Source organism: Dendrobates tinctorius, unplaced genomic scaffold (assembly GCF_039654945.1).
Source record: "Dendrobates tinctorius isolate UK_male_01 unplaced genomic scaffold, ASM3965494v1 ptg000132l, whole genome shotgun sequence".
In the NCBI taxonomy this organism is placed as follows: domain Eukaryota; kingdom Metazoa; phylum Chordata; class Amphibia; order Anura; family Dendrobatidae; genus Dendrobates; species Dendrobates tinctorius.
In genome coordinates this window covers 9454287-9526375 of record NW_027361800.1, presented here as the reverse complement: position 1 = coordinate 9526375, position 72089 = coordinate 9454287, and positions in this window count along the sequence as shown.

Below are 72089 nucleotides of genomic sequence, written 5' to 3'. Positions count from 1 at the left end.
CAAACAAGTCTCTAAAAGCATGAGTTTGCAACTACTTTACTTTTGGAGAAAATTCAAAACATTCATTATTCAATAGAGCCCAATAGCAAAAACCAGCGTTTTGAATGAAGAATCACATTTCTTGGTAGAATCATGCAGGATTGAAATTTTTGATGGTTTTTTACTCCTCTCAACAGCCCAAACAAGTCTCTAAAAGGATGAGTTTGCAACTACTTTACTTTTGGAGAAAATTCAAAACATTCATTATTCAATAGGGCCCAAACTATCAAAAACCAGCGGTTTCAATGAACACACATTTCTTGGTAGAATCATGCAGGACTGAAATTTTTGATGTTTTTCTACTCCTCTCATGAGCCCAAACAAGTCTGTAAAAGCATGAGTTTGCAACTACTTTACTTTTGGAGAAAATTCAAAACATTCATTATTCAATAGAGCCCAATAGCAAAAACCAGCGTTTTGAATGAAGAATCACATTTCTTGGTAGAATCATGCAGGATTGAAATTTTTGATGGTTTTTTACTCCTCTCAACAGCCCAAACAAGTTTCTAAAAGGATGAGTTTGCAACTACTTTACTTTTGGAGAAAATTCAAAACATTCATTATTCAATAGGGCCCAAACTATCAAAAACGAGCGGTTTCAATGAACACACATTTCTTGGTAGAATCAAGCAGGACTGAAATTTTTGATGTTTTTCTACTCCTCTCATGAGCCCAAACAAGTCTCTAAAAGCATGAGTTTGCAACTACTTTACTTTTGGAGAAAATTCAAAACATTCATTATTCAATAGGGCCCAAACTATCAAAAACCAGTGGTTTGAATGAACACACATTTCTTGGTAGAATCATGCAGGACTGAAATTTTTGATGTTTTTCTACTCCTCTCATGAGCCCAAACAAGTCTCTAAAAGCATGAGTTTGCAACTACTTTACTTTTGGAGAAAATTCAAAACATTCATTATTCAATAGAGCCCAATAGCAAAAACCAGCGTTTTGAAAGAAGAATCACATTTCTTGGTAGAATCATGCAGGATTGAAATTTTTGATGGTTTTTTACTCCTCTCAACAGCCCAAACAAGTTTCTAAAAGGATGAGTTTGCAACTACTTTACTTTTGGAGAAAATTCAAAACATTCATTATTCAATAGGGCCCAAACTATCAAAAACGAGCGGTTTCAATGAACACACATTTCTTGGTAGAATCAAGCAGGACTGAAATTTTTGATGTTTTTCTACTCCTCTCATGAGCCCAAACAAGTCTCTAAAAGCATGAGTTTGCAACTACTTTACTTTTGGAGAAAATTCAAAACATTCATTATTCAATAGGGCCCAAACTATCAAAAACCAGTGGTTTGAATGAACACACATTTCTTGGTAGAATCATGCAGGACTGAAATTTTTGATGTTTTTCTACTCCTCTCATGAGCCCAAACAAGTCTCTAAAAGCATGAGTTTGCAACTACTTTACTTTTGGAGAAAATTCAAAACATTCATTATTCAATAGAGCCCAATAGCAAAAACCAGCGTTTTGAAAGAAGAATCACATTTCTTGGTAGAATCATGCAGGATTGAAATTTTTGATGGTTTTTTACTCCTCTCAACAGCCCAAACAAGTTTCTAAAAGGATGAGTTTGCAACTACTTTACTTTTGGAGAAAATTCAAAACATTCATTATTCAATAGGGCCCAAACTATCAAAAACCAGCCGTTTCAATGAACACACATGTTTTGGTAGAATCATGCAGGACTGAAATTTTTGATGTTTTTCTACTCATCTCATGAGCCCAAACAAGTCTCTAAAAGCATGAGTTTGCAACTACTTTACTTTTGGAGAAAATTCAAAACATTCATTATTCAATAGAGCCCAATAGCAAAAACCAGCGTTTTGAATGAAGAATCACATTTCTTGGTAGAATCATGCAGGATTGAAATTTTTGATGGTTTTTTACTCCTCTCAACAGCCCAAACAAGTCTCTAAAAGGATGAGTTTGCAACTACTTTACTTTTGGAGAAAATTCAAAACATTCATTATTCAATAGGGCCCAAACTATCAAAAACCAGCGGTTTCAATGAACACACATTTCTTGGTAGAATCATGCAGGACTGAAATTTTTGATGTTTTTCTACTCCTCTCATGAGCCCAAACAAGTCTCTAAAAGCATGAGTTTGCAACTACTTTACTTTTGGAGAAAATTCAAAACATTCATTATTCAATAGGGCCCAAACTATCAAAAACCAGCGGTTTCAATGAACACACATTTCTTGGTAGAATCATGCAGGACTGAAATTTTTGATGTTTTTCTACTCCTCTCATGAGCCCAAACAAGTCTCTAAAAGCATGAGTTTGCAACTACTTTACTTTTGGAGAAAATTCAAAACATTCATTATTCAATAGGGCCCAAACTATCAAAAACCAGCGGTTTGAATGAACACACATTTCTTGGTAGAATCATGCAGGACTGAAATTTTTGATGTTTTTCTACTCCTCTCATGAGCCCAAACAAGTCTCTAAAAGCATAAGTTTGCAACTACTTTAGTTTTGGAGAAAATTCAAAACATTCATTATTCAATAGAGCCCAATAGCAAAAACCAGCGTTTTGAATGAAGAATCACATTTCTTGGTAGAATCATGCAGGATTGAAATTTTTGATGGTTTTTTACTCCTCTCAACAGCCCAAACAAGTTTCTAAAAGGATGAGTTTGCAACTACTTTACTTTTGGAGAAAATTCAAAACATTCATTATTCAATAGGGCCCAAACTATCAAAAACCAGCCGTTTCAATGAATACACATGTCTTGGTAGAATCATGCAGGACTGAAATTTTTGATGTTTTTCTACTCCTCTCATGAGCCCAAACAAGTCTCTAAAAGCATGAGTTTGCAACTACTTTACTTTTGGAGAAAATTCAAAACATTCATTATTCAATAGGGCCCAAACTATCAAAAACCAGCGGTTTCAATGAACACACATTTCTTGGTAGAATCATGCAGGACTGAAATTTTTGATGTTTTTCTACTCCTCTCATGAGCCCAAACAAGTCTCTAAAAGCATGAGTTTGCAACTACTTTACTTTTGGAGAAAATTCAAAACATTCATTATTCAATAGGGCCCAAACTATCAAAAACCAGCGGTTTGAATGAACACACATTTCTTGGTAGAATCATGCAGGACTGAAATTTTTGATGTTTTTCTACTCCTCTCATGAGCCCAAACAAGTCTCTAAAAGCATAAGTTTGCAACTACTTTAGTTTTGGAGAAAATTCAAAACATTCATTATTCAATAGAGCCCAATAGCAAAAACCAGCGTTTTGAATGAAGAATCACATTTCTTGGTAGAATCATGCAGGATTGAAATTTTTGATGGTTTTTTACTCCTCTCAACAGCCCAAACAAGTTTCTAAAAGGATGAGTTTGCAACTACTTTACTTTTGGAGAAAATTCAAAACATTCATTATTCAATAGGGCCCAAACTATCAAAAACCAGCCGTTTCAATGAACACACATGTCTTGGTAGAATCATGCAGGACTGAAATTTTTGATGTTTTTCTACTCCTCTCATGAGCCCAAACAAGTCTCTAAAAGCATGAGTTTGCAACTACTTTACTTTTGGAGAAAATTCAAAACATTCACTATTCAATAGAGCCCAATAGCAAAAATCAGGTTTTGAATGAAGAATCACATTTCTTGGTAAAATCATGCAGGATTGAATTTTTTGATGGTTTTTTACTCCTCTCAACAGCCCAAACAAGTTTCTAAAAGGATGAGTTTGCAACTACTTTACTTTTGGAGAAAATTCAAAACATTCATTATTCAATAGGGCCCAAACTGTCAAAAACCAGCGGTTTCAATGAACACACATTTCTTGGTAGAATCATGCAGGACTGAAATTTTTGATGTTTTGCTACTCCTCTCATGAGCCCAAACAAGTCTCTAAAAGCATGAGTTTGCAACTACTTTACTTTTGGAGAAAATTCAAAACATTCATTATTCAATAGGGCCCAAACTATCAAAAACCAGCAGTTTGAATGAACACACATTTCTTGGTAGAATCATGCAGGACTGAAATTTTTGATGTTTTTCTACTCCTCTCATGAGCCCAAACAAGTCTCTAAAAGCATAAGTTTGCAACTACTTTAGTTTTGGAGAAAATTCAAAACATTCATTATTCAATAGAGCCCAATAGCAAAAACCAGCGTTTTGAATGAAGAATCACATTTCTTGGTAGAATCATGCAGGATTGAAATTTTTGATGGTTTTTTACTCCTCTCAACAGCCCAAACAAGTTTCTAAAAGGATGAGTTTGCAACTACTTTACTTTTGGAGAAAATTCAAAACATTCATTATTCAATAGGGCCCAAACTATCAAAAACCAGCGGTTTCAATGAACACACATTTCTTGGTAGAATCATGCAGGACTGAAATTTTTGATGTTTTTCTGCTCCTCTCATGAGCCCAAACAAGTCTCTAAAAGCATGAGTTTGCAACTACTTTACTTTTGGAGAAAATTCAAAACATTCATTATTCAATAGAGCCCAATAGCAAAAACCAGCGTTTTGAATGAAGAATCACATTTCTTGGTAGAATCATGCAGGATTGAAATTTTTGATGGTTTTTTACTCCTCTCAACAGCCCAAACAAGTTTCTAAAAGGATGAGTTTGCAACTACTTTACTTTTGGAGAAAATTCAAAACATTCATTATTCAATAGGGCCCAAACTATCAAAAACCAGCGGTTTCAATGAACACACATTTCTTGGTAGAATCATGCAGGACTGAAATTTTTGATGTTTTTCTACTCCTCTCATGAGCCCAAACAAGTCTCTAAAAGCATGAGTTTGCAACTACTTTACTTTTGGAGAAAATTCAAAACATTCATTATTCAATAGAGCCCAATAGCAAAAGCCAGCGTTTTGAATGAAGAATCACATTTCTTGGTAGAATCATGCAGGATTGAAATTTTTGATGGTTTTTTACTCCTCTCAACAGCCCAAACAAGTTTCTAAAAGGATGAGTTTGCAACTACTTTACTTTTGGAGAAAATTCAAAACATTCATTAGTCAATAGGGCCCAAACTATCAAAAACCAGCGGTTTCAATGAACACACATTTCTTGGTAGAATCATGCAGGACTGAAATTTTTGATGTTTTTCTACTCCTCTCATGAGCCCAAACAAGTCTCTAAAAGCATGAGTTTGCAACTACTTTACTTTTGGAGAAAATTTAAAACATTCATTATTCAATAGAGCCCAATAGCAAAAACCAGCGTTTTGAATGAAGAATCACATTTCTTGGTAGAATCATGCAGGATTGAAATTTTTGATGGTTTTTTACTCCTCTCAACAGCCCAAACAAGTTTCTAAAAGGATGAGTTTGCAACTACTTTACTTTTGGAGAAAATTCAAAACATTCATTATTCAATAGGGCCCAAACTATCAAAAACCAGCGGTTTCAATGAACACACATTTCTTGGTAGAATCATGCAGGACTGAAATTTTTGATGTTTTTCTACTCTCATGAGCCCAAACAAGTCTCTAAAAGCATGAGTTTGCAACTACTTTACTTTTGGAGAAAATTCAAAACATTCATTATTCAATAGAGCCCAATAGCAAAAACCAGCGTTTTGAATGAAGAATCACATTTCTTGGTAGAATCATGAAGGATTGAAATTTTTGATGGTTTTTTCCTCCTCTCAACAGCCCAAACAAGTTTCTAAAAGGATGAGTTTGCAAATACTTTACTTTTGGAGAAAATTCAAAACATTCATTATTCAATAGGGCCCAAACTATCAAAAACCAGCGGTTTGATTGAACACATTTCTTGGTAGAATCATGCAGGACTGAAATTTTTGATGTTTTTCTACTCCTCTCATGAGCCCAAACAAGTCTCTAAAAGCATGAGTTTGCAACTACTTTACTTTTGGAGAAAATTCAAAACATTCACTATTCAATAGAGCCCAATAGCAAAAATCAGGTTTTGAATGAAGAATCACATTTCTTGGTAAAATCATGCAGGATTGAAACTTTTGATGGTTTTTTACTCCTCTCAACAGCCCAAACAGGTTTCTAAAAGGATGAGTTTGCAACTACTTTACTTTTGGAGAAAATTCAAAACATTCATTATTCAATAGGGCCCAAACTATCAAAAACCAGCGGTTTCAATGAACACACATTTCTTGGTAGAATCATGCAGGACTGACATTTTTGATGTTTTTCTACTCCTCTCATGAGCCCAAACAAGTCTCTAAAAGCATGAGTTTGCAACTACTTTACTTTTGGAGAAAATTCAAAACATTCATTATTCAATAGGGCCCAAACTATCAAAAACCAGCGGTTTCAATGAACACACATTTCTTGGTAGAATCATGCAGGACTGAAATTTTTGATGTTTTTCTACTCCTCCTATGAGCCCAAACAAGTCTCTAAAAGCATGAGTTTGCAACTACTTTACTTTTGGAGAAAATTCAAAACATTCATTATTCAATGGAGCCCAATAGCAAAAACCAGCGTTTTGAATGAAGAATCACATTTCTTGGTAGAATCATGCAGGATTGAAATTTTTGATGGTTTTTTACTCCTCTCAACAGCCCAAACAAGTTTCTAAAAGGATGAGTTTGCAACTGCTTTACTTTTGGAGAAAATTCAAAACATTCATTATTCAATAGGGCCCAAACTATCAAAAACCAGCCGTTTCAATGAACACACATGTCTTGGTAGAATCATGCAGGACTGAAATTTTTGATGTTTTTCTACTCATCTTATGAGCCCTAACAAGTCTCTAAAAGCATGAGTTTGCAACTACTTTACTTTTGGAGAAAATTCAAAACATTCATTATTCAATAGAGCCCAATAGCAAAAACCAGCGTTTTGAATGAAGAATCACATTTCTTGGTAGAATCATGCAGGATTGAAATTTTTGATGGTTTTTTACTCCTCTCAACAGCCCAAACAAGTTTCTAAAAGGATGAGTTTGCAACTACTTTACTTTTGGAGAAAATTCAAAACCTTTATTATTCAATAGGGCCCAAACTATCAAAAACCAGCCGTTTCAATGAACACACATGTCTTGGTAGAATCATGCAGGACTGAAATTTTTGATGTTTTTCTACTCATCTCATGAGCCCAAACAAGTCTCTAAAAGCATGAGTTTGCAACTACTTTACTTTTGGAGAAAATTCAAAACATTCATTATTCAATAGAGCCCAATAGCAAAAACCAGCGTTTTGAATGAAGAATCACATTTCTTGGTAGAATCATGCAGGATTGAAATTTTTGATGGTTTTTTACTCCTCTCAACAGCCCAAACAAGTTTCTAAAAGGATGAGTTTGCAACTACTTTACTTTTGGAGAAAATTCAAAACATTCATTATTCAATAGGGCCCAAACTATCAAAAACCAGCGGTTTCAATGAACACACATTTCTTGGTAGAATCATGCAGGACTGAAATTTTTGATGTTTTTCTACTCCTCTCATGAGCCCAAACAAGTCTGTAAAAGCATGAGTTTGCAACTACTTTACTTTTGGAGAAAATTCAAAACATTCATTATTCAATAGAGCCCAATAGCAAAAACCAGCGTTTTGAATGAAGAATCACATTTCTTGGTAGAATCATGCAGGATTGAAATTTTTGATGGTTTTTTACTCCTCTCAACAGCCCAAACAAGTTTCTAAAAGGATGAGTTTGCAACTACTTTACTTTTGGAGAAAATTCAAAACATTCATTATTCAATAGGGCCCAAACTATCAAAAACGAGCGGTTTCAATGAACACACATTTCTTGGTAGAATCAAGCAGGACTGAAATTTTTGATGTTTTTCTACTCCTCTCATGAGCCCAAACAAGTCTCTAAAAGCATGAGTTTGCAACTACTTTACTTTTGGAGAAAATTCAAAACATTCATTATTCAATAGGGCCCAAACTATCAAAAACCAGTGGTTTGAATGAACACACATTTCTTGGTAGAATCAAGCAGGACTGAAATTTTTGATGTTTTTCTACTCCTCTCATGAGCCCAAACAAGTCTCTAAAAGCATGAGTTTGCAACTACTTTACTTTTGGAGAAAATTCAAAACATTCATTATTCAATAGAGCCCAATAGCAAAAACCAGCGTTTTGAAAGAAGAATCACATTTCTTGGTAGAATCATGCAGGATTGAAATTTTTGATGGTTTTTTACTCCTCTCAACAGCCCAAACAAGTTTCTAAAAGGATGAGTTTGCAACTACTTTACTTTTGGAGAAAATTCAAAACATTCATTATTCAATAGGGCCCAAACTATCAAAAACGAGCGGTTTCAATGAACACACATTTCTTGGTAGAATCAAGCAGGACTGAAATTTTTGATGTTTTTCTACTCCTCTCATGAGCCCAAACAAGTCTCTAAAAGCATGAGTTTGCAACTACTTTACTTTTGGAGAAAATTCAAAACATTCATTATTCAATAGGGCCCAAACTATCAAAAACCAGTGGTTTGAATGAACACACATTTCTTGGTAGAATCATGCAGGACTGAAATTTTTGATGTTTTTCTACTCCTCTCATGAGCCCAAACAAGTCTCTAAAAGCATGAGTTTGCAACTACTTTACTTTTGGAGAAAATTCAAAACATTCATTATTCAATAGAGCCCAATAGCAAAAACCAGCGTTTTGAAAGAAGAATCACATTTCTTGGTAGAATCATGCAGGATTGAAATTTTTGATGGTTTTTTACTCCTCTCAACAGCCCAAACAAGTTTCTAAAAGGATGAGTTTGCAACTACTTTACTTTTGGAGAAAATTCAAAACATTCATTATTCAATAGGGCCCAAACTATCAAAAACCAGCCGTTTCAATGAACACACATGTTTTGGTAGAATCATGCAGGACTGAAATTTTTGATGTTTTTCTACTCATCTCATGAGCCCAAACAAGTCTCTAAAAGCATGAGTTTGCAACTACTTTACTTTTGGAGAAAATTCAAAACATTCATTATTCAATAGAGCCCAATAGCAAAAACCAGCGTTTTGAATGAAGAATCACATTTCTTGGTAGAATCATGCAGGATTGAAATTTTTGATGGTTTTTTACTCCTCTCAACAGCCCAAACAAGTCTCTAAAAGGATGAGTTTGCAACTACTTTACTTTTGGAGAAAATTCAAAACATTCATTATTCAATAGGGCCCAAACTATCAAAAACCAGCGGTTTCAATGAACACACATTTCTTGGTAGAATCATGCAGGACTGAAATTTTTGATGTTTTTCTACTCCTCTCATGAGCCCAAACAAGTCTCTAAAAGCATGAGTTTGCAACTACTTTACTTTTGGAGAAAATTCAAAACATTCATTATTCAATAGGGCCCAAACTATCAAAAACCAGCGGTTTCAATGAACACACATTTCTTGGTAGAATCATGCAGGACTGAAATTTTTGATGTTTTTCTACTCCTCTCATGAGCCCAAACAAGTCTCTAAAAGCATGAGTTTGCAACTACTTTACTTTTGGAGAAAATTCAAAACATTCATTATTCAATAGGGCCCAAACTATCAAAAACCAGCGGTTTGAATGAACACACATTTCTTGGTAGAATCATGCAGGACTGAAATTTTTGATGTTTTTCTACTCCTCTCATGAGCCCAAACAAGTCTCTAAAAGCATAAGTTTGCAACTACTTTAGTTTTGGAGAAAATTCAAAACATTCATTATTCAATAGAGCCCAATAGCAAAAACCAGCGTTTTGAATGAAGAATCACATTTCTTGGTAGAATCATGCAGGATTGAAATTTTTGATGGTTTTTTACTCCTCTCAACAGCCCAAACAAGTTTCTAAAAGGATGAGTTTGCAACTACTTTACTTTTGGAGAAAATTCAAAACATTCATTATTCAATAGGGCCCAAACTATCAAAAACCAGCCGTTTCAATGAACACACATGTCTTGGTAGAATCATGCAGGACTGAAATTTTTGATGTTTTTCTACTCCTCTCATGAGCCCAAACAAGTCTCTAAAAGCATGAGTTTGCAACTACTTTACTTTTGGAGAAAATTCAAAACATTCATTATTCAATAGGGCCCAAACTATCAAAAACCAGCGGTTTCAATGAACACACATTTCTTGGTAGAATCATGCAGGACTGAAATTTTTGATGTTTTTCTACTCCTCTCATGAGCCCAAACAAGTCTCTAAAAGCATGAGTTTGCAACTACTTTACTTTTGGAGAAAATTCAAAACATTCATTATTCAATAGGGCCCAAACTATCAAAAACCAGCGGTTTGAATGAACACACATTTCTTGGTAGAATCATGCAGGACTGAAATTTTTGATGTTTTTCTACTCCTCTCATGAGCCCAAACAAGTCTCTAAAAGCATAAGTTTGCAACTACTTTAGTTTTGGAGAAAATTCAAAACATTCATTATTCAATAGAGCCCAATAGCAAAAACCAGCGTTTTGAATGAAGAATCACATTTCTTGGTAGAATCATGCAGGATTGAAATTTTTGATGGTTTTTTACTCCTCTCAACAGCCCAAACAAGTTTCTAAAAGGATGAGTTTGCAACTACTTTACTTTTGGAGAAAATTCAAAACATTCATTATTCAATAGGGCCCAAACTATCAAAAACCAGCCGTTTCAATGAACACACATGTCTTGGTAGAATCATGCAGGACTGAAATTTTTGATGTTTTTCTACTCCTCTCATGAGCCCAAACAAGTCTCTAAAAGCATGAGTTTGCAACTACTTTACTTTTGGAGAAAATTCAAAACATTCACTATTCAATAGAGCCCAATAGCAAAAATCAGGTTTTGAATGAAGAATCACATTTCTTGGTAAAATCATGCAGGATTGAATTTTTTGATGGTTTTTTACTCCTCTCAACAGCCCAAACAAGTTTCTAAAAGGATGAGTTTGCAACTACTTTACTTTTGGAGAAAATTCAAAACATTCATTATTCAATAGGGCCCAAACTGTCAAAAACCAGCGGTTTCAATGAACACACATTTCTTGGTAGAATCATGCAGGACTGAAATTTTTGATGTTTTGCTACTCCTCTCATGAGCCCAAACAAGTCTCTAAAAGCATGAGTTTGCAACTACTTTACTTTTGGAGAAAATTCAAAACATTCATTATTCAATAGGGCCCAAACTATCAAAAACCAGCAGTTTGAATGAACACACATTTCTTGGTAGAATCATGCAGGACTGAAATTTTTGATGTTTTTCTACTCCTCTCATGAGCCCAAACAAGTCTCTAAAAGCATAAGTTTGCAACTACTTTAGTTTTGGAGAAAATTCAAAACATTCATTATTCAATAGAGCCCAATAGCAAAAACCAGCGTTTTGAATGAAGAATCACATTTCTTGGTAGAATCATGCAGGATTGAAATTTTTGATGGTTTTTTACTCCTCTCAACAGCCCAAACAAGTTTCTAAAAGGATGAGTTTGCAACTACTTTACTTTTGGAGAAAATTCAAAACATTCATTATTCAATAGGGCCCAAACTATCAAAAACCAGCGGTTTCAATGAACACACATTTCTTGGTAGAATCATGCAGGACTGAAATTTTTGATGTTTTTCTGCTCCTCTCATGAGCCCAAACAAGTCTCTAAAAGCATGAGTTTGCAACTACTTTACTTTTGGAGAAAATTCAAAACATTCATTATTCAATAGAGCCCAATAGCAAAAATCAGGTTTTGAATGAAGAATCACATTTCTTGGTAAAATCATGCAGGATTGAATTTTTTGATGGTTTTTTACTCCTCTCAACAGCCCAAACAAGTTTCTAAAAGGATGAGTTTGCAACTACTTTACTTTTGGAGAAAATTCAAAACATTCATTATTCAATAGGGCCCAAACTATCAAAAACCAGCGGTTTCAATGAACACACATTTCTTGGTAGAATCATGCAGGACTGAAATTTTTGATGTTTTGCTACTCCTCTCATGAGCCCAAACAAGTCTCTAAAAGCATGAGTTTGCAACTACTTTACTTTTGGAGAAAATTCAAAACATTCATTATTCAATAGGGCCCAAACTATCAAAAACCAGCGGTTTGAATGAACACACATTTCTTGGTAGAATCATGCAGGACTGAAATTTTTGATGTTTTTCTACTCCTCTCATGAGCCCAAACAAGTCTCTAAAAGCATAAGTTTGCAACTACTTTAGTTTTGGAAAAAATTCAAAACATTCATTATTCAATAGAGCCCAATAGCAAAAACCAGCGTTTTGAATGAAGAATCACATTTCTTGGTAGAATCATGCAGGATTGAAATTTTTGATGGTTTTTTACTCCTCTCAACAGCCCAAACAAGTTTCTAAAAGGATGAGTTTGCAACTACTTTACTTTTGGAGAAAATTCAAAACATTCATTATTCAATAGGGCCCAAACTATCAAAAACCAGCGGTTTCAATGAACACACATTTCTTGGTAGAATCATGCAGGACTGAAATTTTTGATGTTTTTCTACTCCTCTCATGAGCCCAAACAAGTCTCTAAAAGCATGAGTTTGCAACTACTTTACTTTTGGAGAAAATTCAAAACATTCATTATTCAATAGAGCCCAATAGCAAAAGCCAGCGTTTTGAATGAAGAATCACATTTCTTGGTAGAATCATGCAGGATTGAAATTTTTGATGGTTTTTTACTCCTCTCAACAGCCCAAACAAGTTTCTAAAAGGATGAGTTTGCAACTACTTTACTTTTGGAGAAAATTCAAAACATTCATTAGTCAATAGGGCCCAAACTATCAAAAACCAGCGGTTTCAATGAACACACATTTCTTGGTAGAATCATGCAGGACTGAAATTTTTGATGTTTTTCTACTCCTCTCATGAGCCCAAACAAGTCTCTAAAAGCATGAGTTTGCAACTACTTTACTTTTGGAGAAAATTTAAAACATTCATTATTCAATAGAGCCCAATAGCAAAAACCAGCGTTTTGAATGAAGAATCACATTTCTTGGTAGAATCATGCAGGATTGAAATTTTTGATGGTTTTTTACTCCTCTCAACAGCCCAAACAAGTTTCTAAAAGGATGAGTTTGCAACTACTTTACTTTTGGAGAAAATTCAAAACATTCATTATTCAATAGGGCCCAAACTATCAAAAACCAGCGGTTTCAATGAACACACATTTCTTGGTAGAATCATGCAGGACTGAAATTTTTGATGTTTTTCTACTCTCATGAGCCCAAACAAGTCTCTAAAAGCATGAGTTTGCAACTACTTTACTTTTGGAGAAAATTCAAAACATTCATTATTCAATAGAGCCCAATAGCAAAAACCAGCGTTTTGAATGAAGAATCACATTTCTTGGTAGAATCATGAAGGATTGAAATTTTTGATGGTTTTTTCCTCCTCTCAACAGCCCAAACAAGTTTCTAAAAGGATGAGTTTGCAAATACTTTACTTTTGGAGAAAATTCAAAACATTCATTATTCAATAGGGCCCAAACTATCAAAAACCAGCGGTTTGATTGAACACATTTCTTGGTAGAATCATGCAGGACTGAAATTTTTGATGTTTTTCTACTCCTCTCATGAGCCCAAACAAGTCTCTAAAAGCATGAGTTTGCAACTACTTTACTTTTGGAGAAAATTCAAAACATTCACTATTCAATAGAGCCCAATAGCAAAAATCAGGTTTTGAATGAAGAATCACATTTCTTGGTAAAATCATGCAGGATTGAAACTTTTGATGGTTTTTTACTCCTCTCAACAGCCCAAACAGGTTTCTAAAAGGATGAGTTTGCAACTACTTTACTTTTGGAGAAAATTCAAAACATTCATTATTCAATAGGGCCCAAACTATCAAAAACCAGCGGTTTCAATGAACACACATTTCTTGGTAGAATCATGCAGGACTGACATTTTTGATGTTTTTCTACTCCTCTCATGAGCCCAAACAAGTCTCTAAAAGCATGAGTTTGCAACTACTTTACTTTTGGAGAAAATTCAAAACATTCATTATTCAATAGGGCCCAAACTATCAAAAACCAGCGGTTTCAATGAACACACATTTCTTGGTAGAATCATGCAGGACTGAAATTTTTGATGTTTTTCTACTCCTCCTATGAGCCCAAACAAGTCTCTAAAAGCATGAGTTTGCAACTACTTTACTTTTGGAGAAAATTCAAAACATTCATTATTCAATGGAGCCCAATAGCAAAAACCAGCGTTTTGAATGAAGAATCACATTTCTTGGTAGAATCATGCAGGATTGAAATTTTTGATGGTTTTTTACTCCTCTCAACAGCCCAAACAAGTTTCTAAAAGGATGAGTTTGCAACTGCTTTACTTTTGGAGAAAATTCAAAACATTCATTATTCAATAGGGCCCAAACTATCAAAAACCAGCCGTTTCAATGAACACACATGTCTTGGTAGAATCATGCAGGACTGAAATTTTTGATGTTTTTCTACTCATCTTATGAGCCCTAACAAGTCTCTAAAAGCATGAGTTTGCAACTACTTTACTTTTGGAGAAAATTCAAAACATTCATTATTCAATAGAGCCCAATAGCAAAAACCAGCGTTTTGAATGAAGAATCACATTTCTTGGTAGAATCATGCAGGATTGAAATTTTTGATGGTTTTTTACTCCTCTCAACAGCCCAAACAAGTTTCTAAAAGGATGAGTTTGCAACTACTTTACTTTTGGAGAAAATTCAAAACATTCATTATTCAATAGGGCCCAAACTATCAAAAACCAGCGGTTTGAATGAACACATTTCTTGGTAGAATCATGCAGGACTGAAATTTTTGATGTTTTTCTACTCCTCTCATGAGCCCAAACAAGTCTCTAAAAGCATGAGTTTGCAACTACTTTACTTTTGGAGAAAATTCAAAACATTCACTATTCAATAGAGCCCAATAGCAAAAATCAGGTTTTGAATGAAGAATCACATTTCTTGGTAAAATCATGCAGGATTGAATTTTTTGATGGTTTTTTACTCCTCTCAACAGCCCAAACAAGTTTCTAAAAGGATGAGTTTGCAACTACTTTACTTTTGGAGAAAATTCAAAACATTCATTATTCAATAGGGCCCAAACTATGAAAAACCAGCGGTTTCAATGAACACACATTTCTTGGTAGAATCATGCAGTACTGAAATTTTTGATGTTTTTCTACTCCTCTCATGAGCCCAAACAAGTCTCTAAAAGCATGAGTTTGCAACTACTTTACTTTTGGAGAAAATTCAAAACATTCATTATTCAATAGAGCCCAATAGCAAAAACCAGCGTTTTGAATGAAGAATCACATTTCTTGGTAGAATCATGCAGGATTGAAATTTTTGATGGTTTTTTACTCCTCTCAACAGCCCAAACAAGTTTCTAAAAGGATGAGTTTGCAACTACTTTACTTTTGGAGAAAATTCAAAACATTCATTATTCAATAGGGCCCAAACTATCAAAAACCAGCGGTTTCAATGAACACACATTTCTTGGTAGAATCATGCAGGACTGAAATTTTTGATGTTTTGCTACTCCTCTCATGAGCCCAAACAAGTCTCTAAAAGCATGAGTTTGCAACTACTTTACTTTTGGAGAAAATTCAAAACATTCATTATTCAATAGGGCCCAAACTATCAAAAACCAGCCGTTTCAATGAACACACATGTCTTGGTAGAATCATGCAGGACTGAAATTTTTGATGTTTTTCTACTCATCTTATGAGCCCTAACAAGTCTCTAAAAGCATGAGTTTGCAACTACTTTACTTTTGGAGAAAATTCAAAACATTCATTATTCAATAGAGCCCAATAGCAAAAACCAGCGTTTTGAATGAAGAATCACATTTCTTGGTAGAATCATGCAGGATTGAAATTTTTGATGGTTTTTTACTCCTCTCAACAGCCCAAACAAGTTTCTAAAAGGATGAGTTTGCAACTACTTTACTTTTGGAGAAAATTCAAAACATTCATTATTCAATAGGGCCGAAAAAATCAAAAACCAGCGGTTTCAATGAACACACATTTCTTGGTAGAATCATGCAGGACTGAAATTTTTTTATGTTTTTCTACTCCTCTCATGAGCCCAAACAGGTCTCTAAAAGCATGAGTTTCCAACTACTTTACTTTTGGAGAAAATTCAAAACATTCATTATTCAATAGAGCCCAATAGCAAAAACCAGCGTTTTGAATGAAGAATCACATTTCTTGGTAGAATCATGCAGGATTGAAATTTTTGATGGTTTTTTACTCCTCTCAACAGCCCAAACAAGTTTCTAAAAGGATGAGTTTGCAACTACTTTACTTTTGGAGAAAATTCAAAACATTCATTATTCAATAGGGCCCAAACTATCAAAAACCAGCCGTTTCAATGAACACATTTCTTGGTAGAATCATGCAGGACTGAAATTTTTGATGTTTTTCTACTCCTCTCATGAGCCCAAACAAGTCTCTAAAAGCATGAGTTTGCAACTACTTTACTTTTGGAGAAAATTCAAAACATTCACTATTCAATAGAGCCCAATAGCAAAAATCAGGTTTTGAATGAAGAATCACATTTCTTGGTAAAATCATGCAGGATTGAATTTTTTGATGGTTTTTTACTCCTCTCAACAGCCCAAACAAGTTTCTAAAAGGATGAGTTTGCAACTACTTTACTTTTGGAGAAAATTCAAAACATTCATTATTCAATAGGGCCCAAACTAACAAAAACCAGCGGTTTCAATGAACACACATTTCTTGGTAGAATCATGCAGGACTGAAATTTTTGATGTTTTTCTACTCCTCTCATGAGCCCAAACAAGTCTCTAAAAGCATGAGTTTGCAACTACTTTACTTTTGGAGAAAATTCAAAACATTCATTATTCAATAGAGCCCAATAGCAAAAACCAGCGTTTTGAATGAAGAATCACATTTCTTGGTAGAATCATGCAGGATTGAAATTTTTGATGGTTTTTTACTCCTCTCAACAGCCCAAACAAGTTTCTAAAAGGATGAGTTTGCAACTACTTTACTTTTGGAGAAAATTCAAAACATTCATTATTCAATAGGGCCGAAAAAATCAAAAACCAGCGGTTTCAATGAACACACATTTCTTGGTAGAATCATGCAGGACTGAAATTTTTTTATGTTTTTCTACTCCTCTCATGAGCCCAAACAGGTCTCTAAAAGCATGAGTTTCCAACTACTTTACTTTTGGAGAAAATTCAAAACATTCATTATTCAATAGAGCCCAATAGCAAAAACCAGCGTTTTGAATGAAGAATCACATTTCTTGGTAGAATCATGCAGGATTGAAATTTTTGATGGTTTTTTACTCCTCTCAACAGCCCAAACAAGTTTCTAAAAGGATGAGTTTGCAACTACTTTACTTTTGGAGAAAATTCAAAACATTCATTATTCAATAGGGCCCAAACTATCAAAAACCAGCCGTTTCAATGAACACATTTCTTGGTAGAATCATGCAGGACTGAAATTTTTGATGTTTTTCTACTCCTCTCATGAGCCCAAACAAGTCTCTAAAAGCATGAGTTTGCAACTACTTTACTTTTGGAGAAAATTCAAAACATTCACTATTCAATAGAGCCCAATAGCAAAAATCAGGTTTTGAATGAAGAATCACATTTCTTGGTAAAATCATGCAGGATTGAATTTTTTGATGGTTTTTTACTCCTCTCAACAGCCCAAACAAGTTTCTAAAAGGATGAGTTTGCAACTACTTTACTTTTGGAGAAAATTCAAAACATTCATTATTCAATAGGGCCCAAACTAACAAAAACCAGCGGTTTCAATGAACACACATTTCTTGGTAGAATCATGCAGGACTGAAATTTTTGATGTTTTTCTACTCCTCTCATGAGCCCAAACAAGTCTCTAAAAGCATGAGTTTGCAACTACTTTACTTTTGGAGAAAATTCAAAACATACATTATTCAATAGAGCCCAATAGCAAAAACCAGCGTTTTGAATGAAGAATCACATTTCTTGGTAGAATCATGCAGGATTGAAATTTTTGATGGTTTTTTACTCCTCTCAACAGCCCAAAGAAGTTTCTAAAAGGATGAGTTTGCAACTACTTTACTTTTGGAGAAAATTCAAAACATTCATTATTCAATAGGGCCCAAACTATCAAAAACCAGCGGTTTCAATGAACACACATTTCTTGGTAGAATCATGAAGGACTGAAATTTTTGATGTTTTTCTACTCCTCTCATGAGCCCAAACAAGTCTCTAAAAGCATGAGTTTGCAACTACTTTACTTTTGGAGAAAATTCAAAACATTCATTATTCAATAGGGCCCAAACTATCAAAAACCAGCGGTTTGAATGAACACACATTTCTTGGTAGAATCATGCAGGACTGAAATTTTTGATGTTTTTCTACTCCTCTCATGAGCCCAAACAAGTCTCTAAAAGCATAAGTTTGCAACTACTTTAGTTTTGGAGAAAATTCAAAACATTCATTATTCAATAGAGCCCAATAGCAAAAACCAGCGTTTTGAATGAAGAATCACATTTCTTGGTAGAATCATGCAGGATTGAAATTTTTGATGGTTTTTTACTCCTCTCAACAGCCCAAACAAGTTTCTAAAAGGATGAGTTTGCAACTACTTTACTTTTGGAGAAAATTCAAAACATTCATTATTCAATAGGGCCCAAACTATCAAAAACCAGCCGTTTCAATGAACACACATGTCTTGGTAGAATCATGCAGGACTGAAATTTTTGATGTTTTTCTACTCCTCTCATGAGCCCAAACAAGTCTCTAAAAGCATGAGTTTGCAACTACTTTACTTTTGGAGAAAATTCAAAACATTCACTATTCAATAGAGCCCAATAGCAAAAATCAGGTTTTGAATGAAGAATCACATTTCTTGGTAAAATCATGCAGGATTGAATTTTTTGATGGTTTTTTACTCCTCTCAACAGCCCAAACAAGTTTCTAAAAGGATGAGTTTGCAACTACTTTACTTTTGGAGAAAATTCAAAACATTCATTATTCAATAGGGCCCAAACTGTCAAAAACCAGCGGTTTCAATGAACACACATTTCTTGGTAGAATCATGCAGGACTGAAATTTTTGATGTTTTGCTACTCCTCTCATGAGCCCAAACAAGTCTCTAAAAGCATGAGTTTGCAACTACTTTACTTTTGGAGAAAATTCAAAACATTCATTATTCAATAGGGCCCAAACTATCAAAAACCAGCAGTTTGAATGAACACACATTTCTTGGTAGAATCATGCAGGACTGAAATTTTTGATGTTTTTCTACTCCTCTCATGAGCCCAAACAAGTCTCTAAAAGCATAAGTTTGCAACTACTTTAGTTTTGGAGAAAATTCAAAACATTCATTATTCAATAGAGCCCAATAGCAAAAACCAGCGTTTTGAATGAAGAATCACATTTCTTGGTAGAATCATGCAGGATTGAAATTTTTGATGGTTTTTTACTCCTCTCAACAGCCCAAACAAGTTTCTAAAAGGATGAGTTTGCAACTACTTTACTTTTGGAGAAAATTCAAAACATTCATTATTCAATAGGGCCCAAACTATCAAAAACCAGCGGTTTCAATGAACACACATTTCTTGGTAGAATCATGCAGGACTGAAATTTTTGATGTTTTTCTGCTCCTCTCATGAGCCCAAACAAGTCTCTAAAAGCATGAGTTTGCAACTACTTTACTTTTGGAGAAAATTCAAAACATTCATTATTCAATAGAGCCCAATAGCAAAAATCAGGTTTTGAATGAAGAATCACATTTCTTGGTAAAATCATGCAGGATTGAATTTTTTGATGGTTTTTTACTCCTCTCAACAGCCCAAACAAGTTTCTAAAAGGATGAATTTGCAACTACTTTACTTTTGGAGAAAATTCAAAACATTCATTATTCAATAGGGCCCAAACTATCAAAAACCAGCGGTTTCAATGAACACACATTTCTTGGTAGAATCATGCAGGACTGAAATTTTTGATGTTTTGCTACTCCTCTCATGAGCCCAAACAAGTCTCTAAAAGCATGAGTTTGCAACTACTTTACTTTTGGAGAAAATTCAAAACATTCATTATTCAATAGGGCCCAAACTATCAAAAACCAGCGGTTTGAATGAACACACATTTCTTGGTAGAATCATGCAGGACTGAAATTTTTGATGTTTTTCTACTCCTCTCATGAGCCCAAACAAGTCTCTAAAAGCATAAGTTTGCAACTACTTTAGTTTTGGAAAAAATTCAAAACATTCATTATTCAATAGAGCCCAATAGCAAAAACCAGCGTTTTGAATGAAGAATCACATTTCTTGGTAGAATCATGCAGGATTGAAATTTTTGATGGTTTTTTACTCCTCTCAACAGCCCAAACAAGTTTCTAAAAGGATGAGTTTGCAACTACTTTACTTTTGGAGAAAATTCAAAACATTCATTATTCAATAGGGCCCAAACTATCAAAAACCAGCGGTTTCAATGAACACACATTTCTTGGTAGAATCATGCAGGACTGAAATTTTTGATGTTTTTCTACTCCTCTCATGAGCCCAAACAAGTCTCTAAAAGCATGAGTTTGCAACTACTTTACTTTTGGAGAAAATTCAAAACATTCATTATTCAATAGAGCCCAATAGCAAAAGCCAGCGTTTTGAATGAAGAATCACATTTCTTGGTAGAATCATGCAGGATTGAAATTTTTGATGGTTTTTTACTCCTCTCAACAGCCCAAACAAGTTTCTAAAAGGATGAGTTTGCAACTACTTTACTTTTGGAGAAAATTCAAAACATTCATTAGTCAATAGGGCCCAAACTATCAAAAACCAGCGGTTTCAATGAACACACATTTCTTGGTAGAATCATGCAGGACTGAAATTTTTGATGTTTTTCTACTCCTCTCATGAGCCCAAACAAGTGTCTAAAAGCATGAGTTTGCAACTACTTTACTTTTGGAGAAAATTCAAAACATTCATTATTCAATAGAGCCCAATAGCAAAAACCAGCGTTTTGAATGAAGAATCACATTTCTTGGTAGAATCATGCAGGATTGAAATTTTTGATGGTTTTTTACTCCTCTCAACAGCCCAAACAAGTTTCTAAAAGGATGAGTTTGCAACTACTTTACTTTTGGAGAAAATTCAAAACATTCATTATTCAATAGGGCCCAAACTATCAAAAACCAGCGGTTTCAATGAACACACATTTCTTGGTAGAATCATGCAGGACTGAAATTTTTGATGTTTTTCTACTCTCATGAGCCCAAACAAGTCTCTAAAAGCATGAGTTTGCAACTACTTTACTTTTGGAGAAAATTCAAAACATTCATTATTCAATAGAGCCCAATAGCAAAAACCAGCGTTTTGAATGAAGAATCACTTTCTTGGTAGAATCATGAAGGATTGAAATTTTTGATGGTTTTTTCCTCCTCTCAACAGCCCAAACAAGTTTCTAAAAGGATGAGTTTGCAAATACTTTACTTTTGGAGAAAATTCAAAACATTCATTATTCAATAGGGCCCAAACTATCAAAAACCAGCGGTTTGATTGAACACATTTCTTGGTAGAATCATGCAGGACTGAAATTTTTGATGTTTTTCTACTCCTCTCATGAGCCCAAACAAGTCTCTAAAAGCATGAGTTTGCAACTACTTTACTTTTGGAGAAAATTCAAAACATTCACTATTCAATAGAGCCCAATAGCAAAAATCAGGTTTTGAATGAAGAATCACATTTCTTGGTAAAATCATGCAGGATTGAAACTTTTGATGGTTTTTTACTCCTCTCAACAGCCCAAACAGGTTTCTAAAAGGATGAGTTTGCAACTACTTTACTTTTGGAGAAAATTCAAAACATTCATTATTCAATAGGGCCCAAACTATCAAAAACCAGCGGTTTCAATGAACACACATTTCTTGGTAGAATCATGCAGGACTGACATTTTTGATGTTTTTCTACTCCTCTCATGAGCCCAAACAAGTCTCTAAAAGCATGAGTTTGCAACTACTTTACTTTTGGAGAAAATTCAAAACATTCATTATTCAATAGGGCCCAAACTATCAAAAACCAGCGGTTTCAATGAACACACATTTCTTGGTAGAATCATGCAGGACTGAAATTTTTGATGTTTTTCTACTCCTCTCATGAACCCAAACAAGTCTCTAAAAGCATAAGTTTGCAACTACTTTAGTTTTGGAAAAAATTCAAAACATTCATTATTCAATAGAGCCCAATAGCAAAAACCAGCGTTTTGAATGAAGAATCACATTTCTTGGTAGAATCATGCAGGATTGAAATTTTTGATGGTTTTTTACTCCTCTCAACAGCCCAAACAAGTTTCTAAAAGGATGAGTTTGCAACTACTTTACTTTTGGAGAAAATTCAAAACATTCATTATTCAATAGGGCCCAAACTATCAAAAACCAGCGGTTTCAATGAACACACATTTCTTGGTAGAATCATGCAGGACTGAAATTTTTGATGTTTTTCTACTCCTCTCATGAGCCCAAACAAGTCTCTAAAAGCATGAGTTTGCAACTACTTTACTTTTGGAGAAAATTCAAAACATTCATTATTCAATAGAGCCCAATAGCAAAAGCCAGCGTTTTGAATGAAGAATCACATTTCTTGGTAGAATCATGCAGGATTGAAATTTTTGATGGTTTTTTACTCCTCTCAACAGCCCAAACAAGTTTCTAAAAGGATGAGTTTGCAACTACTTTACTTTTGGAGAAAATTCAAAACATTCATTAGTCAATAGGGCCCAAACTATCAAAAACCAGCGGTTTCAATGAACACACATTTCTTGGTAGAATCATGCAGGACTGAAATTTTTGATGTTTTTCTACTCCTCTCATGAGCCCAAACAAGTGTCTAAAAGCATGAGTTTGCAACTACTTTACTTTTGGAGAAAATTCAAAACATTCATTATTCAATAGAGCCCAATAGCAAAAACCAGCGTTTTGAATGAAGAATCACATTTCTTGGTAGAATCATGCAGGATTGAAATTTTTGATGGTTTTTTACTCCTCTCAACAGCCCAAACAAGTTTCTAAAAGGATGAGTTTGCAACTACTTTACTTTTGGAGAAAATTCAAAACATTCATTATTCAATAGGGCCCAAACTATCAAAAACCAGCGGTTTCAATGAACACACATTTCTTGGTAGAATCATGCAGGACTGAAATTTTTGATGTTTTTCTACTCTCATGAGCCCAAACAAGTCTCTAAAAGCATGAGTTTGCAACTACTTTACTTTTGGAGAAAATTCAAAACATTCATTATTCAATAGAGCCCAATAGCAAAAACCAGCGTTTTGAATGAAGAATCACTTTCTTGGTAGAATCATGAAGGATTGAAATTTTTGATGGTTTTTTCCTCCTCTCAACAGCCCAAACAAGTTTCTAAAAGGATGAGTTTGCAAATACTTTACTTTTGGAGAAAATTCAAAACATTCATTATTCAATAGGGCCCAAACTATCAAAAACCAGCGGTTTGATTGAACACATTTCTTGGTAGAATCATGCAGGACTGAAATTTTTGATGTTTTTCTACTCCTCTCATGAGCCCAAACAAGTCTCTAAAAGCATGAGTTTGCAACTACTTTACTTTTGGAGAAAATTCAAAACATTCACTATTCAATAGAGCCCAATAGCAAAAATCAGGTTTTGAATGAAGAATCACATTTCTTGGTAAAATCATGCAGGATTGAAACTTTTGATGGTTTTTTACTCCTCTCAACAGCCCAAACAGGTTTCTAAAAGGATGAGTTTGCAACTACTTTACTTTTGGAGAAAATTCAAAACATTCATTATTCAATAGGGCCCAAACTATCAAAAACCAGCGGTTTCAATGAACACACATTTCTTGGTAGAATCATGCAGGACTGACATTTTTGATGTTTTTCTACTCCTCTCATGAGCCCAAACAAGTCTCTAAAAGCATGAGTTTGCAACTACTTTACTTTTGGAGAAAATTCAAAACATTCATTATTCAATAGGGCCCAAACTATCAAAAACCAGCGGTTTCAATGAACACACATTTCTTGGTAGAATCATGCAGGACTGAAATTTTTGATGTTTTTCTACTCCTCCTATGAGCCCAAACAAGTCTCTAAAAGCATGAGTTTGCAACTACTTTACTTTTGGAGAAAATTCAAAACATTCATTATTCAATGGAGCCCAATAGCAAAAACCAGCGTTTTGAATGAAGAATCACATTTCTTGGTAGAATCATGCAGGATTGAAATTTTTGATGGTTTTTTACTCCTCTCAACAGCCCAAACAAGTTTCTAAAAGGATGAGTTTGCAACTGCTTTACTTTTGGAGAAAATTCAAAACATTCATTATTCAATAGGGCCCAAACTATCAAAAACCAGCCGTTTCAATGAACACACATGTCTTGGTAGAATCATGCAGGACTGAAATTTTTGATGTTTTTCTACTCATCTTATGAGCCCTAACAAGTCTCTAAAAGCATGAGTTTGCAACTACTTTACTTTTGGAGAAAATTCAAAACATTCATTATTCAATAGAGCCCAATAGCAAAAACCAGCGTTTTGAATGAAGAATCACATTTCTTGGTAGAATCATGCAGGATTGAAATTTTTGATGGTTTTTTACTCCTCTCAACAGCCCAAACAAGTTTCTAAAAGGATGAGTTTGCAACTACTTTACTTTTGGAGAAAATTCAAAACATTCATTATTCAATAGGGCCCAAACTATCAAAAACCAGCGGTTTGAATGAACACATTTCTTGGTAGAATCATGCAGGACTGAAATTTTTGATGTTTTTCTACTCCTCTCATGAGCCCAAACAAGTCTCTAAAAGCATGAGTTTGCAACTACTTTACTTTTGGAGAAAATTCAAAACATTCACTATTCAATAGAGCCCAATAGCAAAAATCAGGTTTTGAATGAAGAATCACATTTCTTGGTAAAATCATGCAGGATTGAATTTTTTGATGGTTTTTTACTCCTCTCAACAGCCCAAACAAGTTTCTAAAAGGATGAGTTTGCAACTACTTTACTTTTGGAGAAAATTCAAAACATTCATTATTCAATAGGGCCCAAACTATGAAAAACCAGCGGTTTCAATGAACACACATTTCTTGGTAGAATCATGCAGGACTGAAATTTTTGATGTTTTTCTACTCCTCTCATGAGCCCAAACAAGTCTCTAAAAGCATGAGTTTGCAACTACTTTACTTTTGGAGAAAATTCAAAACATTCATTATTCAATAGAGCCCAATAGCAAAAACCAGCGTTTTGAATGAAGAATCACATTTCTTGGTAGAATCATGCAGGATTGAAATTTTTGATGGTTTTTTACTTCTCTCAACAGCCCAAACAAGTTTCTAAAAGGATGAGTTTGCAACTACTTTACTTTTGGAGAAAATTCAAAACATTCATTATTCAATAGGGCCCAAACTATCAAAAACCAGCGGTTTCAATGAACACACATTTCTTGGTAGAATCATGCAGGACTGAAATTTTTGATGTTTTGCTACTCCTCTCATGAGCCCAAACAAGTCTCTAAAAGCATGAGTTTGCAACTACTTTACTTTTGGAGAAAATTCAAAACATTCATTATTCAATAGGGCCCAAACTATCAAAAACCAGCCGTTTCAATGAACACACATGTCTTGGTAGAATCATGCAGGACTGAAATTTTTGATGTTTTTCTACTCATCTTATGAGCCCTAACAAGTCTCTAAAAGCATGAGTTTGCAACTACTTTACTTTTGGAGAAAATTCAAAACATTCATTATTCAATAGAGCCCAATAGCAAAAACCAGCGTTTTGAATGAAGAATCACATTTCTTGGTAGAATCATGCAGGATTGAAATTTTTGATGGTTTTTTACTCCTCTCAACAGCCCAAACAAGTTTCTAAAAGGATGAGTTTGCAACTACTTTACTTTTGGAGAAAATTCAAAACATTCATTATTCAATAGGGCCGAAAAAATCAAAAACCAGCGGTTTCAATGAACACACATTTCTTGGTAGAATCATGCAGGACTGAAATTTTTTTATGTTTTTCTACTCCTCTCATGAGCCCAAACAGGTCTCTAAAAGCGTGAGTTTCCAACTACTTTACTTTTGGAGAAAATTCAAAACATTCATTATTCAATAGAGCCCAATAGCAAAAACCAGCGTTTTGAATGAAGAATCACATTTCTTGGTAGAATCATGCAGGATTGAAATTTTTGATGGTTTTTTACTCCTCTCAACAGCCCAAACAAGTTTCTAAAAGGATGAGTTTGCAACTACTTTACTTTTGGAGAAAATTCAAAACATTCATTATTCAATAGGGCCCAAACTATCAAAAACCAGCCGTTTCAATGAACACATTTCTTGGTAGAATCATGCAGGACTGAAATTTTTGATGTTTTTCTACTCCTCTCATGAGCCCAAACAAGTCTCTAAAAGCATGAGTTTGCAACTACTTTACTTTTGGAGAAAATTCAAAACATTCACTATTCAATAGAGCCCAATAGCAAAAATCAGGTTTTGAATGAAGAATCACATTTCTTGGTAAAATCATGCAGGATTGAATTTTTTGATGGTTTTTTACTCCTCTCAACAGCCCAAACAAGTTTCTAAAAGGATGAGTTTGCAACTACTTTACTTTTGGAGAAAATTCAAAACATTCATTATTCAATAGGGCCCAAACTAACAAAAACCAGCGGTTTCAATGAACACACATTTCTTGGTAGAATCATGCAGGACTGAAATTTTTGATGTTTTTCTACTCCTCTCATGAGCCCAAACAAGTCTCTAAAAGCATGAGTTTGCAACTACTTTACTTTTGGAGAAAATTCAAAACATTCATTATTCAATAGAGCCCAATAGCAAAAACCAGCGTTTTGAATGAAGAATCACATTTCTTGGTAGAATCATGCAGGATTGAAATTTTTGATGGTTTTTTACTCCTCTCAACAGCCCAAACAAGTTTCTAAAAGGATGAGTTTGCAACTACTTTACTTTTGGAGAAAATTCAAAACATTCATTATTCAATAGGGCCGAAAAAATCAAAAACCAGCGGTTTCAATGAACACACATTTCTTGGTAGAATCATGCAGGACTGAAATTTTTTTATGTTTTTCTACTCCTCTCATGAGCCCAAACAGGTCTCTAAAAGCATGAGTTTCCAACTACTTTACTTTTGGAGAAAATTCAAAACATTCATTATTCAATAGAGCCCAATAGCAAAAACCAGCGTTTTGAATGAAGAATCACATTTCTTGGTAGAATCATGCAGGATTGAAATTTTTGATGGTTTTTTACTCCTCTCAACAGCCCAAACAAGTTTCTAAAAGGATGAGTTTGCAACTACTTTACTTTTGGAGAAAATTCAAAACATTCATTATTCAATAGGGCCCAAACTATCAAAAACCAGCCGTTTCAATGAACACATTTCTTGGTAGAATCATGCAGGACTGAAATTTTTGATGTTTTTCTACTCCTCTCATGAGCCCAAACAAGTCTCTAAAAGCATGAGTTTGCAACTACTTTACTTTTGGAGAAAATTCAAAACATTCACTATTCAATAGAGCCCAATAGCAAAAATCAGGTTTTGAATGAAGAATCACATTTCTTGGTAAAATCATGCAGGATTGAATTTTTTGATGGTTTTTTACTCCTCTCAACAGCCCAAACAAGTTTCTAAAAGGATGAGTTTGCAACTACTTTACTTTTGGAGAAAATTCAAAACATTCATTATTCAATAGGGCCCAAACTATCAAAAACCAGCCGTTTCAATGAACACACATGTCTTGGTAGAATCATGCAGGACTGAAATTTTTGATGTTTTTCTACTCATCTTATGAGCCCTAACAAGTCTCTAAAAGCATGAGTTTGCAACTACTTTACTTTTGGAGAAAATTCAAAACATTCATTATTCAATAGAGCCCAATAGCAAAAACCAGCGTTTTGAATGAAGAATCACATTTCTTGGTAGAATCATGCAGGATTGAAATTTTTGATGGTTTTTTACTCCTCTCAACAGCCCAAACAAGTTTCTAAAAGGATGAGTTTGCAACTACTTTACTTTTGGAGAAAATTCAAAACATTCATTATTCAATAGGGCCGAAAAAATCAAAAACCAGCGGTTTCAATGAACACACATTTCTTGGTAGAATCATGCAGGACTGAAATTTTTTTATGTTTTTCTACTCCTCTCATGAGCCCAAACAGGTCTCTAAAAGCGTGAGTTTCCAACTACTTTACTTTTGGAGAAAATTCAAAACATTCATTATTCAATAGAGCCCAATAGCAAAAACCAGCGTTTTGAATGAAGAATCACATTTCTTGGTAGAATCATGCAGGATTGAAATTTTTGATGGTTTTTTACTCCTCTCAACAGCCCAAACAAGTTTCTAAAAGGATGAGTTTGCAACTACTTTACTTTTGGAGAAAATTCAAAACATTCATTATTCAATAGGGCCCAAACTATCAAAAACCAGCCGTTTCAATGAACACATTTCTTGGTAGAATCATGCAGGACTGAAATTTTTGATGTTTTTCTACTCCTCTCATGAGCCCAAACAAGTCTCTAAAAGCATGAGTTTGCAACTACTTTACTTTTGGAGAAAATTCAAAACATTCACTATTCAATAGAGCCCAATAGCAAAAATCAGGTTTTGAATGAAGAATCACATTTCTTGGTAAAATCATGCAGGATTGAATTTTTTGATGGTTTTTTACTCCTCTCAACAGCCCAAACAAGTTTCTAAAAGGATGAGTTTGCAACTACTTTACTTTTGGAGAAAATTCAAAACATTCATTATTCAATAGGGCCCAAACTAACAAAAACCAGCGGTTTCAATGAACACACATTTCTTGGTAGAATCATGCAGGACTGAAATTTTTGATGTTTTTCTACTCCTCTCATGAGCCCAAACAAGTCTCTAAAAGCATGAGTTTGCAACTACTTTACTTTTGGAGAAAATTCAAAACATTCATTATTCAATAGAGCCCAATAGCAAAAACCAGCGTTTTGAATGAAGAATCACATTTCTTGGTAGAATCATGCAGGATTGAAATTTTTGATGGTTTTTTACTCCTCTCAACAGCCCAAACAAGTTTCTAAAAGGATGAGTTTGCAACTACTTTACTTTTGGAGAAAATTCAAAACATTCATTATTCAATAGGGCCGAAAAAATCAAAAACCAGCGGTTTCAATGAACACACATTTCTTGGTAGAATCATGCAGGACTGAAATTTTTTTATGTTTTTCTACTCCTCTCATGAGCCCAAACAGGTCTCTAAAAGCATGAGTTTCCAACTACTTTACTTTTGGAGAAAATTCAAAACATTCATTATTCAATAGAGCCCAATAGCAAAAACCAGCGTTTTGAATGAAGAATCACATTTCTTGGTAGAATCATGCAGGATTGAAATTTTTGATGGTTTTTTACTCCTCTCAACAGCCCAAACAAGTTTCTAAAAGGATGAGTTTGCAACTACTTTACTTTTGGAGAAAATTCAAAACATTCATTATTCAATAGGGCCCAAACTATCAAAAACCAGCCGTTTCAATGAACACATTTCTTGGTAGAATCATGCAGGACTGAAATTTTTGATGTTTTTCTACTCCTCTCATGAGCCCAAACAAGTCTCTAAAAGCATGAGTTTGCAACTACTTTACTTTTGGAGAAAATTCAAAACATTCACTATTCAATAGAGCCCAATAGCAAAAATCAGGTTTTGAATGAAGAATCACATTTCTTGGTAAAATCATGCAGGATTGAATTTTTTGATGGTTTTTTACTCCTCTCAACAGCCCAAACAAGTTTCTAAAAGGATGAGTTTGCAACTACTTTACTTTTGGAGAAAATTCAAAACATTCATTATTCAATAGGGCCCAAACTAACAAAAACCAGCGGTTTCAATGAACACACATTTCTTGGTAGAATCATGCAGGACTGAAATTTTTGATGTTTTTCTACTCCTCTCATGAGCCCAAACAAGTCTCTAAAAGCATGAGTTTGCAACTACTTTACTTTTGGAGAAAATTCAAAACATTCATTATTCAATAGAGCCCAATAGCAAAAACCAGCGTTTTGAATGAAGAATCACATTTCTTGGTAGAATCATGCAGGATTGAAATTTTTGATGGTTTTTTACTCCTCTCAACAGCCCAAACAAGTTTCTAAAAGGATGAGTTTGCAACTACTTTACTTTTGGAGAAAATTCAAAACATTCATTATTCAATAGGGCCCAAACTATCAAAAACCAGCGGTTTCAATGAACACACATTTCTTGGTAGAATCATGCAGGACTGAAATTTTTGATGTTTTTCTACTCCTCTCATGAGCTCAAACAAGTCTCTAAAAGCATGAGTTTGCAACTACTTTACTTTTGGAGAAAATTCAAAACATTCATTATTCAATAGAGCCCAATAGCAAAAACCAGCGTTTTGAATGAAGAATCACATTTCTTGGTAGAATCATGCAGGATTGAAATTTTTGATGGTTTTTTACTCCTCTCAACAGCCCAAACAAGTTTCTAAAAGGATGAGTTTGCAACTACTTTACTTTTGGAGAAAATTCAAAACATTCATTATTCAATAGGGCCCAAACTATCAAAAACGAGCGGTTTCAATGAACACACATTTCTTGGTAGAATCATGCAGGACTGAAATTTTGATGTTTTTCTACTCCTCTCATGAGCCCAAACAAGTCTCTAAAAGCATGAGTTTGCAACTACTTTACTTTTGGAGAAAATTCAAAACATTCATTATTCAATAGAGCCCAATAGCAAAAACCAGCGTTTTGAATGAAGAATCACATTTCTTGGTAGAATCATGCAGGATTGAAATTTTTGATGGTTTTTTACTCCTCTCAACAGCCCAAACAAGTTTCTAAAAGGATGAGTTTGCAACTACTTTACTTTTGGAGAAAATTCAAAACATTCATTATTCAATAGGGCCCAAACTAACAAAAACCAGCGGTTTCAATGAACACACATTTCTTGGTAGAATCATGCAGGACTGAAATTTTTGATGTTTTTCTACTCCTCTCATGAGCCCAAACAAGTCTCTAAAAGCATGAGTTTGCAACTACTTTACTTTTGGAGAAAATTCAAAACATACATTATTCAATAGAGCCCAATAGCAAAAACCAGCGTTTTGAATGAAGAATCACATTTCTTGGTAGAATCATGCAGGATTGAAATTTTTGATGGTTTTTTACTCCTCTCAACAGCCCAAACAAGTTTCTAAAAGGATGAGTTTGCAACTACTTTACTTTTGGAGAAAATTCAAAACATTCATTATTCAATAGGGCCCAAACTATCAAAAACGAGCGGTTTCAATGAACACACATTTCTTGGTAGAATCATGCAGGACTGAAATTTTGATGTTTTTCTACTCCTCTCATGAGCCCAAACAAGTCTCTAAAAGCATGAGTTTGCAACTACTTTACTTTTGGAGAAAATTCAAAACATTCATTATTCAATAGAGCCCAATAGCAAAAACCAGCGTTTTGAATGAAGAATCACATTTCTTGGTAGAATCATGCAGGATTGAAATTTTTGATGGTTTTTTACTCCTCTCAACAGCCCAAACAAGTTTCTAAAAGGATGAGTTTGCAACTACTTTACTTTTGGAGAAAATTCAAAACATTCATTATTCAATAGGGCCCAAACTAACAAAAACCAGCGGTTTCAATGAACACACATTTCTTGGTAGAATCATGCAGGACTGAAATTTTTGATGTTTTTCTACTCCTCTCATGAGCCCAAACAAGTCTCTAAAAGCATGAGTTTGCAACTACTTTACTTTTGGAGAAAATTCAAAACATACATTATTCAATAGAGCCCAATAGCAAAAACCAGCGTTTTGAATGAAGAATCACATTTCTTGGTAGAATCATGCAGGATTGAAATTTTTGATGGTTTTTTACTCCTCTCAACAGCCCAAAGAAGTTTCTAAAAGGATGAGTTTGCAACTACTTTACTTTTGGAGAAAATTCAAAACATTCATTATTCAATAGGGCCCAAACTATCAAAAACCAGCGGTTTCAATGAACACACATTTCTTGGTAGAATCATGCAGGACTGAAATTTTTGATGTTTTTCTACTCCTCTCATGAGCCCAAACAAGTCTCTAAAAGCATGAGTTTGCAACTACTTTACTTTTGGAGAAAATTCAAAACATACATTATTCAATAGAGCCCAATAGCAAAAACCAGCGTTTTGAATGAAGAATCACATTTCTTGGTAGAATCATGCAGGATTGAAATTTTTGATGGTTTTTTACTCCTCTCAACAGCCCAAACAAGTTTCTAAAAGGATGAGTTTGCAACTACTTTACTTTTGGAGAAAATTCAAAACATTCATTATTCAATAGGGCCCAAACTATCAAAAACGAGCGGTTTCAATGAACACACATTTCTTGGTAGAATCATGCAGGACTGAAATTTTGATGTTTTTCTACTCCTCTCATGAGCCCAAACAAGTCTCTAAAAGCATGAGTTTGCAACTACTTTACTTTTGGAGAAAATTCAAAACATTCATTATTCAATAGAGCCCAATAGCAAAAACCAGCGTTTTGAATGAAGAATCACATTTCTTGGTAGAATCATGCAGGATTGAAATTTTTGATGGTTTTTTACTCCTCTCAACAGCCCAAACAAGTTTCTAAAAGGATGAGTTTGCAACTACTTTACTTTTGGAGAAAATTCAAAACATTCATTATTCAATAGGGCCCAAACTAACAAAAACCAGCGGTTTCAATGAACACACATTTCTTGGTAGAATCATGCAGGACTGAAATTTTTGATGTTTTTCTACTCCTCTCATGAGCCCAAACAAGTCTCTAAAAGCATGAGTTTGCAACTACTTTACTTTTGGAGAAAATTCAAAACATACATTATTCAATAGAGCCCAATAGCAAAAACCAGCGTTTTGAATGAAGAATCACATTTCTTGGTAGAATCATGCAGGATTGAAATTTTTGATGGTTTTTTACTCCTCTCAACAGCCCAAAGAAGTTTCTAAAAGGATGAGTTTGCAACTACTTTACTTTTGGAGAAAATTCAAAACATTCATTATTCAATAGGGCCCAAACTATCAAAAACCAGCGGTTTCAATGAACACACATTTCTTGGTAGAATCATGCAGGACTGAAATTTTTGATGTTTTTCTACTCCTCTCATGAGCCCAAACAAGTCTCTAAAAGCATGAGTTTGCAACTACTTTACTTTTGGAGAAAATTCAAAACATTCATTATTCAATAGGGCCCAAACTATCAAAAACCAGCGGTTTGAATGAACACACATTTCTTGGTAGAATCATGCAGGACTGAAATTTTTGATGTTTTTCTACTCCTCTCATGAGCCCAAACAAGTCTCTAAAAGCATGAGTTTGCAACTACTTTACTTTTGGAGAAAATTCGAAACATTCATTATTCAATAGAGCCCAATAGCAAAAACCAGCGTTTTGAATGAAGAATCACATTTCTTGGTAGAATCATGCAGGATTGAAATTTTTGATGGTTTTTTACTCCTCTCAACAGCCCAAACAAGTTGCTAAAAGGATGAGTTTGCACCTACTTTACTTTTGGAGAAAATTCAAAACATTCATTATTCAATAGGGCCCAAACTATCAAAAACCAGCCGTTTCAATGAACACACGTCTTGGTAGAATCATGCAGGACTGAAATTTTTGATGTTTTTCTACTCATCTCATGAGCCCAAACAAGTCTCTAAAAGCATGAGTTTGCAACTACTTTACTTTTGGAGAAAAAACAAAACATTCATTATTCAATAGAGCCCAATAGCAAAAACCAGCGTTTTGAATGAAGAATCACATTTCTTGGTAGAATCATGCAGGATTGAAATTTTTGATGGTTTTTTACTCCTCTCAACAGCCCAAACAAGTTTCTAAAAGGATGAGTTTGCAACTACTTTACTTTTGGAGAAAATTCAAAACATTCATTATTCAATAGGGCCCAAACTATCAAAAACCAGCGGTTTCAATGAACACACATTTCTTGGTAGAATCATGCAGGACTGAAATTTTTGATGTTTTTCTACTCCTCTCATGAGCCCAAACAAGTCTCTAAAAGCATGAGTTTGCAACTACTTTACTTTTGGAGAAAATTCAAAACATTCATTATTCAATAGAGCCCAATAGCAAAAACCAGCGTTTTGAATGAAGAATCACATTTCTTGGTAGAATCATGCAGGATTGAAATTTTTGATGGTTTTTTACTCCTCTCAACAGCCCAAACAAGTTTCTAAAAGGATGAGTTTGCAACTACTTTACTTTTGGAGAAAATTCAAAACATTCATTATTCAATAGGGCCCAAACTATCAAAAACCAGCGGTTTCAATGAACACACATTTCTTGGTAGAATCATGCAGGACTGAAATTTTTGATGTTTTTCTACTCCTCTCATGAGCCCAAACAAGTCTCTAAAAGCATGAGTTTGCAACTACTTTACTTTTGGAGAAAATTCAAAACATTCATTATTCAATAGAGCCCAATAGCAAAAACCAGCGTTTTGAATGAAGAATCACATTTCTTGGTAGAATCATGCAGGATTGAAATTTTTGATGTTTTTTTACTCCTCTCAACAGCCCAAACAAGTTTCTAAAAGGATGAGTTTGCAACTACTTTACTTTTGGAGAAAATTCAAAACATTCATTATTCAATAGGGCCCAAACTATCAAAAACCAGCGGTTTCAATGAACACACATTTCTTGGTAGAATCATGCAGGACTGAAATTTTTGATGTTTTTCTACTCCTCTCATGAGCCCAAACAAGTCTCTAAAAGCATGAGTTTGCAACTACTTTACTTTTGGAGAAAATTCAAAACATTCATTATTCAATAGGGCCCAAACTATCAAAAACCAGCGGTTTGAATGAACACACATTTCTTGGTAGAATCTTGCAGGACTGAAATTTTTGATGTTTTTCTACTCCTCTCATGAGCCCAAACAAGTCTCTAAAAGCATGAGTTTGCAACTACTTTACTTTTGGAGAAAATTCAAAACATTCATTATTCAATAGAGCCCAATAGCAAAAACCAGCGTTTTGAATGAAGAATCACATTTCTTGGTAGAATCATGCAGGATTGAAATTTTTGATGGTTTTTTACTCCTCTCAACAGCCCAAACAAGTTTCTAAAAGGATGAGTTTGCAACTACTTTACTTTTGGAGAAAATTCAAAACATTCATTATTCAATAGGGCCCAAACTATCAAAAACCAGCCGTTTCAATGAACACACATTTCTTGGTAGAATCATGCAGGACTGAAATTTTTGATGTTTTTCTACTCCTCTCATGAGCCCAAACAAGTCTCTAAAAGCATGAGTTTGCAACTACTTTACTTTTGGAGAAAATTCAAAACATTCATTATTCAATAGAGCCCAATAGCAAAAACCAGCGTTTTGAATGAAGAATCACATTTCTTGGTAGAATCATGCAGGATTGAAATTTTTGATGGTTTTTTACTCCACTCAACAGCCCAAACAAGTTTCTAAAAGGATGAGTTTGCAACTACTTTACTTTTGGAGAAAATTCAAAACATTCATTATTCAATAGGGCCCAAACTATCAAAAACGAGCGGTTTCAATGAACACACATTTCTTGGTAGAATCAAGCAGGACTGAAATTTTTGATGTTTTTCTACTCCTCTCATGAGCCCAAACAAGTCTCTAAAAGCATGAGTTTGCAACTACTTTACTTTTGGAGAAAATTCAAAACATTCATTATTCAATAGGGCCCAAACTATCAAAAACCAGTGGTTTGAATGAACACACATTTCTTGGTAGAATCATGCAGGACTGAAATTTTTGATGTTTTTCTACTCCTCTCATGAGCCCAAACAAGTCTCTAAAAGCATGAGTTTGCAACTACTTTACTTTTGAAGAAAATTCAAAACATTCATTATTCAATAGAGCCCAATAGCAAAAACCAGCGTTTTGAAAGAAGAATCACATTTCTTGGTAGAATCATGCAGGATTGAAATTTTTGATGGTTTTTTACTCCTCTCAACAGCCCAAACAAGTTTCTAAAAGGATGAGTTTGCAACTACTTTACTTTTGGAGAAAATTCAAAACATTCATTATTCAATAGGGCCCAAACTATCAAAAACCAGCCGTTTCAATGAACACACATGTTTTGGTAGAATCATGCAGGACTGAAATTTTTGATGCTTTTCTACTCATCTCATGAGCCCAAACAAGTCTCTAAAAGCATGAGTTTGCAACTACTTTACTTTTGGAGAAAATTCAAAACATTCATTATTCAATAGAGCCCAATAGCAAAAACCAGCGTTTTGAATGAAGAATCACATTTCTTGGTAGAATCATGCAGGATTGAAATTTTTGATGGTTTTTTACTCCTCTCAACAGCCCAAACAAGTCTCTAAAAGGATGAGTTTGCAACTACTTTACTTTTGGAGAAAATTCAAAACATTCATTATTCAATAGGGCCCAAACTATCAAAAACCAGCGGTTTCAATGAACACACATTTCTTGGTAGAATCATGCAGGACTGAAATTTTTGATGTTTTTCTACTCCTCTCATGAGCCCAAACAAGTCTCTAAAAGCATGAGTTTGCAACTACTTTACTTTTGGAGAAAATTCAAAACATTCATTATTCAATAGGGCCCAAACTATCAAAAACCAGCGGTTTCAATGAACACACATTTCTTGGTAGAATCATGCAGGACTGAAATTTTTGATGTTTTTCTACTCCTCTCATGAGCCCAAACAAGTCTCTAAAAGCATGAGTTTGCAACTACTTTACTTTTGGAGAAAATTCAAAACATTCATTATTCAATAGGGCCCAAACTATCAAAAACCAGCGGTTTGAATGAACACACATTTCTTGGTAGAATCATGCAGGACTGAAATTTTTGATGTTTTTCTACTCCTCTCATGAGCCCAAACAAGTCTCTAAAAGCATAAGTTTGCAACTACTTTAGTTTTGGAGAAAATTCAAAACATTCATTATTCAATAGAGCCCAATAGCAAAAACCAGCGTTTTGAATGAAGAATCACATTTCTTGGTAGAATCATGCAGGATTGAAATTTTTGATGGTTTTTTACTCCTCTCAACAGCCCAAACAAGTTTCTAAAAGGATGAGTTTGCAACTACTTTACTTTTGGAGAAAATTCAAAACATTCATTATTCAATAGGGCCCAAACTATCAAAAACCAGCCGTTTCAATGAACACACATGTCTTGGTAGAATCATGCAGGACTGAAATTTTTGATGTTTTTCTACTCCTCTCATGAGCCCAAACAAGTCTCTAAAAGCATGAGTTTGCAACTACTTTACTTTTGGAGAAAATTCAAAACATTCACTATTCAATAGAGCCCAATAGCAAAAATCAGGTTTTGAATGAAGAATCACATTTCTTGGTAAAATCATGCAGGATTGAATTTTTTGATGGTTTTTTACTCCTCTCAACAGCCCAAACAAGTTTCTAAAAGGATGAGTTTGCAACTACTTTACTTTTGGAGAAAATTCAAAACATTCATTATTCAATAGGGCCCAAACTATCAAAAACCAGCGGTTTCAATGAACACACATTTCTTGGTAGAATCATGCAGGACTGAAATTTTTGATGTTTTGCTACTCCTCTCATGAGCCCAAACAAGTCTCTAAAAGCATGAGTTTGCAACTACTTTACTTTTGGAGAAAATTCAAAACATTCATTATTCAATAGGGCCCAAACTATCAAAAACCAGCGGTTTGAATGAACACACATTTCTTGGTAGAATCATGCAGGACTGAAATTTTTGATGTTTTTCTACTCCTCTCATGAGCCCAAACAAGTCTCTAAAAGCATAAGTTTGCAACTACTTTAGTTTTGGAGAAAATTCAAAACATTCATTATTCAATAGAGCCCAATAGCAAAAACCAGCGTTTTGAATGAAGAATCACATTTCTTGGTAGAATCATGCAGGATTGAAATTTTTGATGGTTTTTTACTCCTCTCAACAGCACAAACAAGTTTCTAAAAGGATGAGTTTGCAACTACTTTACTTTTGGAGAAAATTCAAAACATTCATTATTCAATAGGGCCCAAACTATCAAAAACCAGCCGTTTCAATGAACACACATGTCTTGGCAGAATCATGCAGGACTGAAATTTTTGATGTTTTTCTACTCCTCTCATGAGCCCAAACAAGTCTCTAAAAGCATGAGTTTGCAACTACTTTACTTTTGGAGAAAATTCAAAACATTCACTATTCAATAGAGCCCAATAGCAAAAATCAGGTTTTGAATGAAGAATCACATTTCTTGGTAAAATCATGCAGGATTGAATTTTTTGATGGTTTTTTACTCCTCTCAACAGCCCAAACAAGTTTCTAAAAAGATGAGTTTGCAACTACTTTACTTTTGGAGAAAATTCAAAACATTCATTATTCAATAGGGCCCAAACTATCAAAAACCAGCGGTTTCAATGAACACACATTTCTTGGTAGAATCATGCAGGACTGAAATTTTTGATGTTTTTCTACTCCTCTCATGAGTCCAAACAAGTCTCTAAAAGCATGAGTTTGCAACTACTTTACTTTTGGAGAAAAAACAAAACATTCATTATTCAATAGAGCCCAATAGCAAAAACCAGCGTTTTGAATGAAGAATCACATTTCTTGGTAGAATCATGCAGGATTGAAATTTTGATGGTTTTTTACTCCTCTCAACAGCCCAAACAAGTTTCTAAAAGGATGAGTTTGCAACTACTTTACTTTTGGAGAAAATTCAAAACATTCATTATTCAATAGGGCCCAAACTATCAAAAACCAGCGGTTTCAATGAACACACATTTCTTGGTAGAATCATGCAGGACTGAAATTTTTGATGTTTTTCTACTCCTCTCATGAGCCCAAACAAGTCTCTAAAAGCATGAGTTTGCAACTACTTTACTTTTGGAGAAAATTCAAAACATTCATTATTCAATAGAGCCCAATAGCAAAAACCAGCGTTTTGAATGAAGAATCACATTTCTTGGTAGAATCATGCAGGATTGAAATTTTTGATGGTTTTTTACTCCTGTCAACAGCCCAAACAAGTTTCTAAAAGGATGAGTTTGCAACTACTTTACTTTTGGAGAAAATTCAAAACATTCATTATTCAATAGGGCCCAAACTATCAAAAACCAGCGGTTTCAATGAACACACATTTCTTGGTAGAATCATGCAGGACTGAAATTTTTGATGTTTTTCTACTCCTCTCATGAGCCCAAACAAGTCTCTAAAAGCATGAGTTTGCAACTACTTTACTTTTGGAGAAAATTCAAAACATTCATTATTCAATAGAGCCCAATAGCAAAAACCAGCGTTTTGAATGAAGAATCACATTTCTTGGTAGAATCATGCAGGATTGAAATTTTTGATGTTTTTTTACTCCTCTCAACAGCCCAAACAAGTTTCTAAAAGGATGAGTTTGCAACTACTTTACTTTTGGAGAAAATTCAAAACATTCATTATTCAATAGGGCCCAAACTATCAAAAACCAGCGGTTTCAATGAACACACATTTCTTGGTAGAATCATGCAGGACTGAAATTTTTGATGTTTTTCTACTCCTCTCATGAGCCCAAACAAGTCTCTAAAAGCATGAGTTTGCAACTACTTTACTTTTGGAGAAAATTCAAAACATTCATTATTCAATAGGGCCCAAACTATCAAAAACCAGCGGTTTGAATGAACACACATTTCTTGGTAGAATCTTGCAGGACTGAAATTTTTGATGTTTTTCTACTCCTCTCATGAGCCCAAACAAGTCTCTAAAAGCATGAGTTTGCAACTACTTTACATTTGGAGAAAATTCAAAACATTCATTATTCAATAGAGCCCAATAGCAAAAACCAGCGTTTTGAATGAAGAATCACATTTCTTGGTAGAATCATGCAGGATTGAAATTTTTGATGGTTTTTTACTCCTCTCAACAGCCCAAACAAGTTTCTAAAAGGATGAGTTTGCAACTACTTTACTTTTGGAGAAAATTCAAAACCTTTATTATTCAATAGGGCCCAAACTATCAAAAACCAGCCGTTTCAATGAACACACATGTCTTGGTAGAATCATGCAGGACTGAAATTTTTGATGTTTTTCTACTCATCTCATGAGCCCAAACAAGTCTCTAAAAGCATGAGTTTGCAACTACTTTACTTTTGGAGAAAATTCAAAACATTCATTATTCAATAGAGCCCAATAGCAAAAACCAGCGTTTTGAATGAAGAATCACATTTCTTGGTAGAATCATGCAGGATTGAAATTTTTAATGGTTTTTTACTCCTCTCAACAGCCCAAACAAGTTTCTAAAAGGATGAGTTTGCAACTACTTTACTTTTGGAGAAAATTCAAAACATTCATTATTCAATAGGGCCCAAACTATCAAAAACCAGCGGTTTCAATGAACACACATTTCTTGGAAGAATCATGCAGGACTGAAATTTTTGATGTTTTTCTACTCCTCTCATGAGCCCAAACAAGTCTCTAAAAGCATGAGTTTGCAACTACTTTACTTTTGGAGAAAATTCAAAACATTCATTATTCAATAGAGCCCAATAGCAAAAACCAGCGTTTTGAATGAAGAATCACATTTCTTGGTAGAATCATGCAGGATTGAAATTTTTGATGGTTTTTTACTCCTCTCAACAGCCCAAACAAGTTTCTAAAAGGATGAGTTTGCAACTACTTTACTTTTGGAGAAAATTCAAAACATTCATTATTCAATAGGGCCCAAACTATCAAAAACGAGCGGTTTCAATGAACACACATTTCTTGGTAGAATCATGCAGGACTGAAATTTTTGATGTTTTTCTACTCCTCTCATGAGCCCAAACAAGTCTCTAAAAGCATGAGTTTGCAACTACTTTACTTTTGGAGAAAATTCAAAACATTCATTATTCAATAGGGCCCAAACTATCAAAAACCAGCCGTTTCAATGAACACACATGTCTTGGCAGAATCATGCAGGACTGAAATTTTTGATGTTTTTCTACTCCTCTCATGAGCCCAAACAAGTCTCTAAAAGCATGAGTTTGCAACTACTTTACTTTTGGAGAAAATTCAAAACATTCACTATTCAATAGAGCCCAATAGCAAAAATCAGGTTTTGAATGAAGAATCACATTTCTTGGTAAAATCATGCAGGATTGAATTTTTTGATGGTTTTTTACTCCTCTCAACAGCCCAAACAAGTTTCTAAAAAGATGAGTTTGCAACTACTTTACTTTTGGAGAAAATTCAAAACATTCATTATTCAATAGGGCCCAAACTATCAAAAACCAGCGGTTTCAATGAACACACATTTCTTGGTAGAATCATGCAGGACTGAAATTTTTGATGTTTTTCTACTCCTCTCATGAGTCCAAACAAGTCTCTAAAAGCATGAGTTTGCAACTACTTTACTTTTGGAGAAAAAACAAAACATTCATTATTCAATAGAGCCCAATAGCAAAAACCAGCGTTTTGAATGAAGAATCACATTTCTTGGTAGAATCATGCAGGATTGAAATTTTGATGGTTTTTTACTCCTCTCAACAGCCCAAACAAGTTTCTAAAAGGATGAGTTTGCAACTACTTTACTTTTGGAGAAAATTCAAAACATTCATTATTCAATAGGGCCCAAACTATCAAAAACCAGCGGTTTCAATGAACACACATTTCTTGGTAGAATCATGCAGGACTGAAATTTTTGATGTTTTTCTACTCCTCTCATGAGCCCAAACAAGTCTCTAAAAGCATGAGTTTGCAACTACTTTACTTTTGGAGAAAATTCAAAACATTCATTATTCAATAGAGCCCAATAGCAAAAACCAGCGTTTTGAATGAAGAATCACATTTCTTGGTAGAATCATGCAGGATTGAAATTTTTGATGGTTTTTTACTCCTGTCAACAGCCCAAACAAGTTTCTAAAAGTATGAGTTTGCAACTACTTTACTTTTGGAGAAAATTCAAAACATTCATTATTCAATAGGGCCCAAACTATCAAAAACCAGCGGTTTCAATGAACACACATTTCTTGGTAGAATCATGCAGGACTGAAATTTTTGATGTTTTTCTACTCCTCTCATGAGCCCAAACAAGTCTCTAAAAGCATGAGTTTGCAACTACTTTACTTTTGGAGAAAATTCAAAACATTCATTATTCAATAGAGCCCAATAGCAAAAACCAGCGTTTTGAATGAAGAATCACATTTCTTGGTAGAATCATGCAGGATTGAAATTTTTGATGTTTTTTTACTCCTCTCAACAGCCCAAACAAGTTTCTAAAAGGATGAGTTTGCAACTACTTTACTTTTGGAGAAAATTCAAAACATTCATTATTCAATAGGGCCCAAACTATCAAAAACCAGCGGTTTCAATGAACACACATTTCTTGGTAGAATCATGCAGGACTGAAATTTTTGATGTTTTTCTACTCCTCTCATGAGCCCAAACAAGTCTCTAAAAGCATGAGTTTGCAACTACTTTACTTTTGGAGAAAATTCAAAACATTCATTATTCAATAGGGCCCAAACTATCAAAAACCAGCGGTTTGAATGAACACACATTTCTTGGTAGAATCTTGCAGGACTGAAATTTTTGATGTTTTTCTACTCCTCTCATGAGCCCAAACAAGTCTCTAAAAGCATGAGTTTGCAACTACTTTACATTTGGAGAAAATTCAAAACATTCATTATTCAATAGAGCCCAATAGCAAAAACCAGCGTTTTGAATGAAGAATCACATTTCTTGGTAGAATCATGCAGGATTGAAATTTTTGATGGTTTTTTACTCCTCTCAACAGCCCAAACAAGTTTCTAAAAGGATGAGTTTGCAACTACTTTACTTTTGGAGAAAATTCAAAACCTTTATTATTCAATAGGGCCCAAACTATCAAAAACCAGCCGTTTCAATGAACACACATGTCTTGGTAGAATCATGCAGGACTGAAATTTTTGATGTTTTTCTACTCATCTCATGAGCCCAAACAAGTCTCTAAAAGCATGAGTTTGCAACTACTTTACTTTTGGAGAAAATTCAAAACATTCATTATTCAATAGAGCCCAATAGCAAAAACCAGCGTTTTGAATGAAGAATCACATTTCTTGGTAGAATCATGCAGGATTGAAATTTTTAATGGTTTTTTACTCCTCTCAACAGCCCAAACAAGTTTCTAAAAGGATGAGTTTGCAACTACTTTACTTTTGGAGAAAATTCAAAACATTCATTATTCAATAGGGCCCAAACTATCAAAAACCAGCGGTTTCAATGAACACACATTTCTTGGAAGAATCATGCAGGACTGAAATTTTTGATGTTTTTCTACTCCTCTCATGAGCCCAAACAAGTCTCTAAAAGCATGAGTTTGCAACTACTTTACTTTTGGAGAAAATTCAAAACATTCATTATTCAATAGAGCCCAATAGCAAAAACCAGCGTTTTGAATGAAGAATCACATTTCTTGGTAGAATCATGCAGGATTGAAATTTTTGATGGTTTTTTACTCCTCTCAACAGCCCAAACAAGTTTCTAAAAGGATGAGTTTGCAACTACTTTACTTTTGGAGAAAATTCAAAACATTCATTATTCAATAGGGCCCAAACTATCAAAAACGAGCGGTTTCAATGAACACACATTTCTTGGTAGAATCATGCAGGACTGAAATTTTTGATGTTTTTCTACTCCTCTCATGAGCCCAAACAAGTCTCTAAAAGCATGAGTTTGCAACTACTTTACTTTTGGAGAAAATTCAAAACATTCATTATTCAATAGGGCCCAAACTATCAAAAACCAGCGGTTTGAATGAACACACATTTCTTGGTAGAATCATGCAGGACTGAAATTTTTGATGTTTTTCTACTCCTCTCATGAGCCCAAACAAGTCTCTAAAAGCATGAGTTTGCAACTACTTTACTTTTGGAGAAAATTCAAAACATTCATTATTCAATAGAGCCCAATAGCAAAAACCAGCGTTTTGAAAGAAGAATCACATTTCTTGGTAGAATCATGCAGGATTGAAATTTTTGATGGTTTTTTACTCCTCTCAACAGCCCAAACAAGTTTCTAAAAGGATGAGTTTGCAACTACTTTACTTTTGGAGAAAATTCAAAACATTCATTATTCAATAGGGCCCAAACTATCAAAAACCAGCCGTTTCAATGAACACACATGTTTTGGTAGAATCATGCAGGACTGAAATTTTTGATGTTTTTCTACTCATCTCATGAGCCCAAACAAGTCTCTAAAAGCATGAGTTTGCAACTACTTTACTTTTGGAGAAAATTCAAAACATTCATTATTCAATAGAGCCCAATAGCAAAAACCAGCGTTTTGAATGAAGAATCACATTTCTTGGTAGAATCATGCAGGATTGAAATTTTTGATGTTTTTTTTACTCCTCTCAACAGCCCAAACAAGTTTCTAAAAGGATGAGTTTGCAACTACTTTACTTTTGGAGAAAATTCAAAACATTCATTATTCAATAGGGCCCAAACTATCAAAAAACAGCGGTTTCAATGAACACACATTTCTTGGTAGAATCATGCAGGACTGAAATTTTTGATGTTTTTCTACTCCTCTCATGAGCCCAAACAAGTCTCTAAAAGCATGAGTTTGCAACTACTTTACTTTTGGAGAAAATTCAAAACATTCATTATTCAATAGAGCCCAATAGCAAAAACCAGCGTTTTGAATGAAGAATCACATTTCTTGGTAGAATCATGCAGGATTGAAATTTTTGAAGGTTTTTTACTCCTCTCAACAGCCCAAACAAGTCTCTAAAAGGATGAGTTTGCAACTACTTTACTTTTGGAGAAAATTCAAAACATTCATTATTCAATAGGGCCCAAACTATCAAAAACCAGCGGTTTCAATGAACACACATTTCTTGGTAGAATCATGCAGGACTGAAATTTTTGATGTTTTTCTACTCCTCTCATGAGCCCAAACAAGTCTCTAAAAGCATGAGTTTGCAACTACTTTACTTTTGGAGAAAATTCAAAACATTCATTATTCAATAGGGCCCAAACTATCAAAAACCAGCGGTTTCAATGAACACACATTTCTTGGTAGAATCATGCAGGACTGAAATTTTTGATGTTTTTCTACTCCTCTCATGAGCCCAAACAAGTCTCTAAAAGCATGAGTTTGCAACTACTTTACTTTTGGAGAAAATTGAAAACATTCATTATTCAATAGGGCCCAAACTATCAAAAACCAGCGGTTTGAATGAACACACATTTCTTGGTAGAATCATGCAGGACTGAAATTTTTGATGTTTTTCTACTCCTCTCATGAGCCCAAACAAGTCTCTAAAAGCATAAGTTTGCAACTACTTTAGTTTTGGAGAAAATTCAAAACATTCATTATTCAATAGAGCCCAATAGCAAAAACCAGCGTTTTGAATGAAGAATCACATTTCTTGGTAGAATCATGCAGGATTGAAATTTTTGATGGTTTTTTACTCCTCTCAACAGCCCAAACAAGTTTCTAAAAGGATGAGTTTGCAACTACTTTACTTTTGGAGAAAATTCAAAACATTCATTATTCAATAGGGCCCAAACTATCAAAAACCAGCCGTTTCAATGAACACACATGTCTTGGTAGAATCATGCAGGACTGAAATTTTTGATGTTTTTCTACTCCTCTCATGAGCCCAAACAAGTCTCTAAAAGCATGAGTTTGCAACTACTTAACTTTTGGAGAAAATTCAAAACATTCACTATTCAATAGAGCCCAATAGCAAAAATCAGGTTTTGAATGAAGAATCACATTTCTTGGTAAAATCATGCAGGATTGAATTTTTTGATGGTTTTTTACTCCTCTCAACAGCCCAAACAAGTTTCTAAAAGGATGAGTTTGCAACTACTTTACTTTTGGAGAAAATTCAAAACATTCATTATTCAATAGGGCCCAAACTATCAAAAACCAGCGGTTTCAATGAACACACATTTCTTGGTAGAATCATGCAGGACTGAAATTTTTGATGTTTTGCTACTCCTCTCATGAGCCCAAACAAGTCTCTAAAAGCATGAGTTTGCAACTACTTTACTTTTGGAGAAAATTCAAAACATTCATTATTCAATAGGGCCCAAACTATCAAAAACCAGCGGTTTGAATGAACACACATTTCTTGGTAGAATCATGCAGGACTGAAATTTTTGATGTTTTTCTACTCCTCTCATGAGCCCAAACAAGTCTCTAAAAGCATAAGTTTGCAACTACTTTAGTTTTGGAGAAAATTCAATACATTCATTATTCAATAGAACCCAATAGCAAAAACCAGCGTTTTGAATGAAGAATCACATTTCTTGGTAGAATCATGCAGGATTGAAATTTTTGATGGTTTTTTACTCCTCTCAACAGCCCAAACAAGTTTCTAAAAGGATGAGTTTGCAACTACTTTACTTTTGGAGAAAATTCAAAACATTCATTATTCAATAGGGCCCAAACTATCAAAAACCAGCAGTTTCAATGAACACACATGTTTTGGTAGAATCATGCAGGACTGAAATTTTTGATGTTTTTCTACTCATCTCATGAGCCCAAACAAGTCTCTAAAAGCATGAGTTTGCAACTACTTTACTTTTGGAGAAAATTCAAAACATTCATTATTCAATAGAGCCCAATAGCAAAAACCAGCGTTTTGAATGAAGAATCACATTTCTTGGTAGAATCATGCAGGATTGAAATTTTTGATGTTTTTTTTACTCCTCTCAACAGCCCAAACAAGTTTCTAAAAGGATGAGTTTGCAACTACTTTACTTTTGGAGAAAATTCAAAACATTCATTATTCAATAGGGCCCAAACTATCAAAAAACAGCGGTTTCAATGAACACACATTTCTTGGTAGAATCATGCAGGATTGAAATTTTTGAAGGTTTTTTACTCCTCTCAACAGCCCAAACAAGTCTCTAAAAGGATGAGTTTGCAACTACTTTACTTTTGGAGAAAATTCAAAACATTCATTATTCAATAGGGCCCAAACTATCAAAAACCAGCGGTTTCAATGAACACACATTTCTTGGTAGAATCATGCAGGACTGAAATTTTTGATGTTTTTCTACTCCTCTCATGAGCCCAAACAAGTCTCTAAAAGCATGAGTTTGCAACTACTTTACTTTTGGAGAAAATTCAAAACATTCATTATTCAATAGGGCCCAAACTATCAAAAACCAGCGGTTTCAATGAACACACATTTCTTGGTAGAATCATGCAGGACTGAAATTTTTGATGTTTTTCTACTCCTCTCATGAGCCCAAACAAGTCTCTAAAAGCATGAGTTTGCAACTACTTTACTTTTGGAGAAAATTGAAAACATTCATTATTCAATAGGGCCCAAACTATCAAAAACCAGCGGTTTGAATGAACACACATTTCTTGGTAGAATCATGCAGGACTGAAATTTTTGATGTTTTTCTACTCCTCTCATGAGCCCAAACAAGTCTCTAAAAGCATAAGTTTGCAACTACTTTAGTTTTGGAGAAAATTCAAAACATTCATTATTCAATAGAGCCCAATAGCAAAAACCAGCGTTTTGAATGAAGAATCACATTTCTTGGTAGAATCATGCAGGATTGAAATTTTTGATGGTTTTTTACTCCTCTCAACAGCCCAAACAAGTTTCTAAAAGGATGAGTTTGCAACTACTTTACTTTTGGAGAAAATTCAAAACATTCATTATTCAATAGGGCCCAAACTATCAAAAACCAGCCGTTTCAATGAACACACATGTCTTGGTAGAATCATGCAGGACTGAAATTTTTGATGTTTTTCTACTCCTCTCATGAGCCCAAACAAGTCTCTAAAAGCATGAGTTTGCAACTACTTAACTTTTGGAGAAAATTCAAAACATTCACTATTCAATAGAGCCCAATAGCAAAAATCAGGTTTTGAATGAAGAATCACATTTCTTGGTAAAATCATGCAGGATTGAATTTTTTGATGGTTTTTTACTCCTCTCAACAGCCCAAACAAGTTTCTAAAAGGATGAGTTTGCAACTACTTTACTTTTGGAGAAAATTCAAAACATTCATTATTCAATAGGGCCCAAACTATCAAAAACCAGCGGTTTCAATGAACACACATTTCTTGGTAGAATCATGCAGGACTGAAATTTTTGATGTTTTGCTACTCCTCTCATGAGCCCAAACAAGTCTCTAAAAGCATGAGTTTGCAACTACTTTACTTTTGGAGAAAATTCAAAACATTCATTATTCAATAGGGCCCAAACTATCAAAAACCAGCGGTTTGAATGAACACACATTTCTTGGTAGAATCATGCAGGACTGAAATTTTTGATGTTTTTCTACTCCTCTCATGAGCCCAAACAAGTCTCTAAAAGCATAAGTTTGCAACTACTTTAGTTTTGGAGAAAATTCAAAACATTCATTATTCAATAGAACCCAATAGCAAAAACCAGCGTTTTGAATGAAGAATCACATTTCTTGGTAGAATCATGCAGGATTGAAATTTTTGATGGTTTTTTACTCCTCTCAACAGCCCAAACAAGTTTCTAAAAGGATGAGTTTGCAACTACTTTACTTTTGGAGAAAATTCAAAACATTCATTATTCAATAGGGCCCAAACTATCAAAAACCAGCCGTTTCAATGAACACACATGTCTGGGTAGAATCATGCAGGACTGAAATTTTTGATGTTTTTCTACTCCTCTCATGAGCCCAAACAAATCTCTAAAAGCATGAGTTTGCAACTACTTTACTTTTGGAGAAAATTCAAAACATTCACTATTCAATAGAGCCCAATAGCAAAAATCAGGTTTTGAATGAAGAATCACATTTCTTGGTAAAATCATGCAGGATTGAATTTTTTGATGGTTTTTTACTCCTCTCAACAGCCCAAACAAGTTTCTAAAAGGATGAGTTTGCAACTACTTTACTTTTGGAGAAAATTCAAAACATTCATTATTCAATAGGGCCCAAACTATCAAAAACCAGCGGTTTCAATGAACACACATTTCTTGGTAGAATCATGCAGGACTGAAATTTTTGATGTTTTTCTACTCCTCTCATGAGTCCAAACAAGTCTCTAAAAGCATGAGTTTCCAACTACTTTACTTTTGGAGAAAATTCAAAACATTCATTATTCAATAGAGCCCAATAGCAAAAACCAGCGTTTTGAATGAAGAATCACATTTCTTGGTAGAATCATGCAGGATTGAAATTTTTGATGGTTTTTTACTCCTCTCAACAGCCCAAACAAGTTTCTAAAAGGATGAGTTTGCAACTACTTTACTTTTGGAGAAAATTCAAAACATTCATTATTCAATAGGGCCCAAACTATCAAAAACCAGCGGTTTCAATGAACACACATTTCTTGGTAGAATCATGCAGGACTGAAATTTTTGATGTTTTTCTACTCCTCTCATGAGCCCAAACAAGTCTCTAAAAGCATGAGTTTGCAACTACTTTACTTTTGGAGAAAATTCAAAACATTCATTATTCAATAGAGCCCAATAGCAAAAACCAGCGTTTTGAATGAAGAATCACATTTCTTGGTAGAATCATGCAGGATTGAAATTTTTGATGGTTTTTTACTCCTCTCAACAGCCCAAACAAGTTTCTAAAAGGATGAGTTTGCAACTACTTTACTTTTGGAGAAAATTCAAAACATTCATTATTCAATAGGGCCCAAACTATCAAAAACCAGCGGTTTCAATGAACACACATTTCTTGGTAGAATCATGCAGGACTGAAATTTTTGATGTTTTTCTACTCCTCTCATGAGCTCAAACAAGTCTCTAAAAGCATGAGTTTGCAACTACTTTACTTTTGGAGAAAATTCAAAACATTCATTATTCAATAGAGCCCAATAGCAAAAACCAGCGTTTTGAATGAAGAATCACATTTCTTGGTAGAATCATGCAGGATTGAAATTTTTGATGATTTTTTACTCCTCTCAACAGCCCAAACAAGTTTCTAAAAGGATGAGTTTGCAACTACTTTACTTTTGGAGAAAATTCAAAACATTCATTATTCAATAGGGCCCAAACTAACAAAAACCAGCGGTTTCAATGAACACACATTTCTTGGTAGAATCATGCAGGACTGAAATTTTTGATGTTTTTCTACTCCTCTCATGAGCCCAAACAAGTCTCTAAAAGCATGAGTTTGCAACTACTTTACTTTTGGAGAAAATTCAAAACATTCATTATTCAATAGAGCCCAATAGCAAAAACCAGCGTTTTGAATGAAGAATCACATTTCTTGGTAGAATCATGCAGGATTGAAATTTTTGATGGTTTTTTACTCCTCTCAACAGCCCAAACAAGTTTCTAAAAGGATGAGTTTGCAACTACTTTACTTTTGGAGAAAATTCAAAACATTCATTATTCAATAGGGCCCAAACTATCAAAAACCAGCGGTTTCAATGAACACACATTTCTTGGTAGAATCATGCAGGACTGAAATTTTTGATGTTTTTCTACTCCTCTCATGAGCCCAAACAAGTCTCTAAAAGCATGAGTTTGCAACTACTTTACTTTTGGAGAAAATTCAAAACATTCATTATTCAATAGGGCCCAAACTATCAAAAACCAGCGGTTTGAATGAACACACATTTCTTGGTAGAATCATGCAGGACTGAAATTTTTGATGTTTTTCTACTCCTCTCATGAGCCCAAACAAGTCTCTAAAAGCATGAGTTTGCAACTACTTTACTTTTGGAGAAAATTCGAAACATTCATTATTCAATAGAGCCCAATAGCAAAAACCAGCGTTTTGAATGAAGAATCACATTTCTTGGTAGAATCATGCAGGATTGAAATTTTTGATGGTTTTTTACTCCTCTCTACAGCCCAAACAAGTTTCTAAAAGTATGAGTTTGCACCTACTTTACTTTTGGAGAAAATTCAAAACATTCATTATTCAATAGGGCCCAAACTATCAAAAACCAGCCGTTTCAATGAACACACATGTCTTGGTAGAATCATGCAGGACTGAAATTTTTTATGTTTTTCTACTCATCTCATGAGCCCAAACAAGTCTCTAAAAGCATGAGTTTGCAACTACTTTACTTTTGGAGAAAAAACAAAACATTCATTATTCAATAGAGCCCAATAGCAAAAACCAGCGTTTTGAATGAAGAATCACATTTCTTGGTAGAATCATGCAGGATTGAAATTTTTGATGGTTTTTTACTCCTCTCAACAGCCCAAACAAGTTTCTAAAAGGATGAGTTTGCAACTACTTTACTTTTGGAGAAAATTCAAAACATTCATTATTCAATAGGGCCCAAACTATCAAAAACCAGCGGTTTCAATGAACACACATTTCTTGGTAGAATCATGCAGGACTGAAATTTTTGATGTTTTTCTACTCCTCTCATGAGCCCAAACAAGTCTCTAAAAGCATGAGTTTGCAACTACTTTACTTTTGGAGAAAATTCAAAACATTCATTATTCAATAGAGCCCAATAGCAAAAACCAGCGTTTTGAATGAAGAATCACATTTCTTGGTAGAATCATGCAGGATTGAAATTTTTGATGTTTTTTTACTCCTCTCAACAGCCCAAACAAGTTTCTAAAAGGATGAGTTTGCAACTACTTTACTTTTGGAGAAAATTCAAAACATTCATTATTCAATAGGGCCCAAACTATCAAAAACCAGCGGTTTCAATGAACACACATTTCTTGGTAGAATCATGCAGGACTGAAATTTTTGATGTTTTTCTACTCCTCTCATGAGCCCAAACAAGTCTCTAAAAGCATGAGTTTGCAACTACTTTACTTTTGGAGAAAATTCAAAACATTCATTATTCAATAGAGCCCAATAGCAAAAACCAGCGTTTTGAATGAAGAATCACATTTCTTGGTAGAATCATGCAGGATTGAAATTTTTGATGTTTTTTTACTCCTCTCAACAGCCCAAACAAGTTTCTAAAAGGATGAGTTTGCAACTACTTTACTTTTGGAGAAAATTCAAAACATTCATTATTCAATAGGGCCCAAACTATCAAAAACCAGCGGTTTCAATGAACACACATTTCTTGGTAGAATCATGCAGGACTGAAATTTTTGATGTTTTTCTACTCCTCTCATGAGCCCAAACAAGTCTCTAAAAGCATGAGTTTGCAGCTACTTTACTTTTGGAGAAAATTCAAAACATTCATTATTCAATAGGGCCCAAACTATCAAAAACCAGCGGTTTGAATGAACACACATTTCTTGGTAGGATCTTGCAGGACTGAAATTTTTGATGTTTTTCTACTCCTCTCATGAGCCCAAACAAGTCTCTAAAAGCATGAGTTTGCAACTACTTTACATTTGGAGAAAATTCAAAACATTCATTATTCAATAGAGCCCAATAGCAAAAACCAGCGTTTTGAATGAAGAATCACATTTCTTGGTAGAATCATGCAGGATTGAAATTTTTGATGGTTTTTTACTCCCCTCAACAGCCCAAACAAGTTTCTAAAAGGATGAGTTTGCAACTACTTTACTTTTGGAGAAAATTCAAAACCTTTATTATTCAATAGGGCCCAAACTATCAAAAACCAGCCGTTTCAATGAACACACATGTCTTGGTAGAATCATGCAGGACTGAAATTTTTGATGTTTTTCTACTCATCTCATGAGCCCAAACAAGTCTCTAAAAGCATGAGTTTGCAACTACTTTACTTTTGGAGAAAATTCAAAACATTCATTATTCAATAGAGCCCAATAGCAAAAACCAGAGTTTTGAATGAAGAATCACATTTCTTGGTAGAATCATGCAGGATTGAAATTTTTGATGGTTTTTTATTCCTCTCAACAGCCCAAACAAGTTTCTAAAAGGATGAGTTTGCAACTACTTTACTTTTGGAGAAAATTCAAAACATTCATTATTCAATAGGGCCCAAACTATCAAAAACCAGCGGTTTCAATGAACACACATTTCTTGGTAGAATCATGCAGGACTGAAATTTTTGATGTTTTTCTACTCCTCTCATGAGCCCAAACAAGTCTCTAAAAGCATGAGTTTGCAACTACTTTACTTTTGGAGAAAATTCAAAACATTCATTATTCAATAGAGCCCAATAGCAAAAACCAGCGTTTTGAATGAAGAATCACATTTCTTGGTAGAATCATGCAGGATTGAAATTTTTGATGGTTTTTTACTCCTCTCAACAGCCCAAACAAGTTTCTAAAAGGATGAGTTTGCAACTACTTTACTTTTGGAGAAAATTCAAAACATTCATTATTCAATAGGGCCCAAACTATCAAAAACGAGCGGTTTCAATGAACACACATTTCTTGGTAGAATCATGCAGGACTGAAATTTTTGATGTTTTTCTACTCCTCTCATGAGCCCAAACAAGTCTCTAAAAGCATGAGTTTGCAACTACTTTACTTTTGGAGAAAATTCAAAACATTCATTATTCAATAGGGCCCAAACTATCAAAAACCAGCGGTTTGAATGAACACACATTTCTTGGTAGAATCATGCAGGACTGAAATTTTTGATGTTTTTCTACTCCTCTCATGAGCCCAAACAAGTCTCTAAAAGCATGAGTTTGCAACTACTTTACTTTTGGAGAAAATTCAAAACATTCATTATTCAAAAGAGCCCAATAGCAAAAACCAGCTTTTTGAAAGAAGAATCACATTTCTTGGTAGAATCATGCAGGATTGAAATTTTTGATGGTTTTTTACTTCTCTCAACAGCTCAAACAAGTTTCTAAAAGGATGAGTTTGCAACTACTTTACTTTTGGAGAAAATTCAAAACATTCATTATTCAATAGGGCCCAAACTATCAAAAACCAGCCGTTTCAATGAACACACATGTTTTGGTAGAATCATGCAGGACTGAAATTTTTGATGTTTTTCTACTCATCTCATGAGCCCAAACAAGTCTCTAAAAGCATGAGTTTGCAACTACTTTACTTTTGGAGAAAATTCAAAACATTCATTATTCAATAGAGCCCAATAGCAAAAACCAGCGTTTTGAATGAAGAATCACATTTCTTGGTAGAATCATGCAGGATTGAAATTTTTGATGGTTTTTTTACTCCTCTCAACAGCCCAAACAAGTTTCTAAAAGGATGAGTTTGCAACTACTTTACTTTTGGAGAAAATTCAAAACATTCATTATTCAATAGGGCCCAAACTATCAAAAACCAGCGGTTTCAATGAACACACATTTCTTGGTAGAATCATGCAGGACTGAAATTTTTGATGTTTTTCTACTCCTCTCATGAGCCCAAACAAGTCTCTAAAAGCCTGAGTTTGCAACTACTTTACTTTTGGAGAAAATTCAAAACATTCATTATTCAATAGAGCCCAATAGCAAAAACCAGCGTTTTGAATGAAGAATCACATTTCTTGGTAGAATCATGCAGGATTGAAATTTTTGATGGTTTTTTACTCCTCTCAACAGCCCAAACAAGTCTCTAAAAGGATGAGTTTGCAACTACTTTACTTTTGGAGAAAATTCAAAACATTCATTATTCAATAGGGCCCAAAGTATCAAAAACCAGCGGTTTGAATGAACACATTTCTTGGTAAAATCATGCAGGACTGAAATTTTTGATGTTTTTCTACTCCTCTCATGAGCCCAAACAAGTCTCTAAAAGCATGAGTTTGCAACTACTTTACTTTTGGAGAAAATTCAAAACATTCACTATTCAATAGAGCCCAATAGCAAAAATCAGGTTTTGAATGAAGAATCACATTTCTTGGTAAAATCATGCAGGATTGAAATTTTTGATGGTTTTTTACTCCTCTCAACAGCCCAAACAAGTTTCTAAAAGGACGAGTTTGCAACTACTTTACTTTTGGAGAAAATTCAAAACATTCATTATTCAATAGGGCCCAAACTATCAAAAAACAGCGGTTTCAAAGAACACACATTTCTTGGTAGAATCATGCAGGACTGAAATTTTTGATGTTTTTCTACTCCTCTCATGAGCCCAAACAAGTCTCTAAAAGGATGAGTTTGCAACTACTTTACTTTTGGAGAAAATTCAAAACATTCATTATTCAATAGAGCCCAATAGCAAAAACCAGCGTTTTGAATGAAGAATCACATTTCTTGGTAGAATCATGCAGGACTGAAATTTTTGATGTTTTTCTACTCCTCTCATGAGCCCAAACAAGTCTCTAAAAGCATGAGTTTGCAACTACTTTACTTTTGGAGAAAATTCAAAACATTCATTATTCAATAGAGCCCAATAGCAAAAACCAGCGTTTTGAATGAAGAATCACATTTCTTGGTAGAATCATGCAGGATTGAAATTTTTGATGGTTTTTTACTCCTCTCAACAGCCCAAACAAGTTTCTAAAAGGATGAGTTTGCAACTACTTTACTTTTGGAGAAAATTCAAAACATTTATTATTCAATAGGGCCCAAACTATCAAAAACCAGCCGTTTCAATGAACACACATGTCTTGGTAGAATCATGCAGGACTGAAATTTTTGATGTTTTTCTACTCATCTCATGAGCCCAAACAAGTCTCTAAAAGCATGAGTTTGCAACTACTTTACTTTTGGAGAAAATTCAAAACATTCATTATTCAATAGAGCCCAATAGCAAAAACCAGCGTTTTGAATGAAGAATCACATTTCTTGGTAGAATCATGCAGGATTGAAATTTTTGATGGTTTTTTACTCTTCTCAACAGCCCAAACAAGTTTCTAAAAGGATGAGTTTGCAACTACTTTACTTTTGGAGAAAATTCAAAACATTCATTATTCAATAGGGCCCAAACTATCAAAAACCAGCGGTATCAATGAACACACATTTCTTGGTAGAATCATGCAGGACTGAAATTTTTGATGTTTTTCTACTCCTCTCATGAGCCCAAACAAGTCTCTAAAAGCATGAGTTTGCAACTACTTTACTTTTGGAGAAAATTCAAAACATTCATTATTCAATAGAGCCCAATAGCAAAAACCAGCGTTTTGAATGAAGAATCACATTTCTTGGTAGAATCATGCAGGATTGAAATTTTTGATGGTTTTTTACTCCTCTCAACAGCCCAAACAAGTTTCTAAAAGGATGAGTTTGCAACTACTTTACTTTTGGAGAAAATTCAAAACATTCATTATTCAATAGGGCCCAAACTATCAAAAACCAGCGGTTTCAATGAACACACATTTCTTGGTAGAATCATGCAGGACTGAAATTTTTGATGTTTTTCTACTCCTCTCATGAGCCCAAACAAGTCTCTAAAAGCATGAGTTTGCAACTACTTTACTTTTGGAGAAAATTCAAAACATTCATTATTCAATAGAGCCCAATAGCAAAAACCAGCGTTTTGAATGAAGAATCACATTTCTTGGTAGAATCATGCAGGATTGAAATTTTTGATGGTTTTTTACTCCTCTCAACAGCCCAAACAAGTTTCTAAAAGGATGTTTGCAACTACTTTACTTTTGGAGAAAATTCAAAACATTCATTATTCAATAGGGCCCAAACTATCAAAAACCAGCGGTTTCAATGAACACACATTTCTTGGTAAAATCATGCAGGACTGAAATTTTTGATGTTTTTCTACTCCTCTCATGAGCCCAAACAAGTCTCTAAAAGCATGAGTTTGCAACTACTTTACTTTTGGAGAAAATTCAAAACATTCATTATTCAATAGGGCCCAAACTATCAAAAACCAGCGGTTTGAATGAACACACATTTCTTGGTAGAATCATGCAGGACTGAAATTTTTGATGTTTTTCTACTCCTCTCATGAGCCCAAACAAGTCTCTAAAAGCATGAGTTTGCAACTACTTTACTTTTGGAGAAAATTCAAAACATTCATTATTCAATAGAGCCCAATAGCAAAAACCAGCGTTTTGAAAGAAGAATCACATTTCTTGGTAGAATCATGCAGGATTGAAATTTTTGATGGTTTTTTACTCCTCTCAACAGCCCAAACAAGTTTCTAAAAGGATGAGTTTGCAACTACTTTACTTTTGGAGAAAATTCAAAACATTCATTATTCAATAGGGCCCAAACTATCAAAAACCAGCCGTTTCAATGAACACACATTTCTTGGTAGAATCATGCAGGACTGAAATTTTTGATGTTTTTCTACTCCTCTCATGAGCCCAAACAAGTCTCTAAAAGCATGAGTTTGCAACTACTTTACTTTTGGAGAAAATTCAAAACATTCATTATTCAATAGAGCCCAATAGCAAAAACCAGCGTTTTGAATGAAGAATCACATTTCTTGGTAGAATCATGCAGGATTGAAATTTTTGATGGTTTTCTATTCCTCTCAACAGCCCAAACAAGTCTCTAAAAGGATGAGTTTGCAACTACTTTACTTTTGGAGAAAGTTCAAAACATTCATTATTCAATAGGGCCCAAACTATCAAAAACCAGCGGTTTGAATGAACACATTTCTTGGTAAAATCATGCAGGACTGAAATTTTTGATGTTTTTCTACTCCTCTCATGAGCCCAAACAAGTCTCTAAAAGCATGAGTTTGCAACTACTTTACTTTTGGAGAAAATTCAAAACATTCATTATTCAATAGAGCCCAATAGCAAAAACCAGCGTTTTGAATGAAGAATCACATTTCTTGGTAGAATCATGCAGGATTGAAATTTTTGATGGTTTTCTACTCCTCTCAACAGCCCAAACAAGTCTCTAAAAGGATGAGTTTGCAACTACTTTAATTTTGGAGAAAATTCAAAACATTCATTATTCAATAGGGCCCAAACTATCAAAAACCAGCGGTTTGAATGAACACATTTCTTGGTAAAATCATGCAGGACTGAAATTTTTGATGTTTTTCTACTCCTCTCATGAGCCCAAACAAGTCTCTAAAAGCATGAATTTGCAACTACTTTACTTTTGGAGAAAATTCAAAACATTCACTATTCAATAGAGCCCAATAGCAAAAATCAGGTTTTGAATGAAGAATCACATTTCTTGGTAAAATCATGCAGGATTGAAATTTTTGATGGTTTTTTACTCCTCTCAACAGCCCAAACAAGTTTCTAAAAGGATGAGTTTGCAACTACTTTACTTTTGGAGAAAATTCAAAACATTCATTATTCAATAGGGCCCAAACTATCAAAAAACAGCGGTTTCAATGAACACACATTTCTTGGTAGAATCATGCAGGACTGAAATTTTTGATGTTTTTCTACTCCTCTCATGAGCCCAAACAAGTCTCTAAAAGCATGAGTTTGCAACTACTTTACTTTTGGAGAAAATTCAAAACATTCATTATTCAATAGAGCCCAATAGCAAAAACCAGCGTTTTGAATGAAGAATCACATTTCTTGGTAGAATCATGCAGGATTGAAATTTTTAATGGTTTTTTACTCCTCTCAACAGTCCAAACAAGTTTCTAAAAGGATGAGTTTGCAACTACTTTACTTTTGGAGAAAATTCAAAACATTCATTATTCAATAGGGCCCAAACTATCAAAAACCAGCGGTTTCAATGAACACACATTTCTTGGTAGAATCATGCAGGACTGAAATTTTTGATGTTTTTCTACTCCTCTCATGAGCCCAAACAAGTCTCTAAAAGCATGAGTTTGCAACTACTTTACTTTTGGAGAAAATTCAAAACATTCAATATTCAATAGGGCCCAAACTATCAAAAACCAGCGGTTTCAATGAACACACATTTCTTGGTAGAATCATGCAGGACTGAAATTTTTGATGTTTTTCTACTCCTCTCATGAGCCCAAACAAGTCTCTAAAAGCATGAGTTTGCAACTACTTTACTTTTGGAGAAAATTCAAAACATTCATTATTCAATAGAGCCCAATAGCAAAAACCAGCGTTTTGAATGAAGAATCACATTTCTTGGTAGAATCATGCAGGATTGAAATTTTTGATGGTTTTTTACTCCTCTCAACAGCCCAAACAAGTTTCTAAAAGGATGAGTTTGCAACTACTTTACTTTTGGAGAAAATTCAAAACATTCATTATTCAATAGGGCCCAAACTATCAAAAACCAGTGGTTTGAATGAACACATTTCTTGGTAGAATCATGCAGGACTGAAATTTTTGATGTTTTTCTACTCCTCTCATGAGCCCAAACAAGTCGCTAAAAGCATGAGTTTGCAACTACTTTACTTTTGGAGAAAATTCAAAACATTCACTATTCAATAGAGCCCAATAGCAAAAATCAGGTTTGAATGAAGAATCACATTTCTTGGTAAAATCATGCAGGATTGAAATTTTTGATGGTTTTTTACTCCTCTCAACAGCCCAAACAAGTTTCTAAAAGGATGAGTTTGCAACTACTTTACTTTTGGAGAAAATTCAAAACATTCATTATTCAATAGGGCCCAAACTATCAAAAACCAGCGGTTTGAATGAACACATTTCTTGGTAGAATCATGCAGGACTGAAATTTTTGATGTTTTTCTACTCCTCTCATGAGCCCATACAAGTCTCTAAAAGCATGAGTTTGCAACTACTTTACTTTTGGAGAAAATTCAAAACATTCACTATTCAATAGAGCCCAATAGCAAAAATCAGGTTTTGAATGAAGAATCACATTTCTTGGTAAAATCATGCAGGATTGAATTTTTTGATGGTTTTTTACTCCTCTCAACAGCCCAAACAAGTTTCTAAAAGGATGAGTTTGCAACTACTTTACTTTTGGAGAAAATTCAAAACATTCATTATTCAATAGGGCCCAAACTATCAAAAACCAGCGGTTTGAATGAACACACATTTCTTGGTAGAATCATGCAGGACTGAAATTTTTGATGTTTTTCTACTCCTCTCATGAGCACAAACAAGTCTCTAAAAGCATGAGTTTGCAACTACTTTACTTTTGGAGAAAATTCAAAACATTCATTATTCAATAGAGCCCAATAGCAAAAACCAGCGTTTTGAATGAAGAATCACATTTCTTGGTAGAATCATGCAGGATTGAAATTTTTGATGGTTTTTTACTCCTCTCAACAGCCCAAACAAGTTTCTAAAAGGATGAGTTTGCAACTACTTTACTTTTGGAGAAAATTCAAAACATTCATTATTCAATAGGGCCCAAACTATCAAAAACCAGCCGTTTCAATGAACACACATGTCTTGGTAGAATCATGCAGGACTGAAATTTTTGATGTTTTTCTACTCAACTTATGAGCCCTAACAAGTCTCTAAAAGCATGAGTTTGCAACTACTTTACTTTTGGAGAAAATTCAAAACATTCATTATTCAATAGAGCCCAATAGCAAAAACCAGCGTTTTGAATGAAGAATCACATTTCTTGGTAGAATCATGCAGGACTGAAATTTTTGATGTTTTTCTACTCCTCTCATGAGCCCAAACAAGTCTCTAAAAGCATGAGTTTGCAACTACTTTACTTTTGGAGAAAATTCAAAACATTCATTATTCAATAGAGCCCAATAGCAAAAACCAGCGTTTTGAATGAAGAATCACATTTCTTGGTAGAATCATGCAGGATTGAAATTTTTGATGGTTTTCTATTCCTCTCAACAGCCCAAACAAGTCTCTAAAAGGATGAGTTTGCAACTACTTTACTTTTGGAGAAAGTTCAAAACATTCATTATTCAATAGGGCCCAAACTATCAAAAACCAGCGGTTTGAATGAACACATTTCTTGGTAAAATCATGCAGGACTGAAATTTTTGATGTTTTTCTACTCCTCTCATGAGCCCAAACAAGTCTCTAAAAGCATGAGTTTGCAACTACTTTACTTTTGGAGAAAATTCAAAACATTCATTATTCAATAGAGCCCAATAGCAAAAACCAGCGTTTTGAATGAAGAATCACATTTCTTGGTAGAATCATGCAGGATTGAAATTTTTGATGGTTTTCTACTCCTCTCAACAGCCCAAACAAGTCTCTAAAAGGATGAGTTTGCAACTACTTTAATTTTGGAGAAAATTCAAAACATTCATTATTCAATAGGGCCCAAACTATCAAAAACCAGCGGTTTGAATGAACACATTTCTTGGTAAAATCATGCAGGACTGAAATTTTTGATGTTTTTCTACTCCTCTCATGAGCCCAAACAAGTCTCTAAAAGCATGAATTTGCAACTACTTTACTTTTGGAGAAAATTCAAAACATTCACTATTCAATAGAGCCCAATAGCAAAAATCAGGTTTTGAATGAAGAATCACATTTCTTGGTAAAATCATGCAGGATTGAAATTTTTGATGGTTTTTTACTCCTCTCAACAGCCCAAACAAGTTTCTAAAAGGATGAGTTTGCAACTACTTTACTTTTGGAGAAAATTCAAAACATTCATTATTCAATAGGGCCCAAACTATCAAAAAACAGCGGTTTCAATGAACACACATTTCTTGGTAGAATCATGCAGGACTGAAATTTTTGATGTTTTTCTACTCCTCTCATGAGCCCAAACAAGTCTCTAAAAGCATGAGTTTGCAACTACTTTACTTTTGGAGAAAATTCAAAACATTCATTATTCAATAGAGCCCAATAGCAAAAACCAGCGTTTTGAATGAAGAATCACATTTCTTGGTAGAATCATGCAGGATTGAAATTTTTAATGGTTTTTTACTCCTCTCAACAGTCCAAACAAGTTTCTAAAAGGATGAGTTTGCAACTACTTTACTTTTGGAGAAAATTCAAAACATTCATTATTCAATAGGGCCCAAACTATCAAAAACCAGCGGTTTCAATGAACACACATTTCTTGGTAGAATCATGCAGGACTGAAATTTTTGATGTTTTTCTACTCCTCTCATGAGCCCAAACAAGTCTCTAAAAGCATGAGTTTGCAACTACTTTACTTTTGGAGAAAATTCAAAACATTCAATATTCAATAGGGCCCAAACTATCAAAAACCAGCGGTTTCAATGAACACACATTTCTTGGTAGAATCATGCAGGACTGAAATTTTTGATGTTTTTCTACTCCTCTCATGAGCCCAAACAAGTCTCTAAAAGCATGAGTTTGCAACTACTTTACTTTTGGAGAAAATTCAAAACATTCATTATTCAATAGAGCCCAATAGCAAAAACCAGCGTTTTGAATGAAGAATCACATTTCTTGGTAGAATCATGCAGGATTGAAATTTTTGATGGTTTTTTACTCCTCTCAACAGCCCAAACAAGTTTCTAAAAGGATGAGTTTGCAACTACTTTACTTTTGGAGAAAATTCAAAACATTCATTATTCAATAGGGCCCAAACTATCAAAAACCAGTGGTTTGAATGAACACATTTCTTGGTAGAATCATGCAGGACTGAAATTTTTGATGTTTTTCTACTCCTCTCATGAGCCCAAACAAGTCGCTAAAAGCATGAGTTTGCAACTACTTTACTTTTGGAGAAAATTCAAAACATTCACTATTCAATAGAGCCCAATAGCAAAAATCAGGTTTGAATGAAGAATCACATTTCTTGGTAAAATCATGCAGGATTGAAATTTTTGATGGTTTTTTACTCCTCTCAACAGCCCAAACAAGTTTCTAAAAGGATGAGTTTGCAACTACTTTACTTTTGGAGAAAATTCAAAACATTCATTATTCAATAGGGCCCAAACTATCAAAAACCAGCGGTTTGAATGAACACATTTCTTGGTAGAATCATGCAGGACTGAAATTTTTGATGTTTTTCTACTCCTCTCATGAGCCCATACAAGTCTCTAAAAGCATGAGTTTGCAACTACTTTACTTTTGGAGAAAATTCAAAACATTCACTATTCAATAGAGCCCAATAGCAAAAATCAGGTTTTGAATGAAGAATCACATTTCTTGGTAAAATCATGCAGGATTGAATTTTTTGATGGTTTTTTACTCCTCTCAACAGCCCAAACAAGTTTCTAAAAGGATGAGTTTGCAACTACTTTACTTTTGGAGAAAATTCAAAACATTCATTATTCAATAGGGCCCAAACTATCAAAAACCAGCGGTTTGAATGAACACACATTTCTTGGTAGAATCATGCAGGACTGAAATTTTTGATGTTTTTCTACTCCTCTCATGAGCACAAACAAGTCTCTAAAAGCATGAGTTTGCAACTACTTTACTTTTGGAGAAAATTCAAAACATTCATTATTCAATAGAGCCCAATAGCAAAAACCAGCGTTTTGAATGAAGAATCACATTTCTTGGTAGAATCATGCAGGATTGAAATTTTTGATGGTTTTTTACTCCTCTCAACAGCCCAAACAAGTTTCTAAAAGGATGAGTTTGCAACTACTTTACTTTTGGAGAAAATTCAAAACATTCATTATTCAATAGGGCCCAAACTATCAAAAACCAGCCGTTTCAATGAACACACATGTCTTGGTAGAATCATGCAGGACTGAAATTTTTGATGTTTTTCTACTCAACTTATGAGCCCTAACAAGTCTCTAAAAGCATGAGTTTGCAACTACTTTACTTTTGGAGAAAATTCAAAACATTCATTATTCAATAGAGCCCAATAGCAAAAACCAGCGTTTTGAATGAAGAATCACATTTCTTGGTAGAATCATGCAGGATTGAAATTTTTGATGGTTTTTTACTCCTCTCAACAGCCCAAACAAGTTTCTAAAAGGATGAGTTTGCAACTACTTTACTTTTGGAGAAAATTCAAAACATTCATTATTCAATAGGGCCCAAACTATCAAAAACCAGCGGTTTGAATGAACACATTTCTTGGTAGAATCATGCAGGACTGAAATTTTTGATGTTTTTCTACTCCTCTCATGAGCCCAAACAAGTCTCTAAAAGCATGAGTTTGCAACTACTTTACTTTTGGAGAAAATTCAAAACATTCACTATTCAATAGAGCCCAATAGCAAAAATCAGGTTTTGAATGAAGAATCACATTTATTGGTAAAATCATGCAGGATTGAATTTTTTGATGGTTTTTTACTCCTCTCAACAGCCCAAACAAGTTTCTAAAAGGATGAGTTTGCAACTACTTTACTTTTGGAGAAAATTCAAAACATTCATTATTCAATAGGGCCCAAACTATCAAAAACCAGCGGTTTCAATGAACACACATTTCTTGGCAGAATCATGCAGGACTGAAATTTTTGATGTTTTTCTACTCCTCTCATGAGCCCAAACAAGTCTCTAAAAGCATGAGTTTGCAACTACTTTACTTTTGGAGAAAATTCAAAACATTCATTATTCAATAGGGCCCAAACTATCAAAAACCAGCGGTTTCAATGAACACACATTTCTTGGTAGAATCATGCAGGACTGAAATTTTTGATGTTTTTCTACTCCTCTCATGAGCCCAAACAAGTCTCTAAAAGCATGAGTTTGCAACTACTTTACTTTTGGAGAAAATTCAAAACATTCATTATTCAATAGGGCCCAAACTATCAAAAACCAGCGGTTTGAATGAACACACATTTCTTGGTAGAATCATGCAGGACTGAAATTTTTGATGTTTTTCTACTCCTCTCATGAGCCCAAACAAGTCTCTAAAAGCATAAGTTTGCAACTACTTTAGTTTTGGAGAAAATTCAAAACATTCATTATTCAATAGAGCCCAATAGCAAAAACCAGCGTTTTGAATGAAGAATCACATTTCATGGTAGAATCATGCAGGATTGAAATTTTTGATGGTTTTTTACTCCTCTCAACAGCCCAAACAAGTTTCTAAAAGGATGAGTTTGCAACTACTTTACTTTTGGAGAAAATTCAAAACATTCATTATTCAATAGGGCCCAAACTATCAAAAACCAGCCGTTTCAATGAACACACATGTCTTGGTAGAATCATGCAGGACTGAAATTTTTGATGTTTTTCTACTCCTCTCATGAGCCCAAACAAGTCTCTAAAAGCATGAGTTTGCAACTACTTTACTTTTGGAGAAAATTCAAAACATTCACTATTCAATAGAGCCCAATAGCAAAAATCAGGTTTTGAATGAAGAATCACATTTCTTGGTAAAATCATGCAGGATTGAATTTTTTGATGGTTTTTTACTCCTCTCAACAGCCCAAACAAGTTTCTAAAAGGATGAGTTTGCAACTACTTTACTTTTGGAGAAAATTCAAAACATTCATTATTCAATAGGGCCCAAACTATCAAAAACCAGCGGTTTCAATGAACACACATTTCTTGGAAGAATCATGCAGGACTGAAATTTTTGATGTTTTTCTACTCCTCTCATGAGCCCAAACAAGTCTCTAAAAGCATGAGTTTGCAACTACTTTACTTTTGGAGAAAATTCAAAACATTCATTATTCAATAGGGCCCAAACTATCAAAAACCAGCGGTTTGAATGAACACACATTTCTTGGTAGAATCATGCAGGACTGAAATTTTTGATGTTTTTCTACTCCTCTCATGAGCCCAAACAAGTCTCTAAAAGCATAAGTTTGCAACTACTTTAGTTTTGGAGAAAATTCAAAACATTCATTATTCAATAGAGCCCAATAGCAAAAACCAGCGTTTTGAATGAAGAATCACATTTCTTGGTAGAATCATGCAGGATTGAAATTTTTGATGGTTTTTTACTCCTCTCAACAGCCCAAACAAGTTTCTAAAAGGATGAGTTTGCAACTACTTTACTTTTGGAGAAAATTCAAAACATTCATTATTCAATAGGGCCCAAACTATCAAAAACCAGTGGTTTGAATGAACACATTTCTTGGTAGAATCATGCAGGACTGAAATTTTTGATGTTTTTCTACTCCTCTCATGAGCCCAAACAAGTCTCTAAAAGCATGAGTTTGCAACTACTTTACTTTTGGAGAAAATTCAAAACATTCACTATTCAATAGAGCCCAATAGCAAAAATCAGGTTTTGAATGAAGAATCACATTTCTTGGTAAAATCATGCAGGATTGAATTTTTTGATGGTTTTTTACTCCTCTCAACAGCCCAAACAAGTTTCTAAAAGGATGAGTTTGCAACTACTTTACTTTTGGAGAAAATTCAAAACATTCATTATTCAATAGGGCCCAAACTATCAAAAACCAGCGGTTTCAATGAACACACATTTCTTGGTAGAATCATGCAGGACTGAAATTTTTGATGTTTTTCTACTCCTCTCATGAGCCCAAACAAGTCTCTAAAAGCATGAGTTTCCAACTACTTTACTTTTGGAGAAAATTCAAAACATTCATTATTCAATAGAGCCCAATAGCAAAAACCAGTGTTTTGAATGAAGAATCACATTTCTTGGTAGAATCATGCAGGATTGAAATTTTTGATGGTTTTTTACTCCTCTCAACAGCCCAAACAAGTTTCTAAAAGGATGAGTTTGCAACTACTTTACTTTTGGAGAAAATTCAAAACATTCATTATTCAATAGGGCCCAAACTATCAAAAACCAGCGGTTTCAATGAACACACATTTCTTGGTAGAATCATGCAGGACTGAAATTTTTGATGTTTTTCTACTCCTCTCATGAGCCCAAACAAGTCTCTAAAAGCATGAGTTTGCAACTACTTTACTTTTGGAGAAAATTCAAAACATTCATTATTCAATAGAGCCCAATAGCAAAAACCAGCGTTTTGAATGAAGAATCACATTTCTTGGTAGAATCATGCAGGATTGAAATTTTTGATGGTTTTTTACTCCTCTCAACAGCCCAAAGAAGTTTCTAAAAGGATGAGTTTGCAACTACTTTACTTTTGGAGAAAATTCAAAACATTCATTATTCAATAGGGCCCAAACTATCAAAAACCAGCGGTTTCAATGAACACACATTTCTTGGTAGAATCATGCAGGACTGAAATTTTTGATGTTTTTCTACTCCTCTCATGAGCCCAAACAAATCTCTAAAAGCATGAGTTTGCAACTACTTTACTTTTGGAGAAAATTCAAAACATTCATTATTCAATAGAGCCCAATAGCAAAAACCAGCGTTTTGAATGAAGAATCACATTTCTTGGTAGAATCATGCAGGATTGAAATTTTTGATGGTTTTTTACTCCTCTCAACAGCCCAAAGAAGTTTCTAAAAGGATGAGTTTGCAACTACTTTACTTTTGGAGAAAATTCAAAACATTCATTATTCAATAGGGCCCAAACTATCAAAAACCAGCGGTTTCAATGAACACACATTTCTTGGTAGAATCATGCAGGACTGAAATTTTTGATGTTTTTCTACTCCTCTCATGAGCCCAAACAAGTCTCTAAAAGCATGAGTTTGCAACTACTTTACTTTTGGAGAAAATTCAAAACATTCATTATTCAATAGGGCCCAAACTATCAAAAACCAGCGGTTTGAATGAACACACATTTCTTGGTAGAATCATGCAGGACTGAAATTTTTGATGTTTTTCTACTCCTCTCATGAGCCCAAACAAGTCTCTAAAAGCATGAGTTTGCAACTACTTTACTTTTGGAGAAAATTCGAAACATTCATTATTCAATAGAGCCCAATAGCAAAAACCAGCGTTTTGAATGAAGAATCACATTTCTTGGTAGAATCATGCAGGATTGAAATTTTTGATGGTTTTTTACTCCTCTCAACAGCCCAAACAAGTTGCTAAAAGGATGAGTTTGCACCTACTTTACTTTTGGAGAAAATTCAAAACATTCATTATTCAATAGGGCCCAAACTATCAAAAACCAGCCGTTTCAATGAACACACGTCTTGGTAGAATCATGCAGGACTGAAATTTTTGATGTTTTTCTACTCATCTCATGAGCCCAAACAAGTCTCTAAAAGCATGAGTTTGCAACTACTTTACTTTTGGAGAAAAAACAAAACATTCATTATTCAATAGAGCCCAATAGCAAAAACCAGCGTTTTGAATGAAGAATCACATTTCTTGGTAGAATCATGCAGGATTGAAATTTTTGATGGTTTTTTACTCCTCTCAACAGCCCAAACAAGTTTCTAAAAGGATGAGTTTGCAACTACTTTACTTTTGGAGAAAATTCAAAACATTCATTATTCAATAGGTCCCAAACTATCAAAAACCAGCGGTTTCAATGAACACACATTTCTTGGTAGAATCATGCAGGACTGAAATTTTTGATGTTTTTCTACTCCTCTCATGAGCCCAAACAAGTCTCTAAAAGCATGAGTTTGCAACTACTTTACTTTTGGAGAAAATTCAAAACATTCATTATTCAATAGAGCCCAATAGCAAAAACCAGCGTTTTGAATGAAGAATCACATTTCTTGGTAGAATCATGCAGGATTGAAATTTTTGATGGTTTTTTACTCCTCTCAACAGCCCAAACAAGTTTCTAAAAGGATGAGTTTGCAACTACTTTACTTTTGGAGAAAATTCAAAACATTCATTATTCAATAGGGCCCAAACTATCAAAAACCAGCGGTTTCAATGAACACACATTTCTTGGTAGAATCATGCAGGACTGAAATTTTTGATGTTTTTCTACTCCTCTCATGAGCCCAAACAAGTCTCTAAAAGCATGAGTTTGCAACTACTTTACTTTTGGAGAAAATTCAAAACATTCATTATTCAATAGAGCCCAATAGCAAAAACCAGCGTTTTGAATGAAGAATCACATTTCTTGGTAGAATCATGCAGGATTGAAATTTTTGATGTTTTTTTACTCCTCTCAACAGCCCAAACAAGTTTCTAAAAGGATGAGTTTGCAACTACTTTACTTTTGGAGAAAATTCAAAACATTCATTATTCAATAGGGCCCAAACTATCAAAAACCAGCGGTTTCAATGAACACACATTTCTTGGTAGAATCATGCAGGACTGAAATTTTTGATGTTTTTCTACTCCTCTCATGAGCCCAAACAAGTCTCTAAAAGCATGAGTTTGCAACTACTTTACTTTTGGAGAAAATTCAAAACATTCATTATTCAATAGGGCCCAAACTATCAAAAACCAGCGGTTTGAATGAACACACATTTCTTGGTAGAATCTTGCAGGACTGAAATTTTTGATGTTTTTCTACTCCTCTCATGAGCCCAAACAAGTCTCTAAAAGCATGAGTTTGCAACTACTTTACTTTTGGAGAAAATTCAAAACATTCATTATTCAATAGAGCCCAATAGCAAAAACCAGCGTTTTGAATGAAGAATCACATTTCTTGGTAGAATCATGCAGGATTGAAATTTTTGATGGTTTTTTACTCCTCTCAACAGCCCAAACAAGTTTCTAAAAGGATGAGTTTGCAACTACTTTACTTTTGGAGAAAATTCAAAACATTCATTATTCAATAGGGCCCAAACTATCAAAAACCAGCCGTTTCAATGAACACACATTTCTTGGTAGAATCATGCAGGACTGAAATTTTTGATGTTTTTCTACTCCTCTCATGAGCCCAAACAAGTCTCTAAAAGCATGAGTTTGCAACTACTTTACTTTTGGAGAAAATTCAAAACATTCATTATTCAATAGAGCCCAATAGCAAAAACCAGCGTTTTGAATGAAGAATCACATTTCTTGGTAGAATCATGCAGGATTGAAATTTTTGATGGTTTTTTACTCCACTCAACAGCCCAAACAAGTTTCTAAAAGGATGAGTTTGCAACTACTTTACTTTTGGAGAAAATTCAAAACATTCATTATTCAATAGGGCCCAAACTATCAAAAACGAGCGGTTTCAATGAACACACATTTCTTGGTAGAATCAAGCAGGACTGAAATTTTTGATGTTTTTCTACTCCTCTCATGAGCCCAAACAAGTCTCTAAAAGCATGAGTTTGCAACTACTTTACTTTTGGAGAAAATTCAAAACATTCATTATTCAATAGGGCCCAAACTATCAAAAACCAGTGGTTTGAATGAACACACATTTCTTGGTAGAATCATGCAGGACTGAAATTTTTGATGTTTTTCTACTCCTCTCATGAGCCCAAACAAGTCTCTAAAAGCATGAATTTGCAACTACTTTACTTTTGGAGAAAATTCAAAACATTCATTATTCAATAGAGCCCAATAGCAAAAACCAGCGTTTTGAAAGAAGAATCACATTTCTTGGTAGAATCATGCAGGATTGAAATTTTTGATGGTTTTTTACTCCTCTCAACAGCCCAAACAAGTTTCTAAAAGGATGAGTTTGCAACTACTTTACTTTTGGAGAAAATTCAAAACATTCATTATTCAATAGGGCCCAAACTATCAAAAACCAGCCGTTTCAATGAACACACATGTTTTGGTAGAATCATGCAGGACTGAAATTTTTGATGTTTTTCTACTCATCTCATGAGCCCAAACAAGTCTCTAAAAGCATGAGTTTGCAACTACTTTACTTTTGGAGAAAATTCAAAACATTCATTATTCAATAGAGCCCAATAGCAAAAACCAGCGTTTTGAATGAAGAATCACATTTCTTGGTAGAATCATGCAGGATTGAAATTTTTGATGGTTTTTTACTCCTCTCAACAGCCCAAACAAGTCTCTAAAAGGATGAGTTTGCAACTACTTTACTTTTGGAGAAAATTCAAAACATTCATTATTCAATAGGGCCCAAACTATCAAAAACCAGCGGTTTCAATGAACACACATTTCTTGGTAGAATCATGCAGGACTGAAATTTTTGATGTTTTTCTACTCCTCTCATGAGCCCAAACAAGTCTCTAAAAGCATGAGTTTGCAACTACTTTACTTTTGGAGAAAATTCAAAACATTCATTATTCAATAGGGCCCAAACTATCAAAAACCAGCGGTTTCAATGAACACACATTTCTTGGTAGAATCATGCAGGACTGAAATTTTTGATGTTTTTCTACTCCTCTCATGAGCCCAAACAAGTCTCTAAAAGCATGAGTTTGCAACTACTTTACTTTTGGAGAAAATTCAAAACATTCATTATTCAATAGGGCCCAAACTATCAAAAACCAGCGGTTTGAATGAACACACATTTCTTGGTAGAATCATGCAGGACTGAAATTTTTGATGTTTTTCTACTCCTCTCATGAGCCCAAACAAGTCTCTAAAAGCATAAGTTTGCAACTACTTTAGTTTTGGAGAAAATTCAAAACATTCATTATTCAATAGAGCCCAATAGCAAAAACCAGCGTTTTGAATGAAGAATCACATTTCTTGGTAGAATCATGCAGGATTGAAATTTTTGATGGTTTTTTACTCCTCTCAACAGCCCAAACAAGTTTCTAAAAGGATGAGTTTGCAACTACTTTACTTTTGGAGAAAATTCAAAACATTCATTATTCAATAGGGCCCAAACTATCAAAAACCAGCCGTTTCAATGAACACACATGTCTTGGTAGAATCATGCAGGACTGAAATTTTTGATGTTTTTCTACTCCTCTCATGAGCCCAAACAAGTCTCTAAAAGCATGAGTTTGCAACTACTTTACTTTTGGAGAAAATTCAAAACATTCACTATTCAATAGAGCCCAATAGCAAAAATCAGGTTTTGAATGAAGAATCACATTTCTTGGTAAAATCATGCAGGATTGAATTTTTTGATGGTTTTTTACTCCTCTCAACAGCCCAAACAAGTTTCTAAAAGGATGAGTTTGCAACTACTTTACTTTTGGAGAAAATTCAAAACATTCATTATTCAATAGGGCCCAAACTATCAAAAACCAGCGGTTTCAATGAACACACATTTCTTGGTAGAATCATGCAGGACTGAAATTTTTGATGTTTTGCTACTCCTCTCATGAGCCCAAACAAGTCTCTAAAAGCATGAGTTTGCAACTACTTTACTTTTGGAGAAAATTCAAAACATTCATTATTCAATAGGGCCCAAACTATCAAAAACCAGCGGTTTGAATGAACACACATTTCTTGGTAGAATCATGCAGGACTGAAATTTTTGATGTTTTTCTACTCCTCTCATGAGCCCAAACAAGTCTCTAAAAGCATAAGTTTGCAACTACTTTAGTTTTGGAGAAAATTCAAAACATTCATTATTCAAAAGAGCCCAATAGCAAAAACCAGCGTTTTGAATGAAGAATCACATTTCTTGGTAGAATCATGCAGGATTGAAATTTTTGATGGTTTTTTACTCCTCTCAACAGCACAAACAAGTTTCTAAAAGGATGAGTTTGCAACTACTTTACTTTTGGAGAAAATTCAAAACATTCATTATTCAATAGGGCCCAAACTATCAAAAACCAGCCGTTTCAATGAACACACATGTCTTGGTAGAATCATGCAGGACTGAAATTTTTGATGTTTTTCTACTCCTCTCATGAGCCCAAACAAGTCTCTAAAAGCATGAGTTTGCAACTACTTTACTTTTGGAGAAAATTCAAAACATTCACTATTCAATAGAGCCCAATAGCAAAAATCAGGTTTTGAATGAAGAATCACATTTTTTGGTAAAATCATGCAGGATTGAATTTTTTGATGGTTTTTTACTCCTCTCAACAGCCCAAACAAGTTTCTAAAAAGATGAGTTTGCAACTACTTTACTTTTGGAGAAAATTCAAAACATTCATTATTCAATAGGGCCCAAACTATCAAAAACCAG